General features: G+C 33.7%; 2 pseudogenes; both read left to right on the top strand.

Moving 5' to 3' along the window:
- Positions 1 to 25212: 25212 nt before the first annotated feature.
- On the top strand, positions 25213 to 26204 carry LOC143236208 (TNF receptor-associated factor 4 pseudogene; annotated as a pseudogene).
- Positions 26205 to 39757: 13553 nt separating this feature from the next.
- On the top strand, positions 39758 to 52359 carry LOC143236207 (TNF receptor-associated factor 4-like; annotated as a pseudogene).
- The last annotated feature ends 19730 nt before the right edge of the window (positions 52360 to 72089 follow it).

The raw sequence follows: 72089 nt of genomic DNA, 5'->3' as shown, positions 1-72089 counted from the left end.
CTTCATTCCTTTCATCCCTGAACAGGGAACTATGAAACCCCTATAGACGGTTCAAACAGTGAATTAAAGGACGAAATAAATAACACACTACACTAGTATAATACGACAGCTGTAAGTTTTCAGATTTACAAAGCTGAAATTAGAGTTTGGATTCCCATCGAAAATACAGCAGATAGCCCTTTATGGCGTAGTTGTAATAAAAACACACAAAGACAGCAACTTATATTAGCATATTTACCAGTTTTGTTTTTCTGGTAACTGGAAAATACATTTAAAAAAATAATATCGGTTAAGCTTATCAAAAAATTAGCAGTTAGGAACCATTGACTACTTATAATACAGACTGTGATAATCCTAAGCACAAATTACCTGAGCACTGCGGTAGAGTTACATTTAATTTCCATTGTGTCAAATGTACAGCTGATTACAGTGGTAATGCAAAATGCCACCTAGCGGAAGAATAAAATAGCATTTATGAACAAACGATGTAGCGATTCATATGTTATGAACTAGCTTGCGTTTGGGAAGAGAGGTACTACAGTTCAGTATCATCACTAGCAATATCTAAATTATGAAACTCACAGCAACAGGAGGTTTACAGCTCAACCAATGACAGCCCGTCTTACTGCTGTTGTTTAAACTGTAAATGTCTGATCCACTACATTCATGGAAAAAATTTTCCTACTTTCTGAAGTCTGAAATCTTGAGAGAAAACAGTGCATCATGGAAATGGGTTGAGGGAAGTGAAATAATGGCTCTTTGATGACGTCATCGATTAGATCGACTGAATGTTATTGAATATTTTCAATATACGGAGAAGAGCAAAACATGAAGGATGTGTTAAAATTAGAAGTCCTCTCCCTGGGCCTTATATAATGACTGCGATAACTCAGAATAGCTAATGGATTGCTTCTCTATATAAGATTGTAACTAACTTTGAAAGTTGTGACAACTTTAAAATACTAGCACTAGATAGAAAACCGTGTGTGTAAGTGTGCGTGTTTTTCTTATAGCAAAGCTACATCGGGCTACCTACTCAGCCCACTGAAAGAACTCGAACCCCTAATTTTAGCGTTGTAAATCCGGAGACATCTCAGAAAAGCTATTTGCTTGTTTCTGTTTATATGATTATAACTGATTTTAAGGGTTGTGCGAACTTTAAACAAACTACTAGCGTTACTCATTAAAGCTATGTGCTTGTTTCTGTTTATTTTATTATAACTAACTGTAAGCGTTGTGCAAAATTTAAACTACTAGCATCGGAAGATTTTTAAACTTGACTTTTACAACTCTCTATATTTACATGTAACAATTGTCGTAGGCTGTTATACCTGAAGAAAAGAATATCCTGTCAATCAAATCTATTTGTACAATGAAATATTTTTATTTGTTTTTTCACTTTTTTTCTACTTGATTATATGATTATAACTCATTTTAAGGATTGTGTCAAATTTAAACTACTAGCATCGGAAGTCTTTTAAACTTGACTTATTTCTATTTCTGTAATGAAATATTTTTATTTGTGTTTTTACTTCCTTTCTACTTGCCACATATATCAGTATTTTTATTTTCCATGCCTTTATTAATTATATTTGTAGTAGATTTACATATCAGTTTGTCTCTTGGGGTTCAGCTTAAGCTTAAAAGCTTGTGACGCTATAATTCTAGGTTCCATACATGCTACGGAGACAGTAAATGCAAAGTATTTTGCAGCTTTGTGCTAAAACAAATCAAACAGGTATACACCGACCTGTCCTATTTACAATGTTACGTCATCGAATGTAACTAGTTCTAATACAAAGTGAGTGTACTTAGTTTTCAATCATGTTAGGCTAAAATTATTGTCCCCCGCTGGTACAGCGGTAAGACTTCGGATTTACAAAGCTAAAATTAGAGGTTCAATTCTCCTCGGTGGACGCAGCAGATAGCCTGTTGTTCACTAAAATAATTCTCCAGTAGTTAAATCAAACAGTTTGAGACTACATTTTACTACCGTTTTCATGATAATTGGCTATTTATGGGGCAGTGTTTTGATACTTGAGGACTAACTTCGCCTTATAATTACTAGTGATATAAGTTCAATGAGTAGCACGTAGCTACAGATGCCAGCTAAAACAAGGGAACTTTTAAAAGTCTATGTATTTGGTTCATGACATATTCCGGTCCATACGATAGCGCAATGCTTTAATAGGTAATTTTATCATTGAGGGTTTATATGACACATCTCTACCAGGAAGAAGGTTTGCATCGAGAGAATGTTAAATCATGTAGAGCCAAATACATAACATTTCGAAAAAGAGAGCCTTCAGTGTTTTCTAGAGAGTAGAAGATTTCTTACAACAGAGCGTATAGAACAATAGCATACAGGGCTTCAAACTTACAATCTGATCCAAACATCCTCATCTGTAAAGTGTAGGCTATGGAGACAAAAGAAAAGCTTTTGACCCAAAACAAGTCATTGCAATAAAGCTGGGAACATCTCATGGTACATTTAACAAGTGAATAAGCCAGGATTTGAAGCTTATAAACGTACAATAGTTCCAGTTATATCTCTGTCATTGTTTTCACGAGAAGGATGGCAGAGAAACTAGGATCACAACAAATACCTTTAAAACCTCCCCGTGAAAATACAATGACATGTTGTGCATTTAGCCGGCTTAATCGTGGCTTTGTGGGTTGACGTCCATGGATCGAGTTTATGTGAAGGTGGGAGTTCCTTGTGCAAGGAGAGCTATAAGTGTTATTTGTGGAGAGAGGTTATTCATTCCTCAAGGTGGTTGAGGGGGAATTTAGGGGCTCACATACAACAATACATACACAGGGGGGGGGCACGGTCTACTCCTTAGCAGCAGCCGAAGGTAGAGATGACGCTATAAACCCAAAGGAGGCGTGGAGGGGGAGAAATCACACAGCAATATTTTGTCACACATTGGAGAATTACATATGACGTTTACAGAATTTATAATGACCGAAACTTGTACTGACATTGCATAATTGCTATGCAACCGTGCAGATGACGGAAAGAGGAAATCCAGTTAAATATTAATCGTTTATGTCTTATTTTCCTATACTATGTTTCAATAAAACAATATAAGAAAATCAATGTTTAACTTTCTAGATTAGCTGAAGTGAATCCATATACTTTGTATTTTTTTTTCTACAACTCGGTATGTGAAACAAGAATGGTTGCCCGTTACATTGTGTAGGTCTGTATTACTGCAGTCTAGTAGTAGTAGAGTAGGAATATTTATAGTTAGGTAATGCTTTGAAGCAAGTATGAAATCGAAAACATTCCCCAGTCTTGACATCACAAATGCACATATTTGGTATCTTGAATGCATATCCTGTGGTAGAATCAAAAGCCCGCAATGATCCATGTTGCTGCTCTGTTAAATTTAGCGCCAACTACACCGCTGCTAAAAAGATTTGTTACTGCCACAGCTGCGCAGATGAAAGTTGTATACTCATTAAAAGGGACCTCGTCTGTTATTATTTTATAGACCTTTGATAATGAAAGATGACATACGATAATACGTAAATAATAAACCCTTATTTTTAATAAATCATCAGAGCTACAAATGCTAAAGCGAACACACTTTATGCGACGTGTGTATTATAGCTGGATCCACTGACACAGCCAATAATGGAGTTACAAATGGGGGGTGGCAAGACAAATCATTTGAAAACGGTAAAAAAGTGAAACATATATTGTGTTTAATGTGTGTTTCTTTAGTTTAATATTACAAACTATCTAAATATCTCTTTAGGTACAAAGTGTGTTTAAATTTTTAAACTCTATACTTTGAAATCGAATGGTGCGAGATAGTACGCCAGGCCGTACACTATGAATAGAAGGCCTGTGATCCTGCAAAATATTCCCCTAATCCCTCTCCCTTCTTTGCTTCCAGGGATCTTTCTCAGACTTTCGATCCCTCCCATAATCCATACCGGTGAGAGACATGTAGGATCCGGGTGATATTGCATCGAGTCATCAGCAATCACGTTGTGTAGTTAAAATAATAAAAAATTGTAATCCCTTATGAAAATCGGGGGATACTATGGGGGGGGGGGGGTTGTGGCAAGAATTTTCATTTTGAAGTACGTTTTTATTCGCTAGATTGAGGGCAAGTCCGACATTTATTAATTGTTATTGTTGAAATTGATCATTAAATTTAGTTAAATAAATGATACATTTTACGTTCCAGAATGAAAACCCGTGACATTTGGATGCATGTCTTGCATGATATTTATTAATAGACACTGTGAAGTTTGGTATTCTTTGGAGTTAAACATAGCAGAACAGTCAGAAATTTTCAATATTTCCCTTGCATTAAATGTTATTAAAAGGTTGGGAATTTTAACAAGCTTCTTTCACATATTTCTTTGGTTCATGAGCATGAGCCTTTATGTTTTGTCCCATGTGGGGTAAATGGATGTGAAAGACCATTCAAAAGCATCAGATGTTTGAAAAGACATAAATAAAAAGCATGGATGGTTTGCTACTACCAGTATGCATGATAATGAAGCTGGTGGTGAATGTGCCGAGTACTTTATGGAACAGATGTATAAAACTCTGGCAGTGATGAGGCAGTTGATGGTAATAAGGAGATGGTTGTCACAGACAAGTGAAGAACCTTAACTAAAACAATTCTGCACCTGCGTGAAAATGAAAAAAAATACTTATAAAACTACAGGTAATTTTTTAAATTTGTCCTGTTCTATTATGGCTGCCAAAGATAAACATTTATTCCAAACCATAAAAAGAACATTGATCAGTGAGGGGGTTCCTACAAATAATATAGTTACAGTGATGGAAGTTTGCAAAAATGAAAGTCTTGACGTTCATTCCATGATTGAAAATTTCACTGATCACAATAATTTTCAGTCTTGCATTGAAGATAATTTGTCATTTGTAAAACCTGTTGAGTATGACCTGGGAATTGCTGGTGATGGGAAACATGACACAATGCAGTGTGTTTCTTTATTAGATACTTTAAAGTTTTGCTTAAACATGATGATATTTTAAGCCAGGTTGTTTATCCTCGCTAGTCAGCTGATGATTGTCTTAGAGATGTCGTTGATGGTGAACATTTCAAAAACCATTCATTCTGGCAAGAAACAACCCTTGTCCTTCAAATCATTCTCTATTTTGATGAGTTTACAGCTGTAAACCAGGCTGGAATACGAGCTGTTGCTTAAAAATATGTTGCTTTCTACTGTCAGTTAGGCAATATTGAACCTGCTTTGAGATCTCATCTTCATTGTATATTCTTAACAATCTTCGTGTAGAGCCAAAATGTAAAAAAAAAACAGGGGCTGAATACAGTTATGAGACCTTTGATTGAAGAACTATCGGTTCTTGAAAACATTGGTATTGACATTGTCAAACCAGAGGGAACATTCAAATTCAGAGGTGCACCTCTTGTTGTTGTTGCAGATTATTTGGAAAGCCATGCTATTGGAGGGTTTCTTGAATCATTTTCTGCTCTCAGATCATGTGGATTCTGCATGGTAACTTGGGATGATTTAAGAAAGTTGACTGATATGTCCAAAGAAATCTATTGCATCCTATAATTACCAAGTTGCAATGGTTGTAACTGAACCGACTTTGTCAAGTACACATGGGGTTAAAAAAAGATCGCCCCTGAACGTTCTGCAGCAATTTCATTTGGTAAATGCTCTACCACCTGATATATTACATGACCTTTTTAAAACTGGCTTGGTATAAAAAATTTTAATTTCACTCATAGATCAGCATGTCTTGTCTGGATACTTCAGCCTTCAGTACCATGCAAGCAGAGTAAAGAAGTTCCACTACAAAGGAACTGATAAAAGCCATAGGCCTGAGCTTGTTATTTTGAGAGGGTCTGTACACATTAACCAAAAAACTGTGCAAGTTTGGTGTCTCTTAAGGTCATTTCCATTACTGGTGGGTGATGCAGTGCCAGAAGGCAACAACAAATGGGTAGTTCTGTTGGCTCTGCTGTATATGGTAGAATTGATAATGTGTCCATCAATGTCATATGCAAGTATTGAATTCTTAAATGATATAATACAACAGTTCCATTCTCTTTATGAAAAAGAATCTCCAAATGGAACTCTCAAGTCAAAGGAACATTTTACTCTGCATTGCCCAGAGATGACCCGCAGATTTGGTCCACTAAGGAATGTGTGGACTATGAGATTTGAGGCCAAACAAAGTTTTTTGTCGATGTTGCAAGACGCACAAAAAAAAGGAGGAATCTAGCCAAAATAATGGCAATGAGACACCAGTATAAACTCTGTTCACATTTGGAAAGCAATGGGTTTCTTGGAATAGATACCTTTGACCGAGCTAATCCTTTCAGATTCAATTTTTTTCAGTGATTTGTTGCTTTGTTTTTTGGGAAAACGTTTTTTTTGTATTGTCAAAGATACCAAACTATTGGTTATCACAGGCATCTTCATGCTTACATTGTAGAGCCAATGAGAGGCTATGAACTCCTGAGCATTCCGGATCTTTATGATCATTACCCATTGCCTTGTTATGTAAACAAAGGTGAAAATATGATCATCCTACATCACTACATTCGTGGCGACTGAATAATGACAAATTTTAAACAGAACTCGGTAATCAGTGGTAAATGTTAGCTTATTTTATGTAACTTGGTGTGTACCTTCCAGTGACAAATTTCATGAAAATTTTCAAACAGAGAGAACTTGTGTCATATTAATATGTATCATGCATATTTGCACCAAAAGCACCACTATCATCACCATCTATTGAGGTCAGACTACTTATATTTGCTTTCACCTTTTAAAGACTACTACTTGTTAGGGAAAAAAAACAAATTACTTATTTAGCTGATTTATACCAGTCCGGCTGATGTTAAATTCATGGAAATTTAATGTATCTTTTTGGTGTTTTGTAGTTGTTCTTCAATGACACCTTTTCTTCATGTGTATACATATAAATAATTTTTGATCAGTACCATACTTTTACATTCCAGAGAGATGGCTTTATTCTACCACATTACCCAGAATGAAGAAAAATTGGGGTGTCAGTGGATGATCTGGAATTGTTGCCCAACTTGTCAGCTCACGTGTACATGGAAGACTGGCAGGACTGGGTGGATGTTCAATGGTCTGAAATTCCAAAACCACGATCAAAGTTGTACGTTTCTCTAATTTCTGGGGCCTTTGACGAAGAGATAGCTGTTGTGGTAAGTTGTTTGTAAGAATGCGCAACTCATTTAAATTTGAGTGATTATAATCATTTATGTAGTCATTGGAAATCACTCTGCAGAAACTTTATTCCGAAAAAAAGAAATAAAAATTGTTCAAAATACATTCTTCAACACAGCACAATTACTGTTGTTAATTTTTTTATTACAAATTTAGTCCCGTTAAAAATTTATTTTTGACCAGAATCCACCGAACCCTGAAGTGCCTTCAAGCAGGCAGAGTGCATCTTTACCCGGTCCCAGTACTGAACAAATTCAATCCATATTATCATGGTAGGATATGCTCAAATGAACGTCAAACAGATCTTTCAATCTGTTAAAGAAAAGATTTCATTTTTCAATTGAGACAATTAGGCCTTAGTTAGTATTTCATTGTAATCAGTCAACCCCAATTTGTAAGTGTTTTGAACTATTTGATATTTTCTTTGGTCAGCATCTTAGCATCCAAGCCTTGTCCAGTACCCTTTAAGCTGGAAAATTTGTCAAGTCTGCCTAGATCTACTGCTTTGCTTTTGTCGCAAGGGAAGCCTGTTGGGAAAGAAAGTCGCTTCCATTTACTGGATGTAGTCTACACTGAGGTTTCCAACTATACCTTTCAAGTGCTGTTCAGCAAATACCATGTGTACCATTTCTGATTACAAGCGTGTAATAATGTCTCTTCACATGTCTTCATCTGTACTTGATAGCCTGCCCAATCTCTATTTTCCAGATATCGTACTTCAAGGCAGTATGACCAAGTAGTAGATGAAATATTTAAGCGCTACCCTCAGCTGTCAGATGCCCCAAATCTAACACCCCAAGGTGTTCGTGTAAGTGCTATCCACATGTGCATTATGTTATGTTTGTTGTGAAATATATTTTCATCACAAATATATTCTTTTATCTATACATTTGACTTTATGAGCCCAATAAAATTCGTCCTAAAGTGCATAGCAGGAATGACCATATCATCACTTGTAAGGATATATATGTATTCTGCAAGAAATATGTTCATCAGTCACAAAATAAATTATATGTAATTTTTTGTGTTGCTTTGTTTGTTTGTTTTGAATTTTGCGCAAAGCTACTCGAGGGCTATCTGCGCTAGCCGTCCCTAATATAGCAGTGTAAGACTAAAAGGAAGACAGCTAGTCATCGCTACGCTTGGGCTACTCTTTTACCAACGAATAGTGGGATTAACCGTCACATTATAACGCCTCCTGGGCCGAAAGGGCGAGTTTGTTTGGCGCAACGGGGATGCGAACCCGCGACCCTCAGATTACGAGTCACAAGCTTGGCCATGGCGCGCCCGTTCGTGTTGCATAATATTAGTGAAGAAACAAGTGAAAATTTTGTGGGAAGTTTTATATTTTTTTAAAATACACACAAGTACATATATCTACCAAGGAGGGGCTGTGGAAAATACTATTTTTATACTTTGAAATATTTGTTTTGTTTGTATACGATATAACATGACCTAACTAATGAAACTCAACTAATTTGACGCTAAAGAAAATACATTGTCAAGATGAACTCGTACAACTGATTTATTAATCAGTATGTGTATGACCTTTGAATTTCTCAGATTAAACCTGAAAAATGCCAAAAGTTGTCTAAAAGAAATACTGTTTAAAATAATTATAGTTATACCAGGGCAGTTTTGTTATTCATTCTCAATAGAATTAATTCTGTCAATTCTAATTGCAAGTGATGTGGAGGATGAGGCTTCGTCAGAAATTCCAGAATAATAGAAAGCAGAAGGATTCATCATTGCCTATAGTCCAAGAAAGAAAGAAAAGGACGAAAACTGCAACAGATGAAACCCCATCTCCAAACCACATCTCAGAACAGAGGCTATATGGATTAAAGCAATACTTGTGTGAAAAGCCAGTTGGGGAGGATGAAACTTCCACCGAAAAACGCAAGGAATGGATGAAAACTCGTCTGCAGTGCAGAAAAAAGGGTGATCTTTGTAAAGTGGACTTGCTTATGGACAAAACTCTGCATATAGTAGGAAACTGGTCATTGACAACACTCCTGTCAATGAACTTATAGAGCATTATCCTTTCTTTGTGGCATCACCAGTACAGCTATTGAATGAATTTAAGCGGCTAGGAAATGATGCAGAAAAAGGAGTGTCCAACTTTCTTTCTTTATAAACGGAGTCAGTAAATTTTCACGTGCAGGACAGAAACATATCGCCAGAAAATAATCCATTGCTAGCATTTCTTATGAAACAGTCCTCACACATGCCTGATGTTACATCTACTATTGCCATTCTTGGTATCCCTTTTCTTCTAAAAGAAAGTGAAAGTATCATGGTGGGTACTGAAGTTTGGGAACCTGCTGAGAGTGGTATATACATTCAATGTGGTTCAATTTCTCAGTGTTGTTATCAGGAATTCAAACTATATGTTGATGGCTTTGATATTTGTGCCACTGAAAATTTTGTGGAAGCATTCACTGTGTATGTAGGGAGTTTTTATATTTTCAACTTTGCATTTCCAACAAAACTCGAGAAAACTTTCAACTTTGTTGAAAGAGTTGTTCTGAAGCTCAATGATGAATCCAGGAAAATTACCAAATCTGAAAAAGATGCAGACAGATGTGTTCTTCAGTTGCTTGATCTCTTGAATGTCAAGAAACATAGCAGCGGGAAATCTATCAAAACGTCCAAAGGTAAAGGAAGAGAAAAATGTTCAAAGCCATAAGGTTATATTAGATCTGGTAATAGTAACTTGTCATGTATATTTGATCCAGGGTGAATTTAAAATAAAACAAGTGTAAAGATCAGTTGTTTATTTTCAAATTGTTACTGCATTTTGAATTTTATTTTGGTACATGAATATTGATGTACACTTCTGTTCACTTTGGAATAAAAATGATGCTGCTATAATGCATTATATATTTTTCAAGATGGTGGCAGGTTACTGGGACTTAGGTTGAATCATCAGATGGCAGCGGGGTCGACTGCTCAGTGATGGTTCTGTTGACCCCAACTGACTGAAGATGGTCTCTTTGCCTAACAGTGACATTGCAGAGGTGGTCCTGACCGGATCAATATGACTTATCTTCCATAATCGTTGGATAATCATAATGACAACAGTCCATTGTTAATGGATAGTCATAATGACAACCGCTCCTTGGACAAAGAAGATCACACTGACTATGTCATGACTACACTGTAGTGGTTTGTAGGTATGCAATGAGACAATTGTCAGGTAGTCAGCATTGGTCAGAATGACTACCTAACGAAAGTCATAACGATTATCATATTGCAATCAAATTTATTACCTTTCAGGTATCCCTGCAACCATCACCTGACTATTTTCCGACTACACAGTAGTAAAAATGACTAATATTTAATAGTCATATTAGGTAGTCATCGATTTTAGCGTCTACTTGAAGAGACTTTTTTGACACCGCTTGACTACCTGATTTACTATTCAAAAGTCGTCACTTTGACTAGTTCATATTTTGGGTGTTTCCAAACCTATACCATACGTTGTATAATCAGCGTGTGAACCATGAAATGCAATTTGAACTGGCTACGCGAGCCACTTGGTTGTGTTCTATTTTAATCTTGACTTTTCAGTATATCTTAAGTTTTGGAGATCAGTGATTTGTGTGTACTGGAAAGACAATAGCAAACTTTCGCAAATGATGAATAATGTTATAAGAAACTTTCGTTCTGGCTGCAGCTAACTGTAGTGGTTATTGTTAACTCGTTCTTCTATATTAGTATAACTACTTTAATATCACGTCATTTGTCAACTTTGTTTATATAGTTGTGCCTTCTTGAAAAACATTTTTGACTTTGTTCAGTCGTATCTCTGTAACTAGTGGACTTCAAATTTTAAATTAATGACAGTTGTGTATATTTCCTACATAAGATCAAACTTTAATTTTAAGCCCATGTAATCTTATTATTTATTACTTTAAACTCTGTATCATATCTTTTCAGTTCATTATTTCGGGATGCGAGAATCGTTTAGAAACTTTAATTCAAATAGGTCACTAAAGGTCACAATAAAACACCTTGAAGTTTTCTTTTTCGTCTCTAAACCAGATTACCCTTCGTCTCTCAAACAACAACAGAAAACATATAAACAATTTGATACAAGAATACTACAAGGTCCTTTTCTTCAGATGTGACTATGTTTTTTGGTTGTTTTTTCTTCTGCAGCTAATAGTGAATTAGAGTTAAAATGTTATATTAATTTACATTCCAGGTGTACCCAGATCCAAACACAGAGGATACGGTGATGGGTGTGCTTGTTTACTGTATACACCATAAGAAGGGTTGTAAGTGGATGAACGAACTTAGAATATTACAGATAAGGCCTGGTGAGAAAAAGAATTCAATTCTTGACTTAAGGATTTTATTTTTTTACTTTAAATATGAGTTAAAAAAGAAATCGTTGAAAAAACCTAGGAAATTCACATCAAAACATTTTCAAGATGTTATGTTAAAAAATTTAAGAATTTTGCAAAAAAATGTTCCAAATGAATAATAGCTAAACAACAACTTTTCAGATGACTGGTCAAGAGGCAAACAAAAATATTATAATTAAGTGGTTAAAGGGCGTGTTAAAACATTTTAAATAATTGGTCAAGAGCTTTGCGAAAACATTCCAACTGATTGGTCAAAATGCATGCTAAAATATTTTCAATTATTTATCAGAAGCGTGTAAAAATGTTTTAAGTGATTGGTCAATAGATGTCAAAACGTCATATACAGGTGACTTTCACCAATTAATCACAGTTCAATTTTATTTTGTTCTTCAAGCTTCGAATCTTAATATCGCTCGCAATCGGTGAAAGGAGAATTATAATTATATATGCAACAAAATTTTCACTTTTTCATGTTCCTGGGCTGAAAGTGTTATTTTCTAATTGGTTATGCCTCAAGTATATGGAAAATACCTATTTTTCTCTTAAAACTTTTTTTGTTACCTGGGTAAAAAAATCTACCCATTTTCCAAAACATTTTAGGTAGATTCAGTGCTGAGTAGCCGATAGAGAATTTCTCGAACTTACAAACATTTTCAAGAGCTTTTTAGAATGTTGTAGAACTTACGAGAAATTTCAAGAACCTTTTCGAATTTTCTAGAACTTTCCATAGTAGTATATACAGACAGGGGCCCACCACTTCAGTTTAATTATTCCTGCGTAAGTGAGCACAAAGACCTATCTGATTTTATGAGAGATGACATCAAGAAGCTGCAAGCATTCTCCAGGCTCATTCTGTTATGTATGTGGCCAATGTATGAAGAGAAGAGCGAAAATTTTTTCTGTGGCAGCATCTTCTGAAATGTGTGAAACCTCCAAGGCATATTTCGGCATGCCTGTCGGGGATTAAGACAAACCCTGGGCACCTCATTTTACCTTTTGAGCACTGCAAACAACCTGTAGAAGGTAAAACGGACAATTTTTCCTTGCTTGAATAGTAAGATTTTACATTATGAACATTTTATACCTTTTTAAAATTTAAATATCTTTTAATTTATGTTTCAAAATTTGCAATGGGATAGAAAAAATATCACATATAAAGTATTTTGCATGAACATCTTACACATTAGTTGTGGATGAAATAAATTTATTCTTCATAATAACAATTGTATTTTGCTTTTTTAAAGGATGGTACAGAAAAGAAAAGAGAGCCATGAAGATTGCTATTCCAAAAATTTGACGTGAACTTACTGACCATTCAAGCAATTGCTACATCAGAATGGTGGACCCTTCCAGACGTCGATCTGGCAAAAATGCATTTGCTATCATGTTTCCGGACTTTTCATCATGCATTGCCCTAGTGCCACACTGCCCTGAGCTCCCGGTACCCACTCCGCCAGAGAGAAAGCAGCATCCTTGGAAAAGAACAGCAAATCAGAAGAGTAGGTAGACGTTGAAGATCCTGATTACAATTTCAAAGGTGCAGCTGGTGAGAAAATCACATGCTATCCCAACCAAAGAGACCCAATGACTTGATCACAGATGTTGGTGTAACAAAGTCGAATGCCAAGCTTTTGACACCTAGGCTCTAGGAGTGGCTTTTTTAGATGAAAGTCGCAGGACACCGACATTTTTCAAGCTTCTTCACTCGTGAAGATGGGCTCTGCTTCTGCCACAATGTATGCGGTTTGTGCAAGGTAATTGGAATTGCCTGTAACCCGAACAAAAGACGCATCTGCATTAATAGGAGAAGCTTGGAAACTGTGCTTCTCCATAATGGGAATAACTATACATCTCTTCCACTGACTCATTCGGTGCACTTAAAAGAGCAAGACGAGCGCTTTCACAAAGATATTCTGGACTTTCAACGTCGCTACCAAGGAGAGTACAACGAAAACATGATGGAAGTCTATATTTGGGGACTGATACGTGAAAGTGATTTACATTACATTCTCAAATCTCGAGAAACTACTCACTTCTAAAAAGTTTTAAACATTTTTGTATAACATTAGTATAAATACATGTAAATCTTGATTCTTATGTTATTTTATTCAGACCTTATGTAAATGAAAATGTGCATATATTTTCATAGAAAAACTAGTTTTTACATAGAAAATAGGTTAATTCCTACATTTCATTATCCAGGTCACGAACGCAAAGTTTGAAGGGGAATAATGGCCATTTTCTGTACTTTTACAACATAAGCAATTAAGAAATAACACATATTATCCAAGAACAAAATTTGTGTTACATAGTCGGACCTAGCTCGTAGAGCACTTACTAAGTGCACGTAAGGTTCTAAGTTCAAACCGTTGTGATTGGCTGCATCTATGCCAATTCCGTTTTTGCATTTTCCACGAACAGGGTTGAAGTAGTTACATTAGTTTTTCAAAACATCTCATCCAGAAATAAAGGACTTCAATGCTACGTAAGTCTAAGCGTTTCATCAACGCTAGGATTATGTTCGCGTGTAGGTTTATCAGCAAATATTAGGCAATTAGCAACGAACACAAATAGTGCAGTTGAAACAAAAATAACGAAAAGCTGTAAGCGAGACAGAGATATGATGTAGTTCTATAAGCAACGCAGAAGCTTAAAAATCTCTTACCAGCTACAATAAATTCTTCTATTTTTTAAATCCTCATACATATTATTGTGTCACAAGTACAAACGTCAATCACAAAATGAGTAGATGGTATCCCAAGTGTAAGAAACAATGAAATAAAGTCAGAAGCAGTATATTCCTGTATAGCTCATTCTACGGCTATTTCTTAATGTGTATATACGTAGTAAATCTAGTATTTTCTAGAACCTAACAACTGACTGATGTAGGTAAATTGAACTTCTACTGTTTTCAAGAACTTTGTAAGTTTCGACTGAAATAGATACATGATATTCGACTGTTTTTTACCATGTTAACAATATTAAGAGTGTAGACACAGAGGATTAATTATCCAAGTTAAATATTATACCTTCGTTTGAACTGTAGATAAAGAACTAAGAGCAAGTTGTTCTGTTGACAGCTTATAAGAAATGTTTAGTCAGTCAGTTCAGAAAATGTTTATGCTAAAACAACCCATCTTATAAAATAATTTTTTCTTACATTTCATGCAAAATATCGTTGTTAAGCCTTAGGCCATTTTTTATTACAACACCTTTAGTATTTTTAACTCACAAAGATATCTCATAAATCATCAACTTTATGATTCAAAAGATCGATTGTACCACACAGTTTTAGTATAAGTGAGGCCCGGCATGGCCAGGTGGGTTAAGGCGTTCGACTCGTAATCTGAGGGTCATGGGTTCGATTACCCGTTGCACCAAACATGCCCATCCTTTCAGCCGTGGGAGTATTATAATGTGACGGTCAATTCCACAATTAGTTGGTAAAAGATTGGCCCAAGAGTTGGCGGTGGGTAGTGATGACTAGCTGCTTTCCCTCTAGTCTTACACTGCTAACTTAGGGACGGCTAGCGCAGATAGCTCTCGTTTAGCTTTGCGCGAAATTCAAAACAAACAAACAAACAAAATGTTTAAAACCAAAAACATCGCTCAGTAATATTTAGCAAAAAAAAAGAAGAGTGGTAATTTGTCAAACTAACGCAGTATTCTTTGTTGATATTATCATTTATTACTATTTAGTTTTATTTCGATTTAAGAAATGTACCAAGAAACTCTACCAGCTAATCAAATGGGATTATCCACCAGCAACTAAAGTACTTTCTATCAACTCAAACCACAACATTCTTTCATTCTCGCAAACAAAACCTATTTTCGGTCTTTATATGAGAAACGTAGGATGACCGTTAAAGAGGCAGATATTTTTCTTAGGTAATCTAGTTTTGTTAGCCTATAACCCTATATATTTAATTTCGATAACAGCGAAGGACACTGGGTATATAGCTCATTGTGTAGATTTGTATTTATTTTATACAAAATTACTTTATTTTATTTCTTTAATTTGATTATCAATCGGAAACTTTTCGCACATCATGATTAATATACACTAATAGTTTTTCGTAAAGTAGGTTTTAAAAGTGCAACTACCTTATGTATAAAACTATTACACGGCAGAGTTCTGTCACATTTATTGCAATAAAATACAAAATATTGTTACACTTTGTGCCATCACTGATCGCATCAGATAGATTATCTGTCGTTTGTGGCCCTTTTTAAATTTTTTGATCTTGGTGTTTCTCTTATTGGATTGTTTGTAATAACGCACAAAGCTACACAGTTCAGCGAAACTCGGTTTATAGTGTTGAAAGTCCGTAGATATTCCACTGTGTTACTGGTGGGCCTTAAACTGGAGTCTCGACTCAAAAGGAGGGTTACGAGGCCATAAGAATTGCGATAAAGGACAGTTTAAAACAAGTACAGTAATATGCTATCAGTTTGTACGTGTGGGTAGAGATAGTTGAGTCGCAACCTAAAATATTTTCATAGTTGCGATGTGGTCGTTGGAAACTCCTGCTTTATGTCATCGTTTCTCTATCTACCTCATCAAATTTATTTCAGAAATGTTCTCTTTGTTTACAATTAGTTTTATTTTGAGAGAAAATCGTAAACCTGTCGAACTTTATGGGGAGAGGGGGTAAAGGTGTAGCTGACAACTTGTATTGAATGGTATCTTTGGCCCATCTGCACTCTTCTGTCGTCTTTATATGGGGTTAGTAAAAATTTTTTTAAATCGTTATGATTCAGTTTTTCTGTCGGAGCAGTTCAACTTTCTACATACCTGTTTGATTGTTGGAAATTCTATAGTTGTGTGACACAATGAAAACGTACTGCTTGTAGTGTTATGTTAATATAAAAAAAATTGGTACAGGTGGTTTAAAGTTTTATGTTGTAATATAATCTTGTATTTGTTTTTAGCCGTGGCATAGTGGCTTATAGAATAGTTATGAGTTTTTTTCTCTTCAAGTACATAATTGTAACTTACAAACTTCTATCTCTTTAGCGCTTTGAGATCTAGTTTCAGCCGCGGCATTTGAGGATTCCCTTTTGTTTTGTTACTATATCTATGCATATTACATGGTTTTAGAACACTATGCTAACGTTTAGTATTTTATGTAATTCACAAATTCTTCATCTGATAATCATTATTGTTAACAAAAACTACATATTGCTATTTCATGCTTACGTGTTCTATATTTTTCGTTAACTTTCCCATTATGTAAACGATACTTCTTACTCTCTCATTATTCGACTGTTTGAAACACTATACTTAGTTATAAAATGATGTGTTGTAACTATTACTAGTTCCATTGTGTTTATGTTTGTTATTGTGATGCGTATCTGGGCATCCGGAAGTTGTTATCAAGTCACATATTCAGAAGAAAGTAGTTTCTTAACGATTTCCGGACATCCTGTTATATATTAACAGCTTTTCCAACTCGTGTTTTCTCTGATATTGTTTCTTTTATGTACAAGTTTGAAATGTTTAAGTAAAGAGATGTGTCTTTCATGGAATCGAATTGTTCGTTGTGCTGACTGTTTTTTTTTATTTGTAAAGTTCGTCGCTTGGTGGGACAGCGGAAAGACTTCGAATTTACAACACTAAAATCTGGGATTCGATTCCTCTTGGTGAACATATCAGATAGCTCATTGAGACATTTTGAAGCTCTTGAACGTGTTAAATCACTGAGAATGCTTAATACATTTTAACGTTTTTTTTTAATCTTAAAGCTTTAAAATGGGGTATCTAGGGCTTTGCCCACGCAAACATCCAAACCAGATTTTTCGTTTCCTAAATCCTCGATGTTACTCATTCTGATGCTTACCCATTATCAAACTGACTTTTATTTCTGATATAAGCAGATAGTTTGTTTTATATCCACTCATTATTTCAGTTGGCTTAGAAATGTTACACGCTCTGAATTTTCAAGTACACAATATTGTTAAAGATAGAGATCAGAATTAGCAAAATGCTAAATTATATTTTTTTTTACCAGATAACTAAACTTATGGTGTTTAAGGTTACACTGTTGTATATAACCATTTGTGTTACGGACAAGTCTCAGATTTATTATGTTACGTACGTTACGTATTACGATTTCAAATAACCGGAAATTTAATTTTAATTCAGAAGTTAATAAATGTTAATATGTATTAAATATATGATATTTGCCAACAATATTTATACACACAGTTTTCTTTTTTTTAACACAAATATGTTTTAATATATAAACAAAAACACAATACCGTTTATAGTAAGGGTTATTAGTGACAGTTTTTATAAATGATGGTTTATTTACAAGAGTTTTACAAACTTACAAACAATACTGAGTCTTATAACTGGTATAGAACTGAATATTTTATTGATGATCTCGGTTCACGACAAGCAAATTAATTTTGAGTTGATATTGTGACACCTTCCTTAAGCAAGCTAGCTTGATTGGCCTCACACCGCTGTCTTTTAACCGAAGGAAATATTCAAGGTACTTGTAAAAATACTAACGTTTGAAGTTAATTCACTGAAGTTAAACGGTTTGTTCGAAATCTGTAAACATTCCTGGTCAAAAGTTTCTAGAAGGTTCAGCAATGTTCGAAAACAGGCTAACGGTTTCGTAAACTACATATTATTGATTTCTGCTCTCCAGAATCTTCTAAGTATTTAAACAAGAGACAAAACTTGCGCAATACGCGTTGAGCAATATACTACCCATAATTTAAACAACTATACTGAAACAAATTTACAACAGTAAATCTTAGAGAATTAAAAAATTGGTATTAGTAAGATGTTACATAAATATACATATTGATAAGAATACATTAAATACAATACATTTTCAAAGAATTATACAATTTAAAAAATCATGACAATATATAACAAAATTAATACAAATAACCTAATGATAATAAAATTCCATAGCACTTAAAAGTGATAAAACACAAATGTTATTTTTCTGGCTTAACACAATCAATAATTGTATGACTGAGGTGTTCTTTAAAAGCTGATACAGACTTCAAAGGAGTAATAGAAATTTTCTTGTCGGGTTTTCCTTGCAACTGATATATATGACACTTTCACAAAGGTGAGAAACATCTTGCCTGATTTTTGGCCAAAAGAAATGTCTATAATTTTGTCACACATGTTGTTAATACCTGTGTGACCTCTCATGGAAAGTTCATAGACAACTATGATTTGCTTTGCAAACAACTATTAAGTAAGCTATATATCCTCATAAGAGCACCATTTTAGAAAAATAATCTTTGTAACGTTATCTAGTTCATCTTTTAGGACTGCATATTTAAAGAGTAATAAAATATTTGGATCCTCTTCCTTCTCGATGATCAGTTAAGGACCTCGACTCGTAATCTGAAAGTCGAGGGTTCGAATTCCCGTTTCACCAAACATGCTCGCCCTATCAGCCATTGGGGCGTTATAATTACGATCAATCCCACTATTCTTTGGTAAAAGAGTAAGAAAGAGTTGCCGGTGGGTGGTGATGGCTAGTTGTCTTCCCTCTAGTTTACATACAGCAAACAGAACTTAACCAGATAAACCACATTTCTCACGTTTATCATTTTCACTCACCGAAGAATTATCAGTAGGAACAGTTAGTTATTCACAAGATCCCCGTCGGATCCCACAAATGTCTTAGAAAAATCTATCATGACTTCCTCTGAACACGTGTCTAACACATCATTTTGACTTAATCTTTTAGCCTAAGTTTGAGTCACAGCACACGAGGGAAACACTTCTGGATTCTTTTCAGCAACATAATCCTCAAATGAAACAGTGATCAGCTTCATAACCATATCTGGTTCGTTAAAACGACTTTTTCGCAGGCAATTGTTTCCCTACAATAATGATAAACCCTGAATTGGTCCTTCAATAGGTGTGATGTTAAATAAATGTTACGAGAGAAATGTTAATAAAACCATGCACAATACCCTGAGGAATAATTAACTCACCAATGGCAGAACTTGAATATAACAACAATTATTGAGTCGTCACAGTATCACGTAGAATACGTACGGGTATGGAATTAGCAGTTCCATTTGTAAAAAAAAACAACACAGAACAAACAGACACAAAAGGCCTAAATACCTCTCTGAGAACATTAGATATTTATCAGGGGCTAAATCAACAACATTGTTCATATGTTGCAACAAACATAGTGTATGGTGCCGTCTTTCTTTTAACCTTCTAATTATCGGACACAACATGACAAATTTTGTTAAAAATGGCCGACAGGTCTTGATGATTTTGAGGAGCTGGAATTATTAGAAAAATCTTCAATTTTAGTGATTCTTGTGCTCAAGTATCTTCCATAAACTTAGAGAATAGACGGAACGAATGCAATACGCATTCCATAATATACAGTACCTGATAATATAAAAATATTAGTATTTGTGTTATTTTCTTTTTAGCTCTAGGTATTAGTTCTGCCTAATATTTCTAGATAACGTTTTTGTTCAAACATCAATTAGAAAATACATTACAATAATATTTATTGTTATACTAAGAACAACATGAGAATTTTCTGTATCGTTATGTCTCTTGAATTGATGATGTAAATTGTCTTAAGTTGTTTAAAATTTTCGCCTGTCATGTCGAATGTAAATAATTGAAAATCCTCGGAGAAGACATGGAAGCTCATTTGAAGGAACACTATCGATCCGTTATGTTTATTGTGCTTTCACTTTTAGAAATATACGTTGGAAACTCATTGTCATTTTAATTCTGACATTCTTTAGTCTGATGTATTCAAGCCAAACCTAATTTAGTTAGGACTAAAATTTAAAGTTTCCTTTTGAATGTATGTGATTCAATCAGGATAGACTATAAAATATGAATAAAACTTATAACCCAAGAAGTTCAATAAGACCGAAATGTAAATTTTAAATAATTCTTCATAACAACGTCTAGTAACTGATGAAAACTCATTTGACGGAGCTACGAATCTTTTAAGCACTTAGTGACGCCTGTGGAGCCTGGTAACAGAACGGTGTACATAATACAGCAAAAACTAATGTTTATGTAAGTAAAAAATAACAAATTAATAACTAAACAGTATTGCAAATGGAAATACTAATATAATCCAAAATAAATAGGCTTAATCTATTTCCAAGTTGTTTGTTTGTTTTGGAATTTCGCACAATGCTACTCGAGGGCAATCTGTACTAGCCGTCCCTAATTTAGCAGTGTAAGACTAGAGGGAAGGCAGATAGTCATCACCACCCACCGCCAACTCTTGGGGTACTCTTTTACCAACGAAAAGTTGGATTGACCGACACATTATAACGCCCCCACGGCTGGGAGGGCGAGCACGTTTAGAGCGACTCGGATGCGAACCCGCGACCATCAGATTCCGAGCGCATGCCTCATCGCGCTCGGCCATGCCAGGCCATTTCCAAGTTGAAAGTTTGTTCTATTTTTCTAACATATATCATAAATATTTGAGCCTAAATCATCTAAGCAGGAAAGATAATTTACGTACTATGTATTTGATATTAAGTGATGAGGTAATTGGACGCCCCTAGTTTGCTATTAATATAAACAGTTTTTTAAGAATGTTTTGTTTAAACTTTAGTATCCGTAAGATCGTAACAAGTATGTGAGAAATTATCTGTGATTACAACAAACGTGACAGCAACTCAATAATAAAACATATTTGTTGATAACTGATCGGCCTGGCATGGCCAAGCGCGTAAGGCGTGCTACTCGTAATCCGAGGGTCGCGGGTTCGCGCCCGCGTCGCGCTAAAACATGCTCGCCCTCCCAGCCGTGGGGGTGTATAATGTGACGGTCAATCCCACTATTCGTTGGTAAAAGAGTAGCCCAAGAGTTGGCGGTGGGTGGTGATAACTAGCTGCCTTCCCTCTAGTCTTACACTGCAAAATTAGGGACGGCTAGCACAGATAGCCCTCGAGTAGCTTTGTGCGAAATTCCAAAACAAACAAACAGATAACTGATCCTTTAGGGCCACACGAGTAGCTGCCAGTATGAGCCAGTATTTTGTGAGAATAAATGTGGACTAAAGATTCTGCGAAGATTTGTTACTACTCACCAAAAGAATGAATGCGCCAAGAGGCTGGTGGCGTGTCGATATTGCCAGAATAAGTTTGTTTATGATACATTACAGGTTAGATTAAAAAAAAATTCCTTGTTGTCTAGAATATTTACTAAACTTGTCATTAAATTATTTTATGTGTATTAACGTTATTAAAATAACATGGCACTTTGTAGTTCTGCATTATTTATGTTGAGCCATCTTTTGAACTCACAAATAAGTTTCTTGTTTTCATTTACTTAATTTTGATCTGGCAAATTTATGATTTAAATTCTAAATTTTAAGAGAAATCGACTGTAAAGGATAACTAATATAAATCTTATTGTTAAATTTCTAAGTAAAGTATTTCATTCGGTAGTCGAGGGCAGACAGTGACATCGTAGATATTAAGGGTTAAACGAAAATTGCCCAAGTAAAATATCCTTCAAATCACTCAACTACGCCGCTGGAATATATTAAATTGAGAAACATTTCTGTTACATACAAAAGTTGCACTTTTAAATATTTAAAATTAAAAACCTATTAACTTGAAAATGTTTTCTTATTGAAACACAAATTGTTTCACTGATTCGTAACAAATATTTCATTGTTTTAATTGATGAAACATTTGAAAATTGAACCTTCTCTACAGTGTAGGGCTGTGGTCTCTGTCTGAGTATTATATTTTATTATCATATGTGTCCGATAATTATGTTTTTATTTTTTAAAGAAAAAGCTTAAATTAAGATGTATTTTGTATCAACAGACAAACACATATTCATTTTATTTTCCAGGTATTATATTAATAAAGTGGAAACTAAAGTGTTGATAATAAATTCATATAAAATTCGTGTTATCTACAAAGAATAGCAGTTTTATTTTGAAAGGCTTTCCACGTTTGGCAACTATTTCCTTGTCATTCGAATTACATATTAATCTCAACTAGAGAATTGTATAGCTCGCAACTATTTTTACATATCAATAATTTCTGATTCTATATGGGAGTTCTGTGTAGCTGACAGTGTGGTTTTTACGTCTCAATACACTCCGATTCTAGGAAAAAGTAGTATTTGGTCGACAATGTGTTTTTTCATCTGAACAATCTCTGATTTTGGATTGAAGTATTATATAGTATCATAAAGCATGAGTAAAAAAACTGTTTGTTGACTAACGAATTAAATTTAAGAAGGCGAAAGATTGACCATCAGAGGTCGAAAGTATTGTTAACAACGAATGCACCGCTACCTAGTGACCTGGCATGGCCAAGTAGTTAGGGCGCTCAAGTCGCAATCTCAGGGTTGCGGGTTCGAATCACCATCACATCAAAGACACTAGCCCCTTGGCGGTGGGTGGTGATGACTATCTATCTTCCCTCTTGTCTTACACTGCTAAAATAAGGACGGCTGGCAGAGATAGCTCTTGTGTAGCTTTGCGCGAAATTCAAAAACAACAATAACACCCCATCCCCAGTGGCACAACCATATGTTTGCAGACTTACAACGCCAGAAACCGGTGTTTTATATCCGTGATGGGCAGAGCACAAATAGATGCTTAATTACAAATAAAGCGATGGTACTCAATTGAAAAATAATAAATTTTAATATTTATTAGTAGTTAATTAACTGTACTAATGGTTTAAAAAACCCACAAAGAAACGGTTTCTTACAAAGTTTTACAGTAATGGTTCAGTTGATCTTTAGTTTCTCTTTAAGTACACAACTAACTATGATAGGAAGTTAATATTATTTAACTTTGTTTCAGAGAAAGTATCTCACGGACAAATAAATTTTTTTATTGCTTAACATGTTAAGCAGCTTTATAACCGAACAGCTTTTTGTAATGTTGTGAAACTGCAATGAGTTTTGGAAAGAATATTTATAATAATTACCCCATTGTTTACGATACAAACGGTAGATACTGAGATATGTTTGTGTCATTGTGATATTTATATTTACAGAACCACACAACCAAATGTCCCAGGTATTCAGTGCCTTGTCCTAACCTCTGTGAAACAACTGCCCAACTTCCAGATAATTTAGACATTTCTAAAGAGCAGTAAACAAAGTCAAAATATATACATCTGAAGTTACAGGCCTCTGTTTTTTATTTGGTACACAGTAAATTATATTATTATTTCATATATTCGAGTTTGAATTAAATCAAGACTGAAAGTATTATTTTTAATAGCGAATAGGGAAGACCATATTTCTAAAAATGTAATTGAGCCTTTATAGGTATTTGACCTTGATTTTACACAATTTTTGATGCACTGTTAGTTTGTTCGCTTTTGTAGTTTATTTAAATTGTCTTTCTAAATTTAAAACTGAGAATCATCGTTTACCACATTTGCAAAAAGGTTTCAGTAATATTTAATAATGTTAAAGTAGATTCGAATTAAATCGCAGCACTATGAAATAGTTATACTGTGACAGTCAATCCTACTATTCGTTTGTAAAACAGTTGCCCAAGAGTAGTTGGTGGGTGGTGATGAATAGCTGCTTTCCCTCTAGTCTTACACTTCTAAATTAGAAATGGCTAGTTTTGTAGAGAAATGAATAAAAATAACAAAACAAATGGTATGAAATATTAACTATTTGGTAATCTTTTTATAATCTCATTATAAAAAAGTAGAAACTTTTATTGTTGTATTTTTAAATCCTATATGTGTGTTGATATTTATTACTTATAGTTACAATATTTTTTGTAACATCTGATCTTTTTTAAATCCGCTGTATTGAACTTATATTACAGATTATGAACATAAATTTTGGCGTTTGATAGACTATCACAAATAATTAAATTTGTAAGATGTTATTATTATTATTGTTTTGCTAGAATGTTCTAGAACCCTCAAGAAACGTACCGGCATGTCCAGGTAGTTAGTGTGATACTCCTAATCTGAAAGTCACGAGTTTAATCCTCATCACACCAAACATGCTTGGCCTTTCAGCCGTGAGGGTGATATAAGGCACGGTTAATCCCATTATTTGTTGGTTGATAGAGTTGTACCGGAGTTGGCGTTGAGTGGTAATGACTAACTGCTTTTTTTCTTTTTTACACTGCTATCTTAGGGATAGCTAACGCAGACAGATCTCGTGTAGCTTTGAGCTAAATTAAAAAACAAATAAACCCACGAGAAACACACCAGTAGTATATAAACTATTAAAAGGACCCACGACGTGTGATTTGTGAATAGTTTTTGTGCATGCACTTTGACATTATTTTTTCTTTTCAATATTATTTATTCGTCGCTACCACATCTTCAGGTTGTACAAATGACCCAAACATATTTTGTTCTATTTTGTAGAAAATTTTATCAAAGTAAGTGTTTTATTTTCCTTTTCGATTTGTAAAAAATCCTTGTGCGATATAAAAGAAAGAATATTATTTCCAAAATCTGCGTAGCTGATTTATGGAAAATTCCTTATTAAAACCAAAATAAATTTTATGAAGTTTAAATGTGCAGAATACATGTTCTAAACAACATCAAAAATAACCCCAATTTAATACACTAATATAAAAGGTGGATAGTTGCGAAAGATAACGAATATGCGGTTATGACTGACAACGTAAGTATAAATTAATTATATTAGGTAACGTTTTGTCACGTGGTATTGCAACAAAAGCGTCCGGAAGGTTATCAAAACCAACAAAGATTTAAAACTGGATGTTTTGTTATTAAACTATGTTTCCGACAGGTATGCTCCTCTTCAAGTGGATCAAAATATGTTAGTGTTTTTTTTTTTTTTAATTTACTCTTCAAGTGTTTTTCTCTTATAGCAAAGTTACATCAGGTTATTTCCTGTGCCCTGAATTTAGCGTTTTAAATCCATTGCCTTACCGCTGCCTCAACGGGTGACGAACTGTCTATGTTTAATCAGTATTAACAAAAGAAATAAAGTGAGGTGCTTTTTTTTCTCTCACGTTAGGGTTCACATTTTGCTCTGGAACTACACATTGAGTCAAGTACCAACGTTCATCTCGACCTGATGAGTGATTTAGTCTTGAAGCAACAACACCAAATCATTTCGCTTCGAAATGCATTTCAGAACCTTACATTTAATACATGTGGTATTCTGCTATGGGTGGTTAGTGATTACACCCAGAAGATGTGAGAAGCCAAATCCAGAAAGAGCTACGAAATAAGTAGTTTCCCGTTTTATACTAGCCAGTATGGTTGCAAACTGGTGGTAACTCTTCTTTTCCTGAACGGCAACGGAGCAGGAGAAGGTAGTCATTTGTCTGTGTATATAAAGATTTTGCCAGGAGAGTATGATTCCCTCCTTTCTTGGCCCTTTTCACACACTGTTTCTTTCACACTTCATGATCAGGCCGCCTCTCCAGAAAACGCCTGTTACATTGTCGAAAGTTTCGTGCCAAACCCTTCCTGGAAAAACTTTCAGCGGCTAAGTAAAGAACCAGACAGTTTAGGCTATGGTTTTCTGATATTTGTTTCCCACGAAACTCTGAAGAAGCTCAACTATGTAAAAGACGACACAAACTTTTCATCTCGTTGAAAGCAAACTCTAGTAAAATCGCAGAAGTGTGAAAATATAACATATTCGTGTTTGGAAATCATGTTAAGCCTAATTTAATACATTTTTGAGTGTTACGACTGATAAACTCACTGTTAGTTTTAAATAGTATAACGTGTAGATTCGTTTGTTGTTGTTTTTGTGATGCTCACAGAAGCTAAATGAACATTTTTTTTCGAAACAGAAAACAAGAGCTAACACATAAAAGTAAGTTCAGTTTGTCTTTTCGTGTGATGTTTCGTGTGATGTCAACCGAATTAAAATATCTAATCATGTTACAGAAAGTAGGTTTTTTCGTCACACTAATATATTTTACTATAGGAAATTATTTTCATTTTGTACCTTATAGAACTTCTTTGGTACCACAAAGTCTTCTTAGTATAGTGAGTGATTACTACTTCAGAATTATCGGTATTATAAATTACTATTTGATAGTAGTTGGTTTCTAAGTAAATATGTGTTTCTGTCAGTGAGAAAGAAAAAAGTTGGTAACAATAGAACTATATAAAATGTCATGACATAGATATGTTCTGTTGTTAAATATTTTACTCATAAAGGTTCGACAATTCTGTATTTATCTGAACAAAAGATGCATAACTGGTATGATGTGAACAGTTTAGTCGTGAAGTAATTTTTTTCACAGATGAAAATAAATAAAGTTACATGTTGTATTTTATCACTGTTGGTTTTGTGCATTTATATTTTGAAAAGCTAAATAGATATTGTATTTTTATGCTTGTGATAATTGGGTGAAGTTTTTATGAACTATCACATATAATTACAAGGAACTTTACCATGTATAAAACGTCATATCTTTAGGATCCTCTCTACTTTAATTTTGCACCCTTTGATATGATAACATTTCACTAGCTCCTTTCTCTCCACACATGCCATGTTCATGTTAGACTTAATTTATACGTATCCCTTGAAAGTGTGAGGAAGAAGCCTCCTTGACACTTTTGATGACAACATATATCTCTGGTGATATGGTTTAAATATCGCTCAAACCAAACAATGAAAGACTAAAAGGAAGCCGCCAAGTCATAACGATAGTTTGTGAGACGCAGATTCTAACCTCCAACCCGTAACCTGGGAGTCGAGTGTTTTAACCATATATCCGTTTTAGACTGCTCATAATATTGGTTTATGCAGAATTATTGTTAGATCTAATTTTACTCTAATTTGCGGCTAACCAATGATGTAATTAAAGACACGATAAATTTATACAGCTTCGAAATATTAAAATAAGTATAGGGAAAATAAAAATAATTTTTTTTTAGCATTTAATAGGGAAAATTTTAGCACTATGAATATGAAATTAGCCCAAATACTAGCTGGTCTAAAGTTTAAGACCTTACTGAAACGAAGCATTAATCGGTAAACACGTAACGAAATTTAGTCATTTGTATTCAAGCATTAATGTTGTCAACATCTTTCATTTTTATCTCTGGTGTTACTTTGGTTAAAAAAATGGCAAAGGCTAAAAAGTTGACAGAGTTTAAACTGGCAGAATTGCTGAGCTGCAAAAGTAAGGTCACTCTCAACGCGCCATCGCTGGTGAGATTGAGCGTAGTAAAACTGCTGTTTCAAATTTCTTAAAAGACCTTGAGGGATACGGAATGAAAATTCCAAATGGTCAGCTCAAGAAAATTTCGCCGGCGTTGAGCAAGAGGATCCGACTTGTTGTCCGGCAAGACACCAGCCGATCGTAAAACCAGATTAAGGCCCTTACAAACGCAGAATGCATGCTAAAAAACAATAAAACGGCATATTCGAGAGAAAGGCTTTAAAAACCATAAACGTATTTAAAGGCCACGCCTCCTTCCATACAACGAAACAGCTCGGTTAAACTTCGCTGAGAAGCACCAAACATGGAACGTAGAAAAGTAGAAGAAGGTTTTATTCTCTGATAAGAAAAAATTTAACATGGATGGTCCAGATGACTTCCAACGTTACACGATAAGTATATCAAACTGGAGACATTTTCTACACGACACAGTGGAGGAGGTTCGATCATGATCTGGGGTGCTTTCTCCTTCCATGGAACAATGTAGCTTTAGCTTATACAGGGGCGTCAAACAGCGGCTGATTACATTGGCATGTTGGAGAGAGTATCCTTATTGACTGAAGGCCCTCGCTTGTTTAGAAATGTCTGGATCTTTCAACAAGACAACGCTGGAATTCACAGAGCCCGCAGGACAAAGGAATTTTTCATGGCGAATAATGTGATTCTTTTGGACCATCCAGCGTGTTCGCCCGATCTGAACCCCATTGAACGTGTTTGGGAATAGATGACAAGAGAAGTCTATAGAAATAGACGTCAATTCCATATAGTGCATAATCTTCGTGAATAACATTCGAGCCAGCCTTCTGCAAACGCTTATATTAACCATGCCAAAGCGAATGTTTGCAGTTATTCGCAATCACGGCCGTGCTTGTCACTACTGAGAAGATCTTGTTGGGCATTTCCTACCCTCTTTATCACTGCTTTTTGGTATGGTCTTAAACTTCTGACCAGCTAGTATTTTGGCTAATTTCATAGTGTTTACATTTACCCTATTAAATGCTAACAATGTTTTTTTTTATTTTCTCTTTTCTTATTTTCAACTTTCGAAGTTCTCCTCAAATAAGTGGTTGAGTCTAACAACGCAAAATGCATATTTTGTCTATATGTTTATTGGATAGCAGTGTATGAGAAACACTTTATGTTTTGCTTACATAATGCACAGAATTAGGCATTAGTTTATCTCTCAAACAAAGTTTGATGTAGTTCGACCACCGTGGTCCCGTTCGGACATATAGCACATTTTCGTTCAATTTGGTGTTTTTTGTTACGTATTCGAGAAATCTGTTTTTTTATTCAATATTTTATTAATATGAATTGTGAGATGCCAATTAGAGAAGAAGTGGCCCTATATTATCGAAATTGTTTGTCTAAATATGAGAGAATTGATATAAATAAATTTCATATTTCGTATTAATAAATCACATATTGTATAGTTATGGTACTCAGTCTTTCTTACAGTTTATCTGTACAGTGGTATGAGAAGCTAGTATGCTAACTTTCAAAATCTAAATCAAAGTTATGATAATTAGACACAGGCGGAGTCAGTAAAGACCCCAGGTATACTGAAAGGTGCATATTTTAACGTGTTATGATGAAGGTTACGTAACTACGCCAGTTATGATATTTTATATTGATTATATGGGTTTGTATTAATTATTCGATAAAAAAAGAATAAAGAAATATTCAATTCATTTACAGAAATAAAACAAAATAGTCGTAGTGCAACAATTAAGTATAATGTAGAAATGACAGCGTGGCGATAGGTCTTAGAATTTCTAATGTTAAAAGTCGGTGTCTCTGCCTGTGGTGTGCAGAACACATATAAATTCACTGTGTAATTTAGCGTTTATCCACAAAGAAAAGCCCAAAACTGCAGAATTTCACGTTTACCGTATCCATTGTTCACTTGTAAACCTAACTTGACAGATATATCTACTTCATTTGCTTGAAGGTAAGTACAAAACTAAAGAATACAATAACAGTGCTCTGCCTACCGGCGGTATCGAAACCTGGCTTCTAGCGAGTCAAGTCCGTAGATATATCGCTGTGCCACTGGGGAGGGGGGCTATTACATCTACAGACATTATACTTGTATGATAGTTTTGTATCTCTGTTTACTTGTGCAAGGAAAGAGGCGAACAAATGTCGTTTGTACTTATATTTACCAAACGGTCACGTCTGGAAGACAAATGCGAAGCTTCACGTTCAGAAAGCACGACGTAGGAAGATTGTTACTTATATAAGTAGCTATAATTTCATCTGAACCACGTGTTAAATAACGTAAGATGTAAATGTCATATAAAACCAACGCCAAACAATTTAGTTACAACGCTCAGTAGTTATAATTTAATTTTAGAATACGTTATTTCATGTATTTTCGACGTGGGTAAAGAAGGCGTAACATTTCCTTTTCCTTCCTGTCTAAATCATTTAAATTCTGATCCAGTAAGTTAGCAACTGCAGTGTTGTTTTCTTCACATGTGGTTGTTTTATTTTGATAATACCATAGCCGAAGCGCCTTATCTTTTTAGGCTACTTTTGCTAACGGTTTGTTTGTTATCTTACTGAAGAAGAAGGTGAGTTCTGTTTTAACTGGATGCGAGTAGACGTTCTTTTTTATTATTTTCCACGAAGCATTGCTTTATATAATAAAATAAAGAGTAAGTCTATATTTTATGTTTTAATTTATATATTAGGTTATAGTTTTACCTCTGAAAATTACAAAACTTGTAAAAAGAAAAGAAAGCAGAAATCTGATTAACAGTAGTGTTCTAACACCAAAGTAACAGTTCAAAATGTGACGCGTCTAAATTAGTTAACGAAACTACAATGACAGTGAGAGAACTACAAGCGGGAAAAGTTAGAGCATTATAAAGCAGCGAAACTGAACTAACAGTAGTAGATTGCACTCCTTCAGAGTAGCGGAAAAAAAAAGGTGACAATGAATTGACAGTAGGAGAGTAGGTAAACAGTACTTGTTGAAAAAAGTGAGAGAAAAAACACTTTAAGTTTAATGTGAAAATTCAATAAATACTTAAACAGTACAGGAATGTTTGATTAGTTGTATCATGGTTTCCTGGTATGTGATTCACTTTAGTATGTAGTACACAGTTAGGAATAATCAAAGTGAAGTTAATAAGGTACATTATCAAGCAGCAGTTTAAATTAAGCTTAACTGCTAATTTGACTTAAGGATTGAGATAACTTTTACCATAATATTCAGTTTACGTAGTTGAGAAGTTATTGCTTTCCTGTTTTTAAATCTGGCCCGGCGTGGCCAAGTGGTTAAGACACTAAACTCGTAATCTGAGGGTCGCAGGTTCGAATTCCCGTTGCACCAAACATGCTCGCCCTTTCAGACGTGGGGGGTGTTATAAAATGACGATCAATCCCACAATTCGTTGCTAAAAGAGTAGCTCAAGGTGGGTGGTGATGACAAGCTGCCTTCCTTCTAGTCTTACGCTGGAAAAGTAGGTACCAGCGCAGATAGCCCTCGAGTAGCTTTGTCCGAAATTTAAAATAAACAAAACAAACTTTTTAAGTCTGTACTAATTTGGTGACAAAGAAAGGCTGGTTATGAATTTATAAGCTTATGATTGAAAACAAACTAAGTTGACTACCGATACTGTAAAGTAACTTATATGATACTAAAGAAGAATTGAAGGATAAAAATATATTGTATCATAAAAAAATAAACATAACTATTATTGGACGTAATAAAGATAATAGAGGAAGAAAAGTGACCGGAGTTAAGACAAGTGTTTCATGTCACTCCTCTGGTGGGCGTTTCGCTAGGATGTCATGAAAGGAAGAGGTGAGAGAATTTACAGTTTAATGTGGAAGATAATTTTATGAAAATAAAAGCAGAACAAGTAAATTATAATGCGTTGTCGTTATATATGATTATACATTATACATAATATTGTAAAAAAAAAACAACCTGTTAAAATTCTTCACAAATATAGTTTCTACATTAATGTAATTTATCATAAAATACTGAGCTAGATATATATATATATATCAGTAACTTACAAACTAAAATGCGTTTGTTTTAAATTTCGTCAAAGCAACACGAGGTCCATTTGCAGTAGCCGTCCCTAATTTAGCAGTGTAATGCTAGAGAGAAGGCAGCTAGTCAACACCACCCACCGCCAACTCTTCGATTTTTCTTAACCAACAAATAGTGCGATTGATCGTCATATTATCATGTCCCCATGGCTGAAAGGGCGAGCATGTTTGGTGTGACGGAGATTTGATTCATGCACCACCATGTAAAGTGAACACTTATCAAACCTAGTAAAGTTAAAGTATCGCGAACATTAAATTTGTGTGGAGAATGTATGATTATGTAGAGTTTTAAAAATATATTTTCAATATTAAGTATGATATATTATCATAAATAATGACAATGTCTTAAACTGACTTGTTCAACATAGCATATTTAGTTTGTGAAGCCAAATTAGCGAAACAGTAAGATTGTCGTTAAAATAATGGTTTTACTTGGACATTTATGACGTTCACAGTGTAATACCTTCAAGTGATACAATCCTGACTGTGTGAAGAACCGAGTGTGATAAGTACATCACACTTAGCGAGCTCACTTTTATTCTAAACGTTTTAATCAGTCACTTTATTCATTCATATTTTAATTTAAATATTATCCAGAAGTTATGGTCACTGAATAATCTCATTAATTCGAGAACTAAAGCAATAATCCGTTCCATTCAAAAGTAGAGTGAAAATTGTTCTATTTATAAGACTTTTTATTGCTTTTCGTAATAGATGGTTTACTTGTGATTTCACTTAACTATGATATTAACTTATGTTTAAGTCACTTATTTTTTCTTAGTTGTGGTTCAGCACTGAACTTGTAGGTTTATATCACTAAGAACAGAGGTTTGACACTCACAGTGGGCACAGCGTAGGTAGTCCAACATGTAGCTTTGTTCTTAATTCCATACAAAGAAACTTTTATTTTTAATTTGTGTAAATATAAGTAATAAGTATGTAATATTGGTCTCATACCTATGGCAGAGATAAAAAAAGTAAATAAAATGTTCCTTCAACGTTCTTGAGATATCGATACTTATGGGGTTAACTTTGACATTAAAACTCCCGTATCGCTGAAATAGGAACCACGTTAGGTGTGACGGATAACTGAAGCCAGGAATTGTAGATTTGGAGTAAAACGCCCTAACTACCAAGCCAGAAAATTTATAAATTCCTTTGCATATTAAGAACTTGATGAATATTTTATTGTGTTTTATTTGTCTAAAGAGCTACATAATTACAAAGGTATCATAAAATTAAACAACGAAATATGAAGTATCCAAATCACATTTTGTGTTGACTATAATACACTTTGGAACAGGCGCAGTCCAAACGTTTAGATGCACACGGAAAAAATAGCTATGATTTTCTTTCTTGTAGCCTCTTCTCCCCCTTCTGGTGGGTCAGTGACAGGTGTACAATTATGCAACACAAAATCCGAGTAAATATGCCTTTAGTGCTGCCACCTAGGGATATAGTATCCAACCACACCAGAGAACGAAAAATATCTCAAAAAAGAAGCAAAACAAACCACACACTTCATCTAATTTTTGTTACACTAAGTTCTTTATTACACTTTAGGATGATTATTAAGTACGTACAATACAGAATGATTTAGAAATGTTACGAAGAAAATAATATAGACACAATTCTAACGAAAATACAAACAAACGAGTTCAAAATAATAAAGTTGTATGTATATAAGATCTTACTTTAGCATTGGTCAGTAGAATCTTTGTGTTCAGTGTTAAGCTCTGTGGCTTTTGGAACTGGAGAAAAGCATATCTACGTAAGACAAAGACAGGAGTCAGTAGAGAGATTAATATGATAGTTAAGTTAGACTAAACTCACAATGATTTATCCACAATCCTTATATTATCTGCTTCATTAGTCATTCCTTCTACACATATTCAAGGGTAACGAGCTATATATAACTCATACTGAATGAAACATGTAATGGATTTAATATTATTTTGATATCTATGTTTGTTTCAGTTTAATATATATTTAGATATGTATGCAACTTGTATCGTTAAATGTGTATTGCTGAAGTTTCACCCGATCTCTAAATTTGCGAAAGAATCTCGACTGTAAGAATCAATAATAAATATTTTACGAAAGCACCATCGTATCTTCGAATACTTTTGCCAGCCGACCTTTCCACAACTTCACCTTAAAATCTTATAACTCGACGAGCCAAGAGACGGTTTAATAGTGTTGGGTCGCTGCAGTCAGTATACTATAAGCACCGGAAGCTAAAATTGAGCAGGGTGATTTATAGATTTCGAATATAACTGCTTCAGTGAATTAACGTTGGACGCAAGTATTTCTATGAGAACGTTAGATATTGTCGTCGGAAAAAAACTCACGTGTCTGGAATAGAGCTAGCTAGCACTCCCGTGAAGTGAAGTGTATCTTTTCATCAACATATAATTAATTTGAGCCTCGTGAACTGTCAACAAATTATTCAGTTCCATACCAGATAGGAAACTCAGTATTATCTGTAACTTTGTAAAACGTTTATGTAAAAACTATTATCTGAAATAACCGTTATTATAAATCCTATTGTTGTTTGTATACTAAAATATATTTGTGTTAAGTCACTTAAAACAATACCAGCTGTGGTTGAACTTTTTTTGTCTCATTATTCCTCTTCTTGCTGAAATAGTGTACTATAATAAAGTCACCAACCATATACTAAACAATAGAAAACAATTTGAACCAATTTTTCCAAGAAACATAACTGAGACAAACACAAGACCTATCACAAATTATGAAAACATGTTACTAACAAAAGAAATATCCCTACAAGAACTACTTGAAGCAATTAAAACATAAAAAATAAATCTCCAGGTGAAAATGAAATACAAGCCATCCTTCTAAAAAAGGGCACTCCGAAATTGTTTGACCACCTAATAACACTCTTTAATCTATCTCTATTCTCATGATACATCCCAGTTTCTTGGAAGCTCGCTAATATATCAATGTTCCACAAGGAAGGAAAGCCATCAAATAAACCTAATAGCTACCGACCAATCAGCCTGACCAGCTGTATAGGCAAAATTCTCGAAAGAATAATCAGTAATAGACTCTCCACATTCTTGGAGATTACATCAAAATTACCAAAAGAACAAAATGGATTCAGAAAATTTAGACAAATGACAGACAACTTAATTAGATTAACGAAAACTTTAATAAATAGCTTCAATAACAAGAATGCACTGTCGCTTGCTTCCTTGATACCGAGAAAGCATTCGACACTATATGGCAGATAGCCTTCGAGTAGCTTTGCGCGATATGCAAAACAAACCAAACATTTGCAAATAAAAGGGAGTCTGCAAAAGGTTTAAAGAAGAAGTAAATTAATATGCTGTCATTTACTTGATCTGTTCTTCTAATTAGATTTGCCAGGTGATTTAAAAGATCTTTTCTACGAAAGAATGAAGTTACAACAATATTATATGGAGATGGGCATACTTTAAAGATATATACAGTTTTATTGTCCGTGCTTCCTTTCTAAATGTTTTATAGAATCAACATATATGAGGTTTAAAGTATTTAACATTTGTACAACAAAGCCAACCAGACAAAGTCTAATGATTTGTTCTGTAAATACTTTTTTATGATTTCATAAAATTAGATTACATGTCATTTGTTGATTTCTTACACATTTTCTATTTGATATTTCGTTTTACATTATTTTGCAAATTACGATCTGGTGTGTATATTCAACAATATTTTCATTTATTTTTCAGACCTTCATCACCTGTAAGTGCTAACGCTTATAATGAACTGTATGGGAGTTGGTTTCCTTCTGATAGCAGCTACAGGAGAAGGGTTCTACGGCCTCGTCGTTCAACTCATTGACGGAATAAATATAGAGAACATTATTGGTTTTAATAATCTTTACCAACTTTTTATTTTGTTGCCAATTGTACTAATCAGTAATTCACGGATGTTGTACGACAGAAAAACAATGTTAATTTTAGTCCTTCGTGGTATTTTTGGCTCCTTAGCTTTGTCTCTGCTGACTTACTCGTACACTTTGCTGCCGATAGGAGATGCAGCTTCGTTGTATTTCTGTAGCCCTTTGTATACAATGCTCTTCAGTATTTGTCTCTTGAAGCATCGATGTAAGCCTGCGGACGTCCTCGCTGTTTTGTTGTGTTTGTTTGGAGTCGCATTACTTTACAAACCAGCCTTTTTTGTTTACAGACGAAACAAACAATGCAGACGAGTTTTCAAAATCTAGACTTTTTGGCGCCATGATTGCAACATGTGGTGCTTTATCTGATGCTTTACTGTTTGTGTGTAGCAATTCTCTATTTAAAGTACATTGCACTGTGATCTCTTTTTACACAGCTCTGTGCACAACAGTTCCCTGGACTTTGTTACTTGTGATGAGAGGTGTACCTACACATTTTTGGAAATGTTCGAATAACAATTTATACTTGGTTTTATTGGCAGTTTTTGGTGTAGTAATTCTGCTAACTTTAAATCGAGGGTTACAACTAATCAGTCCAGAACCAGCGAGTATAATTTTTTCATTAGCAATTCCGCTAAGTTTCCTCATTCAAGTTTTCATAAAAGGTAACCCAATAACCCTAATGTCTGTATTTGGTGCTCTGGCGATCTTTACATCAGTATCAATTTCCATTTGTTTTGGATATACCTGTTTTTCTAAAACCTTGGAATCTTCTTATAATTAAACCAAATTAAAAAGGGACTTACCTTTAGTTTTAAAACTTTAAAAACATTTCTTTAATTTATTAGTTTTCAAATTCCACTTGTTTGAAGATGTTAAAAAGGTGCTTTATGTTAATCGAAGATGTAGTTAATAGTGTTAAAGTGTAATTTTTTTACTACTGCATGAAGAAAAAATTAATTCTTTTCTGTTTATATTCCACTGAAATCTTAGTAACTTAAAAAAAATAACTTTGATTGTAGAACTCGAATACAATTACAATACTTTAGTTTTCTAAATATTCACGCTCCAAGACGCTCAGCTTCTGTCATTATGGTGGTAAAGTATACAATATGGTTAAGTCTCGAATTTAAAATTCATGAAATTACATTTGAATATCACGAATTTTGTAATATCCTAATATAATGTTTCAGTTTCACAATGCATTCCAAATCATGTTTCGTGTTGTTCCTAAATGTATTAATAACCATGTTTCGGTACTCCACTGAACATATATTGTAAAATTAACCTTATAAAAAGTTTAAAGTGTGCACTAATTTGTAAAATAGTATATGTTTGTCAACATTACATTTCAATATAATATATCTTCATAACGAAGTACTTAACTTCATATAATGATTTGTTAACATTAAACCAAATTATGATATTTAACATTGTATCAACAAGAAGTGAACACAGTATGTCAAAAAAAATCTACAATCTGACTTACATTTTTATATACTATTATGAGCAAGATACTTTTTAACTGATCAAATTATCGAGACGAACCAAGCAGCAAAAAAAAACAAAAAACTTAGACATAGGCTATGGAATTCAACCAAAGCCAGAACATATCGGGTTCAAACTAAATATAATTCAATTCATGTGTTGGGTATCATGGATTTTTATTTATAAGTTTCGTTACTCATATTTATCCTGGTTTATCACTGGTATTTTGTATTTCTACTCACTTTGGCATTATATTGAACTCTTTTTATAGTTTTCTTATTTTTAATATATTTATTTTGAGTCGAGCTTCAACAGCTTTTGGTAATTTGTTATGTTTGTTCACTTTGGTTGCGCTGGGTAAAGGTAATAAATTAACTAATAAACGGTTGAATAAACTTGATTTTTAGGTCGTTTAAGACGAGTGTAATAAATTAGCATGAGAGTTGTAGAATTCCTACTATCAATTGTTCCTTCTATACCTTCAATAAAAAGATTATAAATTTCGTTCCTATGTTTTCCTTCTTTGAGTTCCCTTTTTGTACACCATGCTAAAAATTCTAGTTTTCACGAATTAAATCTGTATTTGTCTTTTCATTAGTTTTTGAACCTTATTGAACTGGAAGGTAATTTTTGGAGGTATTGATCAGTCAATCATATGAGGAAATTGAGCAGTTACTGGTTACATGGTCGAGCATGCTTCTGCTCTCACCTTCATTACACCATTCGTATTATTTGTTTGAGTAACTAAAGTTTCATGTACAATATATCTCAAATCCAGTCGATTTACGAGTCATCCAATTCTCTACTAGTTCATCAAATTCATTCTCATCTAAATAGTGTAGTAGTGATCAGTGGATTATATTGATTTAACATCAGATGTTACGCCACATGTGCCTCAGTCCACCCATCTAATGGGAGAACCTGAAATGTTTGAAGAAACCGTCCAGATACTTCTTTGCTGTTTCTTTAAACACTAACTACACATCCCTAGTAGTACATGTACATACTATCTACTACATATACGTTGCTGAGATTTCATTGGTTTTTCTTTAACTCCTGGACATCTAAGTGTATTTCACGAACTCATATGACTGTTGGAATTCGAGAGCGATAGAGAGAATAATTACAGGAAACGAAGACTATGACAAGTATAATGACATCCACACTGTTGGCACAATACTCGACTACCTAAGTACGATCCAGGGAAACAAACACAAGTTGATACCAAATTCTACAATTTTCTTTGTTAACCTTCATCTTCAGTTTTATCTGTACCCTATAGGAGTGATAGTTCAGGAACAGGGTCAAGCAGTTATTATTAGATAGTTACAATGTAAAGGTTATTTGAAAGACATTCGTGTGATAAATTTGAACAAAATGTGAAAACGGCAAAGATCTGGGAGAGAAAATTTCAGGGCTTTAATCTCTCAAGAATAAAGGTTTAAGAAAGAAAAAAGCTAAGTTTTAGAAAATGTTTAATTTTCAACTATAAATCACTTACTGGTTAAAAAAGTTATTCTGTTTATTGTCAACTCATTTATAACTTAATATATTGCCTCAAATGTACGAGAGCAGCTTGATAAGTTTTCTGATGTTGTTGAGCGTCCTAACATTTCATTATTTTGAGTGAAATGCATTTCTGTCAATTTCTTTATATATCTGGATTTAGTTAAATATGTTTTAGTTAGTTTGACTACACCATGCAATAGGTTATTGCAATCCATTTTAATAGGTAAAATATAAAAATTAGTTGGACAATAAGAATAAATATTTTTATTTGAAATAATTTTAAAGGATATCTAATACTTTCTTCTGCTAAATGCACTTTTTTAGGTTCTAGCTTGTGAAATTTATATCGCTTCTTGTATACAAAAGATTCAGGGTACTGTAGAAGTTGTACTTCACATTGGATTCACATGCTGATTAGTTACCTCAGGGAAGAGTAAAGATGTTGATGTCATATTTACGTAAAGTGTCGTAGAAGATGTTTTTGTGAAGTGATGATGTCATCAGAGACGATGATGTTTATAAGTGGCACCAGATGGCATAGGCGGATATGGCGTCAAAAACGATGACGTCTACGAAGTGGAATCTGAAACATAATAAGTTCACCATAGATGTCTCAACATGTGATCAATGACTGGGTTTAATATTGTTCTAAACTGATACTAATAAAACATTTCATGAATTCATCAACTCTTACATTTCCTGAAAAGGACACGTATTTAACTTTAGCATGCAACTTATGGGAGTGTTATTGTTTCACTAATTTCTCTTATGGACAAAACTCTGAATATAGTAGGAAACTGGTCATTGACAACACTCCTGTCAATGAACTTATAGAGCATTATCCTTTCCTTGTGGCAACACCAGTACAGCTATTGAATGAATTTATGCGGCTAGGAAATGATGCAGGAAAAGGAGTGTCCAACTTTCTCTCTTAATAAAAGGACTCAGTAAATTTTCACGTGCAGGACAGAAACATATCGCCAGAAAATAATCCATTGCTAGCATTTCTTATGAAACAATCCTCACATATGCCTGATGTTACATCTACTATTGCCATTCTTGGTATCCCTTTTCTTCTAAAAGAAAGTGAAAGTATCATGGTGGGTACTGAAGTTAGGGAACCTGCTGAGAGTGGTATATAAATTCAATGTGGTTCAATTTCTCAGTTTTGTGACCAGGAATTCAAACTATATGTTGATGGCTTTGATATTTGTGCCACTGAAGATTTTGTGGAAGCATTCACTATGTATGTAGGGAGTTTTTATATCTTCAACTTTGAATTTTTAACAAAACTCGAGAAAACTTTCAACATTGTTGAAAGAGTTATTCTGAAGCTCAATGATGAATCCAGGAAAATTACCAAATCTGAAAAAGATGCAGACAGATGTGTTCTTCAATTGCTTGATATCTTGAATGTCAAAAAACATAGCATCGGGAAATCTATCAAAACGTCCAAAGGTAAAGGAGGAGAAAAATGTTCAAAGCCATAAGGTTATATTAGATCTGGTAATAGTAGCTTGTCATGTATATTTGATCCAGGGTGAATTTGAAATAAAACAAGTGCAAAGTTCAGTTGTTTATTTTCAAATTGTTGCTGCATTTTGAATTTTATTTTGGTACATGAATATTGATGTACACTTCTGTTCAGTTTGGAATAAAAATGGTGCTGCTATAATGCATTATATATTTTTCAAGATGGTGGCAGGTTACTGGGACTTAGGTTGAATCATCAGATGGCAGCGGGGTCGACTGCTCAGTGATGGTTCTGTTGACCCCAACTGACTGAAAATGGTCTCTTTGCTTAACAGTGACATTGCAGAGGTGGTCCTGACCGGGTCAACATGACTTATCTTCCATAATCGTTGGATAATCATAATGACAACAGTCCACTGTTAATGGATAGTCATAATGACAACCGCTCCTTGGACAAAGAAGATCACACTGACTATGTCATGACTACTCTGTAGTGGTTTGCAGGTATGCAATGAGACAATTGTCAGGTAGTCAGCATTGGTCAGAATGACTACCTAACGAAAGTCATAACGATTATCATATTGCAATCAAAGTTATTACCTGCCAGGTATCCCTGCCACCATCACCTGACTATTTCCCGACTACACAATAGTAAAAATGACTAATATTTAATAGTCATATTAGGTAGTCATCGATTTTAGCGTCTACTTGGAGAGACTTTTTTGACACCGCTTGACTACCTGATTTACTATTCAAAAGTCGTCACTTTGACTAGTTCATATTTTGGGTGTTTCCAAACCTATACCATACGTTGTATAATCAGCGTGTGAACCATGAAATGCAATTTGAACTGGCTACGCGAGCCACTTGGTTGTGTTCTATTTTAATCTTGACTTTTCAGTATATCTTAAGTTTTGGAGATCAGTGATTTGTGTGTACTGGAAAGACAGTAGCAAACTTTCGCTAATGATGAATAATGTTATAACAAACTTTCTTTCTGACTGCAGCTAACTATAGAGGTTATTCTTAACTCGTTCTTCTATATTAGTATAACTAATTTAATATCACGTCGTTTGTCAACTTTGTTTATATAGTTGTGCCTTCTTGAAAAAATTTTCGACTTTGTTCAGTTGTATCTCTGTAACTAGTGGACTTCAAATTTAAATTAATGACAGTTTTATGTATTTCCTACATTAAAATTTAATTTTAAACCCATGTAATTTTATGATTTATTACTTTAAACTCTGTATCATATTTTTTCAGCTCATTATCTCGGGCTGCGAGACTCGTTTAGAAACTTTAATTAAAATAGGTCACTGTAGGTCACAATAAAACTTTAACACCTTCAAGTTTTCTTTTTCGACTCTAAACCAGAATACCCTTCGTCTCTCAAACAACAACAAAAAACAAACAAACAATTTGGCACAAGAATACTACGCGGTCTTTTTCTTCAGATGTGACTATGTTTTTTGGTTGTTGTTTTCTGCAGCTAACAGTGAATTAGAGTTAAAATGTTATATTAATTTACATTTCAGTTGTACCCAGATCCAAACACAGAGGATTCGGTGATGGGTTCGTTTATTTACTGTATACACCATAAGAAGGGTTGTAAGTGGATGGTCGAACTTAGAATATTACAGATAAGGCCTGGTGAAAAAAAGAATTCACTTCTTGACTTAGCGACTTTATTTTTTTACTTTAAATATGAGGTAAAAAAGAAATCGTTGAAAAAACCTAGGAATTTCACATCAAAACATTTTCGAGATGTTATGTTAAAAAATTTAGGAAGTTTGCAAAAAATGTTCCAAATGAATAATAGCTTAACAACAACTTTTGAGATGACTGGCCAAGAGGCAAACAAAAATATTTTAATAGCATAGTTAAAGGGTGTGTTAAAACATTTCAAATAATTGGTTAAGAGCTTTGCGAAAACATTCCAACTGATTGGTCAAAATGCATGTTAACATATTTTCAATTATTTATCAAGAAACGTGTAAAAATGTTTTAAATGATTGGTCAATAGATGTCAAAACGTCATAAACAGGTGACTTTCACCAATTAATTAAAGTTCAATTTTATTTTGTTCACGAACAGGGTTGAAGTAGTTACATTAGTTTTTCAAAACATCTTATCCAGAAATAAAGGACTTCAATGCTACGTAAGTCTAAGCGTTTCATCATCACTAGGATTATATTCGCGTGTAGGTTTATCAGCAAATATTAGGCAATTAGCTACAAACACAAATAGTGTAGTTGAAACAAATATAACTGAAAGCTGAAAGCGAGACAGAGATATGATGTAGTTCTATAAGCAACGCAGAAGCTTAAAAATCTCTTACCAGCTACAATAAATCCTTCTATTTTTTAACTCCACATACATATTATTGTGTCACAAGTACTAACGTCAATCACAAAATGAGTAGATAGTATCCCAAGTGTAAGAAATAATGAAATAAAGTCAGAAGCAGTATATTCCTGTACAGCACATTCTACGGCTACTTCTTAATGTGTATATTCGTAGTAAATCTCTTATTTTCTAGGACCTAACAACTGACTGATGTAGGTAAATTGAACTTTTACTGTTTTCAAGAACTTTGTAAGTTTCGACTGAAGTAGATACACGATATTCGATTGTTTTTTGCCATGGTAACAATATCAAGAGTGTAGACACAGAGGATTAATTATCCAAGTTAAATATTATACCTTCGTTTGAACTGTAGATAAAGAACTAAGAGTAAGTTGTTCTGTTGACAATATATAAGAAATGTTTAGTTAGTCAGTTCAGAAAGTGTTTATGCTAAAACAACCCATCTTATAAAATCATTTTTTTTTTTACATTTCATGCAAAATATCGTTATTAAGCCTCAAGCCATTTTTGATTACAACACCTTTAGCATTTTTAACTCGCAAAGATATCTTCGTAAATCATCAACTTTATGATTCGAAAGACCGATTGTACCACACAGTTTTAGTATAAGTCAGGCCCGGCATGGCCAGGTGGGTTAAGGCGTTCGACTCGTAATCTGAGGGTCATGGGTTCGATTACCCGTCGCACCAAACATGCCCACCCTTTCAGCCGTGGGAGTATTATAATGTGACGTTCAATTTCAGAATTCGTTGGTAAAAGATTGGCCCAAGAGTGTGCGGTGGGTAGTGATGACCAGCTGATTTCCCTCTAGTCTTACACTGCTAACTTAGGGACGGCTAGCGCAGTTGGCTCTCGTGTAGCTTTGCGCGAAATTCAAAACAAACAAACAAAATGTTTAAAACCAAAAACATGACTTAGTAATATTTAGCAAAAAAAAGAAGAGAGGTAATTTGTCAAACTAACGCGGTATTCTTTGTTGATATTAACATTTATTTCTATTTAGTTTTATTTCGATTTAAGAAATGTACCAAAAAACTCTACCAGCTAATCTAATGGGATTATCCACTAGCAACTAAAGTACTTTCTATCAACTTAAACCACAATATTCTTTCATTCTCTCAAACAAAACCTATTTTCGGTCTTTATATCAGAAACGTAGGATGACCGTTAAAGAGGCAGATATTTTTCTTAGGTAATCTAGTTTTGTTAGCCTATAACCCTATATATTTAATTTCGATAACAGCGAAGGACACTGGGTATATAGCTCATTGTGTAGATTTGTATTTATTTTATACAAAATTACTTTATTTTATTTCTTTAATTTGATTATCAATCGGAAACTTTTCGCACACCATGATTAATATACACGAACAGTTTTTCGTAAAGTAGGTTTTAAGAAGTCCAACTACCTTATGTATAAAACTATTACACGGCAAAGTTCTGTCACTTTTATTACAATAAAATACAAAATATTGTTACACTTTGTGCCATCACTAATCGTATCAAATAGATTATCTGTCGTTTGTGGCCCTTTTTAAATTTTTTTATCTCGGTGTTTCTCTTATTGGATTGTTTGTAATAACGCACAAAGCTACACAGTTCAGCGAAACTCGGTTTATAGTGTTGAAAGTTCGTAGATATTCCACTGTGTTACTGGTTGGCCTTAAACTGGAGTCTCGACTCAAAAGGAGGGTTATGAGGCCATAAGAATTGCGATAAAGGACAGTTTAAAACAAGTACAGTAATATGCTATCAGTTTGTACGTGTGGGTAGAGATAGTTGAGTGGCAACCTAAAATATTTTCATAGTTGCGATGTGGGCGTTGGAGACCCCTGCCTTATGTTATCGTTTCTTTATCTACCTACATCAAATTTATTTCAGAAGTGTTCTCTTTGTTTACAATTAGTTTTATTTTGAGAGAAAATCGTAAACCTGTCTAACTTTATGGGGAGAGGGGGTAAAGGTGTAGCTGACAACTTGTATTGAATGGAATCTTTGGCCCATCTACGCTGTTTTGTCGTCTATATATGGGGTTAGTCAAATTTTTTTTTAAATCGTTATGATTCAGTTTTTCTGTTGGAGCGGTTCAACTTTCTACATAACTGTATGATTGTTGGAAATTCTATAGTTGTGTGACACAATGAAAACGTACTGCTAGTAGTGTTATGTTAATATAAAAAAAATTGGTACAGGTGGTTTAAAGTTTTATGTTGTAATATATTTTTGTTTTTAGCCGTGGCATAGTGGCTTATAGAATAGTTATGAGTTTTTTTTTCTTCAAGTACACAATTTAACTTACAAACTTCTATCTCTTTGGCGCTTTGATATCTAGTTTCAGCCGCGGCATTTGACGATTTTCTTTTTTTGTTACTATATCCATGCATATTACATGGTTTTAGAACACTATGCTAACGTTTAGTATTTTATGTAATTCACAATTTCTTCATCTGATAGTCATTATTGTTAAAAAAAATTACATATTGCTATTTCATGCTTACGTGTTCTATATTTTTCGTTAACTTTCCAATTATGTAAATCATACATATTATGCTCTCATTAGTCGACTGTTTGAAACACTATACTTAGTTATAAAATGATGTGTTGTAATTATTACTAGTTCCATTGTATTTATGGTTGTTATTGTGATGCGTATCCGGGCATCCGGAAGTTGTTATCAAGTCACATATTCAGAAGAAAGTAGTTTATCAACGATTTCCGGACATCCTGTTATATGTTAATAACTTTTCCAACTCGTGTTTTCTCTGATATTGTTTCTTTCATGTACAAGTTTGAAATGTTTAAGTAAAGAGATGTGTCTTTCATGGAATCGAATTGTTCGTTGTGCTGACTGTTTTTTATTTTATTTTTAAAGTTCGTCGCTTGATGGGACAGCGGAAAGACTTCGAATTTACAACACTAAAATCTGGGATTCGATTCCTCTTGGTGGACATATTAGATAGCTCATTGAGCCATTTTGAAGCTCTTGAACGTGTTAAATCACTGAGAATGCTTAATACATTTTAACGTTTTTTTTGTTAATCTTAAAGCTTCAAAATGGGGTATCTAGGGCTTTGCCCACGCAAACATCGAAACCAGATTTTTAGCTTCCTAAACCCTCGACGTTACTCATTCTGATGCTTACTCATTACCAAACTGACTTTTACTTTTGATATAAGTAGATAGTTTGTTTTATATCCACTCATTATTTCAGTGGCTTAGAAATGTTACACGCTCTGAATTTTGAAGTGCACAATATTGTTAAAGATAGAGATCACAATTAGCAAAATACTAAATGATATTTTTTTATCAGATAACTAAACATATGGTGTTTAAGGTTACACTGTTGTATATAATCATTTGTGTTAAGGACAAGTCTCCGATTTTTTATGTTACGTACGTTACGTATTACGATTTCAAATAACCGGAAATTTAATTTTAATTCAGAAGTTAATAAATGTTAATATGTATCAAATTTATGATATTTGTTAACAATATTTATGCACACAGTTTTTTAACACAAATATGTTTTAATATATAAACAAAAACACAATACCGTTTATAGTAAGGGTTATTAGTGACAGTTTTTATAAATGATGGTTTATTTACAAGAGTTTTACAAACTTACAAACAATACTGAGTCTTATAACTGGTATAGAACTGAATATTTTATTGATGATCTCGGTTCACGACAAGCAAATTAATTTTGAGTTGATATTGTGACACCTTCCTTAAGCAAGCTAGCTTGATTGGCCTCACACCGCTGTCTTTTAACCGAAGGAAATATTCAAGGTACTTGTAAAAATACTAACGTTTGAAGTTAATTCATTGAAGTTAAATGGTTTGTTCGAAATCTGTAAACATTGTTGGTCAAAATTCTATAGTTTTCCGATTAATAGCCATTAGTCACAATTATAGCTTCAGAGGCCTATGGTACTCTAATTGTAGCTGACCAAAAATAATTTTCTATTACTGTCTCTCGGCTAGCTGCTTTTGCACAAATCATAAGAGTTTCTCGAAGGTTGAACAATGTTCGAAACACGCTAACGTTTTCGTAAACCACATATTATTGATTGCTGCTCTCCAGAATCTTCTAAATATATAAACAAGAGACTGAACTTGCGCAATACGCGTTTAGCAATATACTTCATATGCTTTAAATAGCTATACTGAAATAAATGTAGAACAGTAAATCTTAGAGAATTAAAAATTGGTCTAAGAAAATTTTAAAATCAGATGCTATATAAATATACATATGGATAAGTAAGTATACGTTAAATACAATACATTTTCAAAGAATTATACAATTTCAAAAATCATTACAACATATGACACAATTAATACAAATAACCGAATGATAATAAAATTATCATTTAGTTAGGACTAAAATGTATTCAAGTCAAACCTAAATCAAGACTAAAATTAAAGTTTCCTTTTCAATGTATGTGATTCAGTCAGGATATACTGTAACGTATGCATAAAACTTATAAGCCAAGAAGTTCTATAACACCAAAATGTGACACCAGTAAATTTTAAATAATTCTTCATAACAACGTCTAGTAACTGATGAAAACTCATTTAACGGAGCTCCGAATCTTTTAAGCACTTAGCGACGCCTCTGGAGCCTTGTAACAGAACGGAATACATAATACAGCAAAAACTAATGTTTATGTAAGTGAAAAAAATAACAAATTAATTACCAAACCGTATTGCAAATGAAAATACTAGTGTAATACAAAATAATTAGGCATAATCTATTTCCAAGTTGAAAGTTTGTTCCATTTTTCTAACATAACATATAAACATTTGAGCCCAGACCACCTAAACAGGAAATATAATTTACAGACTACCTATTTTATATTAAGTGATGAGGTAATTGGACACCTCTGGTTTGCTTTTAATATAAACAGCATTTTATGAATGTTTTTTTTAACCTTTAGTAACCGTAAGATCGTAACAAGTACATGAGAAATTATCTGTGATTACAAGAAACGTGACAGCAACTCGTTAATAAAACATATTTGTTGATAACCGATCTTTTAGGGCCACATGAGTAGCTGCCAGTATGAGCTAGTATTTTGTAAGAATAAATGTGGACTAAAGATTCTGCAAAGATTTGTTACTACTCACCAATTGAATGAATGCGCCAAGAGGCTGGTGGCGTGTCGATATTGCCAGAATAAGTTTGTTTATGATACATTAGAGGTTAGATTTAATTCCTTGTGGTCTAGAACATTTACTAAACTTGTCATTTTTTTGTCTATGTTAATGTTATTAAAATAACATGGTACTTTGTAGTTCTGCATTATTTATGTCGATCCATTTTCTGTACTCACAAACAAGTTGTTTATAGATGAAAGTTTCGAACCTACTTACGTAGGCCTAAAACAACCCTATTAGCTGTCGCGTCACGTTTTACACCACACAATTAATTTTCATTTACTTAATTTTGAACTTGCAAATTTATTATTTAAATTCTAAATTTTAAGAGAAATCGACTGTAAAGAATAACTAATATAAATATTATTGTTAAATTTCTAATTAAAGTATTTCATACGGTAGCGGTTAATGATTGAATCCCTTAAGAAGATAATGGTAATTTTGTTCTGTGAAAGAAACGGAGTTGTGTCAGAATTTGTAGTAGTAGGGATCGCGGGCGTGCAAACAGTGACATCGCAGACATTAATGGTTAAATGAAAATTGCCTAAGTAAAATATCCTTCAAATGATTAGATACGGGAACATTTTACACTCAATGATGCCGCTGGAATATATTAAATTGAGAAACATTTCTGTTATATAAAAAAGTTGCACTTTTAAATATTTAAAATTAAAAACCGTATAACATGAACATGTTTTCACATGTTGTAAAAAAATGTTTCACTAATTGGTAACAAATATTTCATTGTTTTAATTGATAAAACATTTCAAAATTCAACCTTCTGTACAGTGTATGGATGTGGTCACTGTCTGAGTATTATATTGTATTAACATATGTGCCCGAAAATTATGTTTTTATTTTTTAAAGAATAAGCTTAAATTAAAGTGTATTTTGTATTGACAGACAAACACGTATTCATTTTATTTTCGAGGTATTTCATTAATAAAGGATATACTAAAGTGTTCATAATAAATTGATATAATAATCGTGTTATCTACAAAAAATAGCAGTTTTAGTCAGAAAGGCTTTTCACGTTTGACAACTATTTCCTTGTTTTTCGAATTACATATTAATCTCAACGAGAGAATTGTATAACTGGCAACTGTTTTTACATATCAATAATTTCTGATTCTATATAGGAGTACTGTGTAGCTAACAGTGTGTTTTTTACGTCTCAATAAACTCCGATTCTAGGTAAAAGTAGTATTTGGTCGACAATGTGTTTTTACATCTCAACAATCTCTGATTTTGGATTGAAGTATTATATAGTATTATAAAGAACGAGTAAGAAAGCTGTTTGTTGACTAACTAATTAAATTTAGGAACTGGAAAGATTGACTGTCGGAAGCCGAAAATATTGTTAACAATGATGGCACCGCCACCTAGTGACCTGGCATGGCCATACAGCTAGGAAGCTCATGTCGCAATCTCAGGGTTGCGGGTTCGAATTCCCGTCACATCATATACGCTAGCCCTTTCGCGGTGGGTGGTGATGACTATCTGTGTTCCCTCTTGTTTTACACTGCTAAATTAAGGACGGCTGGGAGAGATAGCCCTTGTGTAGCTTTGCGCGAAATTCAAAACAACAATAACACCCCATCCCCAGTGGCACAACGACATATCTGCAGACATGAAACACCAGAACCGGGTTTCTATATTCGTGGTGGGCAGAGCACAAATAGATGCTTAATTACAAATAAAGCGATGGTACTCAATTGAAAAATACTGAATTTTAATCTTTATTAGTAGTTACTTAACTATACTAATGGTTTAAATACCCATGAAGAAACTATGTCTTACAAAGTTTTACAGTAATGGTTTAGTTGATCTTTAGGTTAGTTTTAAGTACACAACTAACTGTGAGAGGAAGTTAATATTATTCATGCTTTGTTTCAGAGAAAGTATCTCACGGACAAATAAATTTCTTTGTTGCTCAACGTGTTAAGGCACTTTATAACCGAACAGCTTTTCGTAATGTTGTGAAACTGCAACGAGTTTTGGAAAGAATATTTATGATAATTACACCATTGGTAACGATACAAACGGTAGATACTGAGATATGTTTGTGTCATTGTGATATTTATATTTACAGAACCACACAACCAAATGTCCCAGGTGTCCAGTGCCATGTCCTAACCACTGTGAATCATCGAAGGTCCCTAGAGAAGATATGGAAGTCCATCTGAATGACCACTATCCATCTGTAGCACTTTATTGTGTTTTCAGAGATATGGGTTGCAAGTTCAAGGTGAAGTTTATTGGAGCATTCTTTTGAAAGTCGTAAATGAACTAACTGAAGTATTGAACATGTATTGAAACAAATGAATTATTTCTAACTCCACGAGAAACAACTGTGCAAATTTCAGGTAATTTAGACATTTCTGAAGAGCAGTAAACGAAATCAAAATAAATACATCAGGAGTTACAGGCCTCTGTTTTGATTTGGTACATAGTAAATTATATTATTATTTCATATATTCGAGTTTGAAATTAAATCAAGACTGGAAGTATTATTTTTAATAGCGAATATGGACGACCATATTTCTAAAAAGGTAATTAAGCCTTTTTATGTATTTGACCTTGATGTTACACAATTTTTGATGTACTGTTAGTTTGTTCGCTTTTGTAGTTTATTTAAATTGTCTTTCTAAATTTAAAACTAAGAACCATCGTTTACCACATTTGCAAAAAGGTTTCAGTAATATTTAACAATGTTAAAGTAGATTCTAATTAAATTGCAGCACTATGAAATAGTTATAATGTGACAGTCAATCCTACTATTCGTTGGTAAAAGAGTTGCCCAAGAGTAGTTGGTGGGTGGTGATGAATAGCTGCTTTCCCTCTAGTCGTACACTGCTAAATTAGGAATGGCTAGCGTAGATAGTTCTCGTGTAGTTTTGCGCGAAATGAATAACAACAAAACAAATACTATGAAATAATAACTTTTCGGTATTTTTTTTATAAACTCATTACAAAAAAGTAGAAACTTTTATTGTTGTATTTTAGTTCATATGTGTGTGTTGATTTTTATTACTTATAGTTACAATATTTTTTGTAACATCTGATCTTTTTGAATCGTCTGAATTGAACTTATATTACAGATTATCAACATAAAATTTTGGCGTTTAATATACTATCGCAAATAATTAAATTTGTAAGATGTTGTTATTATTATTGTTTTGCATACTCCTAGAATGTTCTAGAGCCCTCAAGAAAAGTACCGGCATATCCAGGTGGATAGTACGCTTCTGCTATTCTGAGGGTCGGGAGTTTAATCCTTATCACACCAAACATGCTTGGCCATTCAGCCGCGAGGGTGATATAATGGCACGGTCAATCCCACTATTTGTTGGTAGATAGAGTTGTACCAGAGATTGCGGTGAGTGGTAATGACTAACTGCTTTTCCTCTTTTCTTGCCCCCCGCTAGTACAGCGGTATATCTCCGGATTTACAACGCTAAAATCAGCTAAAATATCTTTTATGAAGTTTAAATGTGCAGAATACATGTTCTAAATAACATCAGAAATAACCCCACTTTAGTTAATAAGCTAATATAAAAGATGGATGGTTACGAACGATAACAAATATGTGGTTATGACTGACAACGTTAGTTTACGTTAATTATATTAGGTAACGTTTTGTCACGCGGTATTGCAACAAGAGCGTCCAGAAGGTCATTAAAACCAACAAAGATTTAGTGAAACAAGATGTTTTGCTATTAAACTATGTATTCAAAGATATGTTCCTATTCAAGTGTATCTAAAGTATGTTGATGTTTTTTTTTTTTTAAGTAACTCATCAAGTGTGTTTTTCTCTTATAGCAAAGCCACATCAGGATATTTGATGTGCCCTGAATTTAGCGTTTTAAAACCATAGCCTTACCTCTGACTCAGCGGGTGACTAACTGGTCTATGTTGAATTAGTATTAACAAAAGAATGAAAGTGACGTGTTTTTTTTCTCTCACGTTAGGGTTCACATATTGCTCTAGAGCTACACATGGAGTCAAGTACCAACGTTCACCTCGACCTGATGAGTGGTTTAGTCATGAAGCAACAACACCAGATCACTTTACTTCGCAATGCTTTTCAGAACCTTACACTTAATACATCTGGAATTCTGCTATGGAGGGTTAGTGATTACACCCAGAAGATGTCAGAAGCCAAATCCAGAAAGAGCTACGAGTTAAGTAGTTCCCCGTTCTACATTAGCCAGTATGGTTACAAACTGATGGCAACTCTTTTCCTGAACGGCAACGGAGCAAGAGAAGGTAGTCACTTGTCTGTGTATATAAAGATTTTGCCAAGAGATTATGATTCAATCCTTTCTTGGCCCTTTTCACACACTGTTTCTTTTACACTTCATGATCAGTTGCCGCCTCTCCAAAAAACGCCTGTCACATTTTTGAAAGTTTCATGCCAGATCCTTCCTGGAAAAACTTTCAGAGGCTAAGTAAAGAACCAGACAGTTTAGGCTATGGTTTTCCGATATTTGTTTCCTACGAAACTCTGAAGAAGCTCAACTATGTAAAAGGCAACACAAAGTTTCTCAAGATGAAAGCAAATATAGTAAAATCGCAGATGTATGAAAATATTACATATTCGTATTTGAAAGTCATGTTAAACCTAGTTTAATACATTTTTAGTGTTACGACTGATAAACTCACTGTTAGTTTAAAATATTATAACGTCTAGATTCATTTGTTGTTGTTGTTTTGTAATGCTCATAGAAGCTAAATGAACATTTTTTCCTCGAAACAGAAAACAAGAGCTAACACATAAATGTAAGTTCAGTTTTTTTTTTTCGTGTTATGTCAACCGAATTAAAATATCTAATCATGTTGCAGAAAGTAGGTTTTTTCGTCACACTAATATATTTTATTAAAGGAAATTATTTTCATTTTGTACCGTAAACCTTATAGAACTTCTTTGGTGCCGCTAAATCTTCTTAGGACAGTGAGTGACTACTACGTCAGAATTATCGGTATTATAAATTACTATATGATAGTAGTTGGTTTCTAAGTAAGTATTTGTTTCTGCTAGTCGAAAAGAAAAAAGTTGCTAATAATAGAACTATATAAAATGTCATGACATAGATATGTTCTTTTGCTTAATATTTTGCTCCTAAAGGTTCGACAATTCTGAGTTTATTTAAACAAAAGATGCATAACTGGTATGATGTGAACAGTTTAGTCATGAAGTAATTTTTTTTCACCGTTGAAAATAAATAAAGTTTCATGTTGTATTTTATCACTGTTGGTTTTGTGCATTTATATTTTGAAATGCTAAATAGTTCTTGTGTTTTTATGCTTGTGATAATTGGGTGAAGTTTTTTATGAATTATCATATATAATTACAATTAACTTTTCCATGTATAAAACGTCATATCTTAGGATCCTCTTTCTTTATTTTTGCACCCTTTGATATGATAACATTTCACTAGTTTATTTCTCTCCACACATGCCATGTTGATGTTAAGACTTAACTTATACGTATCCCTTGAAAGTATGACGGAGAAGCCTCATTGACACTTCTAGTGACAACATATATCTTTAATGGTGTGGTTTAAATATCGCCCACACCAAACGATGAAAGCCTTGAGGGAAGCCACCAAGTCATAACGATAGTTGGTGGGACGCGAATTCAAAACTCCGGCCCGAATCGTGGGACTCGAGTGTTTTAACCATATGGCCGTTTTAGACTGCTGATCATATTTTTTTATGCAGAGTTATTGTTAAATCTAATTTTGATCTAATTAGCGGCTAACCAATGATGTAATTAAAGACACGATAAATTTATATACGTGAGATTACCAGTATAGTGTAACATTCTTTCATTGTATTTATGATCTTATTTTGTGGTATATGTTAAAACTAAATGCATTTTTATGCTTTAATGACGCCCAAGGTGCAAACCAAAATTCATGACGTTGTGATCCTCTTCTCCAAATCTGTTAAATTTCCAGGTGTTCATTTTAATTCTAAACTAAACTGGTCAACCCATATTAACATATTTGCATCACGTATTAATCATCGCATTTCCTTCCTTCGAAGCATCAGCAGTATGAACAAAAGTTGTACCCCTCACACCATTATGTACATATATAAATTATACATTAGCTCCCTGGTCGGTTGTGGCAGCATGCTATTCCGTTACATGCCCGACTCTTTAAATGAGAAAATACACACATTACAATACACGGCAATCAGTACTGCCTTCCGTTTGCCATGCCATACTCCTCACTGTTACCTAAAAAAATATATAACATACCACCTGTATAAACAAGTTTACTTTAACTAGCCAATAAATTTTATAAAAAAGCAGTAAACCGTAATCCGCTTACAGCCCAGTTAGCCAATTTATCAACCACCCCCTCCTCTTGGCAAATACACATTTCACCCTTTAATTGACTCAAACCAATTTTCTAATGTCTTCCAACTCAATTTAGTAATGCTTATTATGTCTCACTATCTTTTTTGTTTACAGCTCAGTCACTAACCAGATATATTATTTGGCATCTGGTTAGTGAAAGTGGGTTTTCTCGGGTACTCCCGTTTTCCTCCCACAGCTAAATTGTCGGGTATTAGGATTTACATATCCTTACCCTCTTGTTATTGTTTTTTTTTAGTCAAGATATGACCTCTCGTAATCCACCAACAGACCTTTGTCATTGGCCTACAGCACAATCTCGTAAACGTAAAATTCTTTCGGTTTAGCTCTTTGTCACTAGCCCGCATCAAATTTAAATTCGTCAGTAGGACGAAGAAAAGGACTCTTCTGAGCACCCTCGATTGTTTCGCATCTCCTCCTGAGGTGCAGAGTGTTAAATCAAAATGTCTGCAACGATTTTTAGTTTTTCCTTTATTTTAACAACATGTCACAAAACTTGTGATCGTGTGTGTATCATCCAGATACGAAGAATTAAGTGTGTAGTGGTTCGGAATGAAACTGTGATTGTGATTTTGAACCAATATTACATCTCCATAAATCTAGAAAATATGAGGTTTTTATAATTTATACTGAAGGTATGTATTGATGATCAAAGTTAGATGTAAAGCGAATATCTTGTGTTTTTAATATGTGACAAAAAAATCATTTAGTAAAGCGAGAAAGTATTAAAGATTAAAATTAGGTCGTTATTTTAAGTGCGTGCAAATGGACTTTGAACTTAAATAAATTAGACAGCACTATAGCTGTAATATTTTCGTCCTATTTGGTGTTTTTTCTTACATATTCAAGCAGTCTGTTTCTTCATTCAATATTTTATTGAAATTTTTTGTCTAAATGTGAGAGAATTGAAAAATAAATTTCATATTTTGTATTAATAAATTACATATTGTATACTTATGGTACTCAGTCTTTCTTACAGTTTATCTGTACAGTGCTATAAGAAGCAAGTATGCTAACTTTTCAACATGTAAATCATAGCTTCAAAGATATGATCATTAACCATATGCGGGATCAGTATGGACTCCAGGTGTACTGAAAGGTGCAAATATTTTAAGGTGTTCTGATAAAGATTAAGAAATTCTTTCTCATAACGTTACGTAACTAGGCCAGCTGTGATATTTTATATTGATTATATTGGTTTGTATTAATTATTCGATAAAAAAAAAGAATAAAGAAATATTCAATTCATTTACAGAAATAAAACAAAATAGTCGTAGTGCAACAATTAAGTACGATGTAGAAATGGCAGCGTGGCGATAGGTCTTAGGGATTCTAATGTTAAAAGACGGTGTCTCTGCCTGTGGTGTGCAGAACACATATAAATTCACTGTGTAATTTAGCGTTTAACTACAAAGAAAATCCCAAAACTGCAGAATTTCACGTTTACCGCATCCATTGTTCACTTGTAAACCTAACTTGACAGATATATCTACTTCATTTTCTTGAAGGTAAGTACAAAACTAAAGAATACAATAACAGTGCTCTGCCTACCAGCGATATCGAAACCTGGTTTCTAGCATGTCAAGTTCGCAGATATATCGCTGTGCCACTGGGGAGGGGGTCTATTACATCTACAGACATTATACTTGTATGATAGTTTTGTATCTCTGTTTACTTGTGCAAGGAAAGAGACAAAGAAATGTCGTTTGTACTTATATTTACCAAACGGTCACGTATGGAAGACAAATGCGAAGATTTACGTGCAGAAAGCATGATGTAGGAAGATTGTTACTTATATAAGTAGCTATAATTTCTTCTGCCCCACGTGTTCAATAACGTAAGATGTAAATATCATATAGGAGCAATGCCAAGTAACACACAAACAATTTAGTTACAACGCTCAGTAGTTATCGTTTAATTTTGGAATACGTTATTTCATGTATTTTCGACGTAGGTAAAGAAGGCGTTACATTCCCTTTTCCTTCCTGTCTAAATAATTTAAATTCTGACCCAGTTAGTGAGCAACTGCAGTGTTGTTTTTCTTCGCATGTGTTTGTTTTATTTTGATAATACCATAGTCGAAGTGCCTTATTTTTCTAGGCTACTTTTGCTAACGGCTTGTTTGTTATCTTACTGAAGAAGAAGGTCAGTTCTGTTTTAACAGGATGCGAGTAGACGTTCTTTTAATTATTTTCCACGAAGCATTGCTTCATAGAATAAAATAAGGAGTAAGTCTGTATTTTATGTTTTAATTTATATATTAGTTATAGTTTTACTTCTGAAAAGTACAAAACTTGTAAAAAGAAAAGAAAACAGAAATCTGGTTAACAGTAGTGTTGTAACACCAAATTAACAGTTCAAAATGTGACGCGTATAAATTAGTTAACGAAACTACAATGACAGTGAGAGAACTACAAGCGGGAAAAGCTTTATAAAGCAGCGAAACTGAACTAACAGTAGGAGATCGCACTCCTTCAGAGTAGCGGAAAAAAACGAGTGGCAATGAATTGACAATAGGAGAGTAGGTAAACAGTACTTGTTGAAAAAGTGAGAGAAAAAACGCTTCAAGTGATGAGAAATAAATGTAAAGATTCAATAAATACTCCAACAGCACAGGAACGTTTGATTAGTTGTGTCATGATTTTCTGGTATGTGTTTCACTTTAGTATGTAGTACACAGCTAGGAATAATCAAGGTGAAGTTACAAAGGTACATTATTAAGCAGTGATTTCAATTAAGCTGAACGGCTAACTTGACTTAAAGATTGAGATAGATTTTACCATAATATTCAGTTTACGTAGTTGAGAATTTTTCTAATTTTGAGAAGTTATTGCTTTCCTGTTTTTAAATCTGGCCCGGCATGGCCAAGTGGTTAAGACATTCGACTCATAATCTGAGGGTCGCAGGTTCGAATTCCCGTTTCATCAAACACGCTCGCCATTTCAGCCGTGGGGGCGTTATAATATGACGGTCCATCCCACAATTCGTTGCTAAAAGAGTAGCTCAGGAGTTGGCGGTGGGTGGTGATGACTAGCTGCCTTCCTTGTAGTCTTACGCTGCAAAAGTAGGTACCAGCGCAGATAGCCCTTGAGTAGCTTTTACCGAAATTTAAAACAAACAAAACAAACTTTTTAAGTCTGTACTAATTTGGTGACAAAGAAAGGCTGATTATGAATTTATAAGCGTATGACTGAAAACAAACTAAGTTAACTACAGATACTGTAAAGTAATTTATATGATACTAAAGAAGAATTGAAGGATAAGAATATATTGTATCATAAAGAAATAAACATTATTTTTGGACGTAATAAAGATTATAGTGAACTAACACTAAAGAAAAGTGACCAGAGTTAAGACAAGTCTTTCATGTCACTCCTTTGGTGGGCGTTTTGTTTGGATGTCATGGAAGGAAGAGGTGACAGAATTTATAGTTTAATGTGGAAGATGATTTTATGAAAACAAAAGCAGAACAAGTAAATTATAATACGTTGTCGTTATATATGATTATACATTATACTTAATATTGCAAAAAAAGAACCTGTTTAAAATTCTTCATAGATATAGTTTGTACATAAATTCAATTTGTCATAAAATACTAAGCTAGACATATATAAATTAGTAATTTATAAACTAAAATATGTTTGTGAACAATCTATCGGTGTTTGTTTGTCCAAAGCTACACGAGGTTTATCTGCACTAGCTCTCCCTAATTAAGCAGTGTAAGACTAGAGGGAAGGCAGCTATTCATCACTACCCACCTCTTGGACTACTTTTTTACCAATGAATAATGGGATTAACCGTCATATTATAACGCCCTTACGGCTGAAATGTCGAACATGTTTAGTGTGACGAGGATTTGAACCCGCGACCATGGGATAACGAGTTGAGTGCCTTAACCGTCTGGCCATGCTTGGCCTAAAAGCGAAAGTGTATTATAGTTGATTTGTTGAACATTTATTTTATAAATGTTTCTTCCATGGTGAATTTAAGTTATATTAATCACAATCTTATGACGCTTTGGAAACGCGTCTTCGGGTTCCACGTCATCATCTCTAACCCTCTGATATATCGCCTGAGGTTTACACAACAGCAGCCCTTACTACTAATGTTTAGTGAATTTAAATGTATTCGAAAGATCCAATTCTCATGATAAACAACAGTTTGCAGAAAGTTTAGTTAATATTTCAGAAAGAAGAAGCTTTAAGTCAACAAGTTTATGAAACATTTTTCTGACGGCATACCAACCAAATGTTTTATGTGGAACACTGTAGAACCAGAAATGAAATGTTCCAAATTTTTTGGATTATATACAATTACACCATGTTTTCTCCTAACTTTGTTTGTTTAAGAAGTTTTGAAAGTATGGTTATGAGGTACACTCATAAACCCAAATTGACAGGAACAAAGTTATATTCTGATGGAGGAAAAGTATCGAAGGTTCATAATTAACAATATAGTTGGTAAACATCTGTAGTACGATTCTGTAAGTACAGTAGTTGGACAATATGAGAATACTAAAAATAAAAAAAAATAGAATGGACAATCAGGAGTGCAGTTCATGAAGTCACGCTAACACGTTGTGATTGTAAATTTATTTATACAATTTCTTTTGAAATTTAGGAATTATACTGTAAATAATTTTAAAAACTTGAACTACAATATATTTTTGAGAGTAAGTTCATTGACATACATTTCTAATAAAACTATTTACTCCGAACTTGGGCTTGGCATGGCCAAGCGTGTTAAGGCGTTCGCTTTGTAATCTGAGAGTCGCGGGTTCGCGCCCAAGTTGCGCCAAACATGCTCGCCCTCCTAGCCGTGGGGGCGTTATATGTGCGGTCAATCCCACTTTTCGTTGGTAAAAGAGTAGCCCAAGAGTTGGCGGTGGGTGGTGATGACTAGCTGCCTTCCCTCTAGTCTTACACTGCTAAATTAGGGACGGCTAGCACAGATAGCCCTCAAGTAGCTTTGTGCGAAATTCCAAAACAAACAAACAAACAAATACTCTGAACTTGTAATATAATGCTGCAAAATGTCGTGGCATGCACAGTTTAATTCTCCTGTAAACGTGAGGTTAATACTTATTTATTGTGTAAGTGCACCATTTGGTTTATGCAAGATTCGTGAATAACTTTACATATTGTTCATATATGTATGTACGACTACACACGTATATCACCTGTACACATTTTTATGTACTACAGTTAAATATTGCAAACTATTTGAAGAACATATACCACATTAAACATAGTAGTGCTTCGTATGCAGGGAAGGACCAAGAAACAACTTTCTGTGACATTCAATCTATTACTCTGTAATGCTTAGAAATAAGTGTTAATGCTGAGTTATAGACTTGAGCACCTAATTGCTATTATCCAAGTTCCACATGAATATAGGAACGATACAGCTATACATTTTTTATACGTTCTTTCCTTATTGTAGGCTCCTTAACATTAAACTGCAAAAAATAAGATTAATAAAGTACTAATTTATTGTAGCCAATATTATGGTATGATAGCCATATCTGAGGTCATTCTACAAGTACAATGAGGAAACTGATAAAATAATAATATTAATGATATATACTATTATTAAATCATAAAAATAAAACAAATGTTTACTTATTAACCACTTCAAAGAAATTGTTTGCAGAAAGAGATGAACAAGTAAAGGAAAATTAAGTATTATATACGGAATGACAACGCCAAAAAGTACAAAAACAAGGTTAGAATGAGTACATACACAGAAATGTGCTTTTAGAAACTATTACAGTAAAACTAACTGGACGTAGTTTTTAGAAAATAATTTCAAAGTTTTTCAACTGTTGTTCAAATGTGGGCGAAAACACCATAATATGATTATGATAAGGCTTTAGCAGAAGCGCCTGAGAGTTTCAAGACTTATAATGATGGAGCATGGACATAAAACTATTTTAATAACAAGTATTTGTCAACATCCACTGAATAAGACTAATATAACACGTTGTTCCTGACAAATCGTTAAAAATATCACTTACATAAAGCAATTGTTTTGTACCATAATATCTTTCGGATGAATCTCCGATTTATTATATTACATGTTACAATTTGAAAAGCCAGAAATTATATCTCTCGCTGCTTACACCTTAGTTTTTCACAGACGAAAATACGTAATGTCCTTGTAAAAATACTAACGTTCGAAGTTAATTCACTGAATATTATAATGTTTGAAATTTATATACGTTCCTGGCAAAGTATCTACACGTTCTCGATTAAGAAGCGTTAATCACAACTATAGCTTTCTTGGTTGAAAGTATACAAACTGTAGTAAAACAACAATATTATTATGTCTCTTTGTGCGTAGTTTAGGGTAAGGCGTGCGAAAGTACAGTTGATAACAATATTTGAAGACACGCGAGTGCTTTTCTAAAACATTGTTGATTCTTACATTCGAGAATCTTCTACAAATTTAGAAAATAGACAAGACTTTTGCATTAGACATCTAATAGTATAAATTACATGTATTTTTAAATACATTTTCAACTGAAACAAAATAGATATTAACTTAAATATATATCAGTAAATCCGTTAGACGATGGAGACCTGATTTAATATCCTGCAGTCAAAATAGAACTTAAAACCATTAATCTTCCTTTTAACCAAAAATGTCTGGATAAGCCCAAGAAGAAGTGAAAGGGCTCAAGTAACTCATCGTGAAGCATTTCATCCACTTGATCATGTAACACATATAATTTTGTGTGAGAATAACGATACAATTTACTAAACAATGTTTTTTCTATCGTGGTTAGAATATTCTGTTCCGACAAATATTAGCATATTTAATACAAGTTGCGTTAAGTTTAACTGTTCACAATTTTTACTTTTTAAGTGTGAACATTGTACTTATTCAGTCAGTATCTTTTCACACACAAAGTGATGCCTAAAACATGACACATTTAATTTAAGAACATTTGCGAATATCTTAAGGGTTACTTTGTATTGGTGAATGAAATCTAATTCTATAAGATACAATCAAATATCTGACGATAGTAAAACATTGGTACTCTATGCTATTTGGTACTAATTTATTTCTATATATATATATATATTGTTATTTATTAGTGAATAATCCGAAACAATATCTATACGATCTACAACTTTCACATAATTAATTTTTGGGGTTAGACATTGTAGATCCATTTCAGTTACTGTTAAATAGTTAATGAAAGGTTTTACTTCTACGGGACTCAAAAACTCATTTTTTAAATTCCTACTCTTGTATCCCAATCACAATCCTTCGTTTCTTTTTTTCCAGGTAACATATTTACTTTCTTGGGACAAATCACAGATAAGATCTCTATTTGATTACAAGTGTAGCATCAACAGTTACTCAGTTTTAACCAGTTCACGATTAAAAGTTCACTCCATCGATGCTTCTATTGTCAAGTAAAGTCAACCACATCATTGATAAATATAACACAGTGGCGTTCCAAGCATTATTATCAAGATATGTACAGTTGTAACTCCATAGACTTCACAATTTATGTTTCTGTAGTTTCAGGGTTTTGTAATATATAAATTTTCACAGTTTTCCAAACAAATGTTTCAACTGAATCCCCTTCATTGGCATGGTACTTCATAATAAAGAGTTCATTAACCAATTTGATATTATCTAACACCGGTGGGTACAAATTCATCAAAGCTTCTTTATAATCATTCCATTGTTCAATGTGTGTGTTGGTGTGTTTATACACAGCACAAAGATATTATCAATGGGTTTGACGTAATAACATTTACAGTGTAATACCTTCAAGTGATACAATCCTGACTGTGTGAAGAACCGAGTGTTATAAGTACATCACACTTAGCGAGCTCACTTTTATTCTAAACGTTTTAATCAGTCACTTTATTCATCAATATTTTAATTTAAATATTATCCAGAAGTTATGATCACTGAATAATCTCATTAATTCGAGAACTAAAGCAATTATCCGTTCCATTCGAAAGTAGAGTGAAAATTGTTCTATTTAAAATGACTTTTTTATTGCTTTTCGTAATAGCTGGTTTACTTGTGAATTCACTTAACTATGATATTAACTTATGCTTAAGTCACTTATTTTTATTTTTTTTAGTCGTGGCTCAGCACTGAACTTGTAGGTTTATATTACTACGAATAGAGATTCGACACTCACAATGGGCTCAACGTAGATAGTCCAACATGTAGCTTTGTTCTTAATTCCAAACAAAGAATAGCTATGATTTTCTTTCTTGTAGCCTCCCTCCCCCCTCTGGTGGGTCAGTGGCAGGTGTATGGACTTGCAAAATTACAATCCGATGCTCATTTCTCTACATTTAACAGAATGTATAGGTTTTGTGTTAAAACAACCTTTCAGTAAATGTGCCTTTAGTTCTGCCATCTAGGGTTGTTGTAGCCAACCACACCAGAGAATGAAAAATATCTCAAAAATGAAGCAAAACAACCCACACACTTCATTTAAATTTCTTCACTAAGTTCTTCACTTCACTTTATGATGATTATTAAGTGCCTGCAATACAGAAAGATTAAGAAATGTTACGTAGAAAGTAATATGGACATAATCGTAACGAAAATACAAACAAACGAGTACAAAATAATTAAATAATATGTATATGGGATTTTATCTCACTATTGGTCAGTAGAATCTTTGGGTTCAGTGTTACGCTCTGTGGCTTTTGGAACTGGAGAAAAGCATATCTACGTAAGACAAAGACAGGACTCAGTAGAGAAATTAATATGATAGTTAAGTTAGACTAAACTCATAATGATTTATCCACAATCCTTATATTATATGCTTCATTAGTCATTCCTTCTGCACGTATTCAAAAGCAACGAACAATATATTACCCATACTGAATGAAACATGTAATGGATTTAATATTATTTTAATATCTACGGTTGTTTCAGTTTAATATATATTTAGATATGTATTCATCTTGTATCGTTAAATGTGTATTGCGCAAGTCCCACCTGTTCTCTCAATTTGTGAATGATTCTCGACTCTAAGAATCAATAATAAATATTTTACGAAAGCACTAGCGTATCTTCGAATACTTTTGCCAGCCGAACTTTCCACAACTTCACCTTAAAATCTTATAAATCGACAAGCCAAGAGACAGTTTAATAATGTTGGGTCGCTGCAGTCAGTATACTATAAGTCCTGGAAGCTATATTTGTGGAAGATGCTTATTAATATAAAAACTACAAATATATAAACAAGATAATTTATGGACTTCGAACATAACAGCTTCAGTGAATTAACTTTGGACACAATTATTTTTATGAGAACATTAGAGATGTTCGTCGGAAAAAAACTCACGTGTGAAGAACAGAGCAGGCTAGCATTCTCGTTAAGTGCAGTGTGTCTGTGTATCAACATAAAATTAAGTTGCGCCTCGTGAACTGTCGACAAATTACTCAGTTTCAGACCAGATAGGAAACTCAGTATTACCTGTAAGTTTGTGAAACTTTTGTATATAAACTATTATCTGAAATAACCATTATTATAAATAGTATTGTTGTTTGTATACTAAAATATATTTGTGTTGAGAAACAAAAGCTGTGGGTATCTATCTTGTTGGCAAATGCCATAAATCTAATACATATTGACATTCAATTAACTTCTAAATTCAAATTCCAGTTACCGTTTCTCTGAAATCGTAATACGTCCACATACGTAGCATAATAATTCGGAGACCCATCCGTGAGAAATTATAACACGTAACAAACAGTAATTTCTACATATTCCTAGTGACACAGAAACAGGTTTAACCAGTATAAGCCTTATTAAACAGTGATTGTGTTATGTAACCTTCGCTTATGATAAAAGGCCACTAAGATTTTATAACATTTCTACATCTACTTCACCAACATGAAAAATGTTTCAATATATCAAAATAACCACAAATTATTTATAGTTCTAAGATATGAAATAACAGTTATTTCCACTGCGACAATGATATTGTTATCGTATTTTCAAATAAAAGAGAGAAAATGTGAGACAGTTTAATGAATACTTGAACCGGTGGAACAATTGTACAGTTTACCATACAATACGAAACAGGCAATGAATTAAATGGTTAAATTAGTTAACTACTCAAGATAAATTCTTTTCAGAAACAGCTCTGTCACTTAAAACAATACCAGCTGTGATTGAACTTTTTATCTCATTATTCCTCTTCTTGCTGAAATAGTGTACTTTGCAGAATTTTGCCACCGTATTTAATAGAATAGACTTTTTAAATTAAAAATCACATCATGAAAGTGTTAGAGATTGATAATTATTCACAAGTATGACTTAAAATGTCAGTTATCAGTGAAAGATAACATAGAGAAACTCCAAACGATTTGGATGTCTACAAATTCAAACGTATTTAAGTTTCGAGACGCTTATATAGCCTGTGTTAACGTCACCTTTTGAACAGAATAATAGAGCATTAACACAGAATAAAAAACACTCAACTCACAAAAATAGTAAAATTCCATCTAGTGACAGTGGTGTCGTTAAGTGTTTAAAAAGATTCGAGACCCGAGGCCTCTAGGTTCGGGAATTTTTGGTGTTTCGGTGTGATACCGATCGTGTTTTTTGTTTTAATTTCTCAAGACACGGACTGAGTATTCAGGGCACTTTCATATAGAATTGAGACTTAGGCTCCGTGTGACAGTGTCTAGCCAAACAGTTTTTGTTTTTGAGAATAATTATGTAGTGAATGCTCATTTTTCTCTTTGTTATGTGTACTCGCAACGTTAAATTATGCTATTGTTTTAAAGCCCCTGTAAACCACTGAATACAGGTTTCACAGTCTATCTCTTCCACTGTTGAAAGAGAAGAGTATTTATTTTCATCTGCTCATCATAGTTCGAATCTTAGATCAATAGACTTACAGCCCAACAGGATAACAATCAGCTCATACTGTTGTCTAAGGGAGGAAGATATCAGAATATATTCAAATAATCCATTGAAGATGGTTTGATATGAATATACTTAATATGGCAATGCGAAAAACAAGAAATACGCAAAAAATAATAAGAATAATACACGCGAACATCTGAGATTAGAATAACTATTAAAATAGTCTTTATTTCACAGGAAAATACCCTAATAGAATAATTGTCTTACAACACCGATTGACTATTGGAAGAACAACCTCTGTAGTAAATAAAAAATTAGAAAAAGAAATTATTTCAGTGATAAATCATATTTGTTAATAAATAAGTACTCCAACAATAGATGACGCTGTTAACATTCTTTTTCCAAGATTTCAAGTTTTATTTGTAGCAAAAACGTTGTCCGTCTTAGAAACAATATTCGAATGATTTTAAAACCGGTATGCTATAAACAATATATATATGCTATATTTTCTGCTTACATTTTAAAACCAGTATGCTATAAACAATATATATATACTATATTTTCTACTTACATTTCTAATACTAAACCATTAACATGAAGACTGTCAAGATACCAATATCGTGTCTAAGGCCTGGCATGGCCAAGCGCGTAAGGCGTGCGACTCGTAATCCGAGGGTCGCGGGTTCGCGCCCCCGTCGCGCTAAACATGCTCGCCCTCCCAGCCGTGGGGGTGTATAATGTGACGGTCAATCCCACTATTCGTTGGTAAAAGAGTAGCCCAAGAGTTGGCGGTGGGTGGTGATGACTAGCTGCCTTCCTTCTAGTCTTACACTGCTAAATTAGGGACGGATAGCAAAGATAGCCCTCGAGTAGCTTTGTGCGAAATTCCCAAAACAAACCAATATCGTGCCATCCATTGAGTGCCACAGCGTCGAACGCTCTATTCACCTAATGACGTTTTTGAAAGATTCCCTCTTCCCAACAAATTGTTTTTATATAAGTTTATAATGAACCCGTCTAGTTTCTTATGTGTTGTTATTCTGTGTCTGTCTATGCATTATATAATTAAAGACAACAGCCTACGACCTTCCAATATTACCCTCGCGGACTCCCAGGGGTTCGGGAACCCCAGGTTGGAAACCACTTCTACCTTCTAACGTAATAAACAGGACCGTGGCAAGTGAAGTTATTCTACTGTGGATTGCACGTACAATGCAACTAAAATACTTTAATTATGAATTAAAAATTAATTGTTTTTCCCTCTTTCGCTATAAGTGTAATACTTGGGAGAAGAGGGGTAAGAGTGATAAATATAAGAGCTTGTGGTAAAACGATCATATGAGGAACATATGCAGAAGCGCAATTTTGTACTTAATAGAATCCAGTTTCAACAGAAATACTCATTTCTTCTAATATCTGTTAGATTATAACAATGTTTCTCGTACAAAATATTTAAATATACATTGTGATAGCAACATACATATAGGGTTATTACCTTTGAAACGAAAAAAAAAGAAAGAAACAAAACCTTCATTCCTCCCATCCCTGAACAGGGAACTATGAAACCTCTATAGACGGTTCAAACAGTGAATTAAAGGACTAAATAAATAAAACACTACACTAGTATAATACGACAGCTGTAAGTTTTAAGATTTATAAAGCTGAAATTAGAGTTTGGATTCCCCTCGAAAATACAGCAGATAGCCCTTTATGGCGTGGCTGTAAGAAAAACACACAAAGACAGCAACTTACATTAGCATATTTACAAGCACTCTAGCAAATACTAACCAAAGAGACACCTGTTATATTTTCATATTGTTTTTCTGGTAACTGGAAAATACGTTTAAAAAAGTAAAATCGGTTAAGCTTGTTAAAAAATTAGCAGTTATGAACCATTGATTACTTATAATACAGACTGTGGTAACCCTAAGCACAGCTTACTTACAAATTACCTGAGCACTGCGGTAGAGTTTAATTTCCATGGTGTCAAATTCACAGCTGATTACAGTGGTAATGGAAAGGGCCAAGATACATTTAGTTTTCATTGTGTCCAATGTACAGCTGCTTACAGTGGTTATGGAAAGTGCCAACTAACGGAAGAATAAAATAACATTTATAAACAAACGATGTAGCGATTCATATGTAATGAACTAGCTTCCGTTTGGGAAGAGAGGTACTACAGTTCAGTATCATCACTAGCAATCTCTAAATTATGAAACTCGCACAACCAATGACAGCCCGTCTTACTGCTGTTGTTTAAACTACAAGTGTCTCATCCACTACATTAATGGAAACATTTTTCCTACTTTCTGAAGAACTGTATAAGTCTGAAATCTTGAAAGAAAACAGTGAATCACGGAAATGGGTTGAAAGAAGGGAAATAATGGTTCTTTGATGACGTCATCGTTTAGATCGACTGAATGTTATTAAATATTTTCAATATACGAAGAAGAAACAGCGAAACATAAAGGATTTGTTAAAATTAGAAGTCCTATCCTGGGCCTTATATAATGACTGGAAAGTTAATGGCTTGCTTCTCTTTATATGAATAACTGCTAATGGCTTGCTTCAGAAAAGCTATTTGGTTGTTTCTTTTATATGATTATAACTGACTTTAAAGCTATTTGCTGTGACTAACTTTAAACTACCAGCTTTTAAACTTGACTACTCAGAAAAGCTATTTGCCTGTTTCTGTTTATATGATTATAACTTATTTTAAGTGTTGTTTTGACGCAATTTTAAACTAGTAGCATAAATGGTATTAAGAAAAATGACTTGGGTTAACTTGTTGGCTTGCTGCTCTTTATACAATTAAACTACCAGCTGATTTTAATGATTATAACTTATTTTAAGGATGTAATTTTAAACTAGTAGCATTATTAAGAAAAATTACTTGCTTGTTTTTTTTTAACTTTAAACAACTAGCATTATTTAGATAAAGCTATTTGCTTGTTTCTGTTTATAATATTATTACTGACTTTAAGGGTTGTGCCAACTTTAAACTATTAGCATTACTCAGAAACGCTATTTGCTTCTTTCTGTTTATTTGATTGTATCTGATATTAAAGGTTGTGCAAAATTTAAACTACTAGCATCGGAAGTTTTTTTAAACTTGACTTTTAGCAACTCTCTATATTTACCTGTAACAAATGTCGTAGGCTATAATAGGTGAAGAAACGAACATCCTGTCAATCAATTCTTATTTCTGTGATGAAATATTTTTATTTGTGTTTTCACTTTCTTTCTACTTGCCACATAAACAGATATTTTTATTTTCCATGCCTTTATTAATTACATTTGTAGTAGATTTATATATCAGTTTGTCTCTAGAGGTTCAGCTAAAGCTTAAAATCTCATGACGCTATAATTCGAGGTTCTACACATGCTACGGAGACAGTAAATGCAGAGTATTTTGCAGCTTTGTGCTGAAACAAATCAAACAGGTATATACCGAGCAGTCTGTCCAATTTACAATGTTACGTCATCGAATGTAACTAGTTCTAATACGAAGTGAGTGTACTTAGTTTCAATCATATTAGGCTGACATTATTGTTTCCCGCTGGGACGGCAATACATTGGATTTACAACGCTAAAATCAGAGATTTAATTCTCCTGAGTGGATGCAGCAGATAGCCTGTTGTTGCTTTGCTATAAGAAAACACGTTCACTAAAATAATTCTCCAGTAGTTAAATCAAACAGTTTGAGACTGCAATTTACTACCGTTTTCATGTTAATTGGCTATTTATGGGGCAGTGTTTTGATACTTGAGGACTAATTTCGCCTTTTAATTACAAGGGACCGTTTTAGCGCCTGTGTATTTGGTTCATGTCATATTCCGGTCCATATGATAGTGCAATGCTTCAATAGGTAACTTTATCATTGAGGGTTTATATGACACGTCTCTACCAGGAAGAAGGTTTGCATCGGGAGAATGCTAAATCATGTTGAGCCAAATAACAAAACTTTTGGAAAAAGAGAGCGTTCAGTGTTTTCCATAAAAGTAGAAGATTTCTTACAACAGAGCGTTTAGAAGAATAGCATACAAGGCTTCAAAACTACAATCTGATCCAAACATCCTCATCTGTAAAGTGTAGGCTGTGGATACAAAAGAGAAGCTTTTGACCCAAAACAATACATTGCGATAAAACTGGGCACATCTCATGGTACATTTAACAAGTGAATAAGCCAAGATTTGAGGCTTATAAACGTACAATAGTTCTAGATATATCTCTGTATCAGTCATTATTTTCACGAGAAGGATGGCAGAGAAACTAGGATCACAAGAAGTACCTGTGATACCTCCCGTGAGAATACAATGACATATTGTGCATTTAACTGGCTTAATCGTGGCTTTTTGGGTTCACGTCCATGGATCGTTTCTTCAAGCTGTGTGGTTTAAAAGTAGTTTCGCATGACCATAGTAATCAGACTTAGGAAAAACGGCGAGGAAATAAAAGTTCCAGGAGCAGCATGAGATGTAAAATGACCTTTTTGTAAAATGCGATTAAATTCTATCATGTAGTAGCAAAATGTATTAGTGTATACTTGTTAAGTCTTCCTGTTTCGACAGTTAACGTATTTTATAGCAAAACTTTCTCTCTTTACCTGAAATATAATATGAATGTAAAAGACAGATGACACAAAACAAACTTTATGACTGGCCTAATGTGAAAGAAAATTTAATTTCTATTTCTATTTCATTTATATTTTACCTATCACGTGACTTAGAGATCCGGCAAAGTATTCATGTAACTGAAAAGTCCGATATAACTATAAATTGGTCTCTGGCCAATTATAACTGTGATTTCACGTCATAACTTAGCTCTCAGGTTTTGTTACGATCTCATAATATACATTATAAGAAATTATTATTATTCATTCTTTCTTTTTATACTTTCTTCTGGAATATTAATAACTGATTGACATGACGCAATCAGTTTTGGATATCAGTGATTTGTGTGTACTACAAAGACAAGAGCAAACTTTCGGTAATGATGTTATAACAAACTTTCCTTCTGGCTGCAGCTAACTGTAGTGATTATTCTTAACTCATTCTTCTATATTAGATAACTATTCGGTTCTCTGTTACTAGCGGACTTCAGATTTTATATTAATGACATTGCTATATATTTTCTACATAAGATCAAACTTTAATTGTAAACCCTTGTAATCTTATGATTTATTACCTTAATCTCTTAATCATGTCCTTTCTGCTCATTATTTCTGGCTGCGAGACTCGTTTAGATACTAAAATTCAGATCACTATAGGTCACAATAAAACTTTAACACCTTGAAGGGTTTTTTTCGTCTCTAAACCAGACTACCCTTCGTCTCTCAAACAACAACAGAAAACAAACAAACAATTTGACCCAAGAATACTACGCGGTCTTTTTCTTCAGATGTGACTATGTTTTTTGGTTGTTTTTTTCTGCAGCAAACAGTGAATTAGAGTTAAAATATTATATTAATTTGCGTTACAGGTGTACCCAGATTCAAACACAGAGGATACGGTGATGGGTTCGCTAGTTTACTGTATACATAAGAAGGGTTGTAAGTGGGTTGTTTATTTTGAATTTGGCACAAAGCTACTCAAGGGCTATCTGTGCTAGCCGTCCCTAATTTAGCAGTGTAAGACTAGAGGGAAGGCAGCTAGTCATCACCACCCACCGCCAACTCTTGGGCTACTCTTTTACCAACGAATAGTGGGTTGACTGTCACATTATAACACCCCCACATCTGAAAGGGCGAACATTTTTAGTGCGACCAGGATATAAGTGGATGGACGAACTTATTACAGGTAAGGCCTGGTGAGAAAAAGAATTCATTTCTAGACTTATCGATTTCATTTGTTCACTTAAAATATGAAGTAAAAAGAAGTCATTGTAATAACTTAGGAACTTTACATCAAAACATTTTCAAGATGTTCCATTAAAAAAATTTAATAAGTTTGCAAAAAATTTTCGAAATGAATAATAGCTTAACAACAACTTTTTAGATGACTGGTCAAGAGGCAAACAAAAATATTTTAATAGAATAGTTACAGTGAGTGTTAAAACGTTTCAAATAATTGGTCAAGAGCTTTGCGAAAACATTCCAACTGATTGGTCAAAATGCAAGTTAACATATTTTCAATGATTTATTAAGGGACGTGTAAAAATGTTTTAAATGATTGGTTAATAGATGTCAAAAGGTCATAAACAGGTGACTTTTACCTATTAATCACAGTTCAATTTTATTTTGTTCTTCAAGCTTCGAATCTTAATATCGCTCGCAATCGGTGAAAGGAGAATTATAATTATATATGCAACAAAATTTTTACTTTTTCATGTTCCTGGGCTGAAAGTGTTATTTCCCAATTGCTTATGCCTCAAGTATATGAAAAATACCTATTTTTCTCTTAAAACGTTTTTTGTTACCTGGGTAAAGAAATTTTCAAATTTACCCATTTTCCAGAACATTTTAGGTAACTGAGTAGCCGATAGAGAATTTTTCGAACTGACAAGAATTTTCAAGAGCTTTCTAGAATGTTGTAGAAATTACGAGAATTTTCAAGAACCTTTTCGAATTTTCTAGAACTTTCTGAAACTTTTCACTGAAATTTTTCAAGCTTCTTCATTCGTCAAGATGGGCTCTTATTCTGCCACATTGTATCCGGTCTGAGCGAGGCAATTAGAATTGCCTGTAACCCGATCGAATGACACCTTTACATTGATAGATCATCCAGAAGCCTCAACGTTGTGCTGCTCCATAACGGGAATAAGTATCCGTCTTTTCCTCTGGCTCATTCGGTGCACCTTAAAGAGCAAGACGAGCGCTTCCGCCAAGATATACTGAACTTTGAACGTCGCTACCAAGGGGCGTATAACGAAAATATGATGGAAGACTATATTTGGGGACTCATACGTGAAAGTGATTTACATTACATTCGCAAATGTCGAAAAACTACTCACTTTAAAATTTTTTGTTAATTTTTATTACTTTAATATAAATACATGTAAATCTTGATTAATGTGTTGTTTTATTCAGACCTTATGTAAATGAAAATGTGCAAATTTGCCCATTTTTACATAGAAAATAGGTTAATTTCTAAATTTCATTATCCAGGTC

Source organism: Tachypleus tridentatus, chromosome 13 (genome assembly GCF_004210375.1).
Source record: "Tachypleus tridentatus isolate NWPU-2018 chromosome 13, ASM421037v1, whole genome shotgun sequence".
Taxonomy (NCBI): Eukaryota; Metazoa; Arthropoda; class Merostomata; order Xiphosura; family Limulidae; genus Tachypleus; species Tachypleus tridentatus.
This window is presented reverse-complemented; position numbering and strand designations above follow the sequence as displayed.